The following is a 63,600-nucleotide window of genomic DNA, read 5'->3' as shown; positions in this document are numbered from 1 at the left end:
CACAAGTATTTTACTTTATAAAAATATTACATTTTCTATTAGAGAGAGAAATTGTTAGCAGTTGTTCCACAACAAATGATGCGCTTTATTTATGGAGGGAATCTATTGGGTGGTGTGTTTTCTTACTATATTATTAAGGATATTGCCCACTTCTTGAAAATTAAGAGGTACAACATATATTACCTCATATACAATGATTTTAAGCATAAACATATAACCAATCTTATACCTATTACACTACACGGATCTATTATCGTATACGTATTACATACACCGCATACACTACACTAGACCTTACCATAATTTCCTAAACACAGCCGCCATCAAAACTATTGTCATCGTCTCTACCAAAGATGCGGTGATCTCCAGTCTCCCACCGACGGTCCACGGTTGCCGTCGTTTCTCCCAATCTCTTCCGTCACTTCTCCATCGCCTCTCTCTCTCTCTCTCTCTCACACACACACACACATAAAAACCCTAAACAGTGTTGAGGAGTCTTTTTGTTTCTTGACCAGATGCTGAGCAGTTCTGGAAATCGCTATCTCAACCCGTCTTGTTGGCCAAGTCGTCACTCCTGCCGTTTCTACTTCGACCCTAACCATCACCTGCTTGTGTGTATCTCTAACGCCTACAAGTTACATTTTCATTTGTGGTAATCGATCGGATTTGGCAGTTTAAGGGTTTGATTTGAAGCTCAACCTGAAATCGATCGTCCTTTGTTGTCTGCATCTCTGCCATCCCGACGAAGAACATAGCAAAAGAGACCCACACATAAGAAATGTTCAGGTTTCTTTACTCATTCTCCGCACCTCATCTGGATGTTTTAGAGTATTCTATATCTATCAAATATCAGTACTTCATTGTCTTTCTAATTTGTGTTTCACCTTTTTAACAGAGGAAAATGTTGAGCTACCAACACAGTCATCAGACGTAACCTCTGCGACTTCTAATTCTCATCAAATAGAAAAAACCGATTTTGTTTTCTTGCAGATTTATATTTGTGCTTCAATTTTCTGCAGGCATGAATTTATCATAAGCCACAGGAGATTGTTGTGACCCATATTTGTGAAATTTTTTCTAATTTATCCACATAAGGGCAAATTCGTCCAGATCAGCCACTTTTCCATACCGAACCAATTCCTCCATTTATCCAACAGTCGTAAAAGCTTTCGATCCCTCTATAAGTTAGACGTTTTGAATTTGTTGATTCTTTAAGACATAATGGATTGAATCGGGTAAAGAGCTTGTTGTTTTGACTCCTCCATCTATATTTGTCTCTTTTGCAGGTAACTGAAATATGAATGATTCTTTTTGACGTCCTTACCCCTTGTGCCCTAATACCATTCGACACCCACACATCACAAATGTTATATGGTTCAAACCTCCAGCTACTTCAGTCATTTCCTCCACCACTCCATGGAATTCCTCTGTTAAATCCACCAATTCATTGCCTTCCTCAACATGTAAGCTTCTCTTATCCATCGCTGAACACCTTTTCTTTCTTCTCTAAATTGATTTGTTATTTTAAATTGATTTGTTAAGCTGTTTCTTCTATAAAATAAAATCGATTTTGAATCTAATTTTAACAAAAAAAGTGGCTGATACACTAGATTGTCTATTATTAGGGTTTTGGATAAGGATGAGATTTCACTTTAGAACAGCTTCATGGTGCTCTTTGTTTGCTTCGAAACTCACCGAATCTGGAAATCTTGTATATAATGCACATGAAGGTGGTAAAGTAACAATTGATAAAATTATATAATTATACAAGAGTTGGCAGCTAATATGCAGTTGCATTTTTATGTTGTTTCAGGAGACTGGAGTTAATTTGGGACCAGCTTCAAATCATTTGAAAAGCTTGTATTCACTAAAACTCAGAAGACCAATGCTAGGACTGGAGGTGATTTTTGATACTTTTATATAAAAATATATGATTGTATTGTATTGTTTTACAGGAGAATGCAGCTTCTTTGAGGACTCAACTTGATCAACAGAAAGGTGTTGTGGATAATCTTGTGAATAACACTCGGGTATATTTTTCACCTCTTTTTAAATATTGTTTCCAACATCTGAAATTTTTGCTTATTTCCAAATGTGTAATAATACATTTCTCTTAACAGATATTATATTCGTTTTTAAATTTTTGAGTATATTTGTTAAGTTTCATATGATTTTAAAATATTTTTGGTAGGGATTTTGATAATTAGTATATTTGTTAATTTTGTAAGATTTTAAATATTTTTGGTATGGATTTTAATATTCATGGTAAGATTTTAATTTGCTTAATTTTGGAATGATTATCAATATCCAAAAATACAACATTATATTCTATAATAGATTATTCAACCTATAAATTTAAGTTATGTTCTTCATTTTTAACTCACAGCAAAATTTCACAGTTGAGGTTTTGGGACGATTTGATCATTGAGTTGGAATCGGGAAGACTGCTACACTGCTTCATTGCGTTTCTTGACACGGATTCAGGTTCTCTTTACTTCTTTTATATTTTGTAACTTCAAATGTGTATAATATTTTATTTCTTACTTCTATTTGAAGTGATAAACTTCTTTTGTTTCAACTGTTGATATTATTCTGTCTTCTATCTAAATTGATCACTCTTCTTATTCTTTATCTCAAATAATACATGTATATAATTTGTATATATGTGTGTATGTATTTGTTTGTATTCTATCTAAATTGATCAATCTTCTTATTCTTTATCTCAAATAATACATGTATATAATTGAATTCTAGGTGTGTATTTATTTGTTTCTGACATTCTGCATATGTGTGGTTTGTATATGTATAAGTTAGGACATTTGTTTTGAATATTTTTAATCAGTAAATATCTTTTAATTATCAAATTGATTGTGGTATTCTGGCATGTTCTTTTGAAACTTGCCAAAGAAAAAACACCACAGTTTGTTTCTTCATTATCAATACTATATATTATCTTTATTATTATTATTATTATTATTATTATTATTATTATTATTATTGATGAGTTTTAGATATAATAATTTATTATAATTTATACAATTAGACTTTTTTTTATTTGACAAGTTACATTTTTATTAATAAATATTATTTGTTATTAATATATGCTTTAGGTTTTCTGTAATATTTAATAAATAAACCATGTAATAAAAACTCTTATTGCTTGGATATTTCAAAAGTTCGATACATATGTTATTATACTTTGGGCATCTCAAATCAATATAGTTTTTAATATAAATAACCCTTACAGCTTCCAATAACAAATCACCTAGAAAATCTATCCACATTAAAGCGCTATTTTTCATGTTATTATTCTTAATATTTTAATGTTTGATAGACTAAATTTTCGAAAATACAACTATCTGTTTTTCTATTTAAATATAACATAACTAACGTTAAGATATATAATCACAAAAAAAATAAGCCCACACCTTTAAGTTTATAAGCCCAAATCTTAGTTTAAAAAGAATGTAATTAGTTTTTGAGCATCACAACAAATTCAACAGTTTTTTGAACATCACAAATTAATGAGTATTTGCTTAAAACCCGAAGCTTTTATTCATAAAAATTATTGGTGTGAACTATAAAATTTATATTGTTTAATGTTTCAACAAATTTAACACTAACTTCAAGCTTTTTTAAGTAATAAATTATTTACTTTAATTTTAATACAATATGATATCTACATTTTACCATGTAATAAAAACTCTTATTGCTTGGATATTTCAAAAGCACGATACATATGTTATTATACTTTGGTAATCTCAAATCAATATAGTTTTTAATATAAATAATTAAATAAATCAATTCTACATCAATCACATCCGACTTTCGTTTTGTAGAATCATGAATGGTCATATTTACGTTGATGCATTTTCGTTGCTACTAAACTACCATTTGTGGTATGTTTTGACATCCGTTCGTGTTGATTTCATTTGGAGGGATTCAAGAGCAAACAAACTTTTCATGGTTCTCATTGATCAAAATGTATGTTTACAAAACTATTTATATCTTATATTCATTTTCATAATTTATCACAAGTATTTTACTTTATAAAAATATTACATTTTCTATTAGAGAGAGAAATTGTTAGCAGTTGTTCCACAACAAATGATGCGCTTTATTTATGGAGGGAATCTATTGGGTGGTGTGTTTTCTTACTATATTATTAAGGATATTGCCCACTTCTTGAAAATTAAGAGGTACAACATATATTACCTCATATACAATGATTTTAAGCATAAACATATAACCAATCTTATACCTATTACACTACACGGATCTATTATCGTATACGTATTACATACACCGCATACACTACACTAGACCTTACCCTAATTTCCTAAACACAGCCGCCATCAAAACTATTGTCATCGTCTCTACCAAAGATGCGGTGATCTCCAGTCTCCCACCGACGGTCCACGGTTGCCGTCGTTTCTCCCAATCTCTTCCGTCACTTCTCCATCGCCTCTCTCTCTCTCTCTCTCTCTCACACACACACACATAAAAACCCTAAACGGTGTTGAGGAGTCTTTTTGTTTCTTGACCAGATGCTGAGCAGTTCTGGAAATCGCTATCTCAACCCGTCTTGTTGGCCAAGTCGTCACTCCTGCCGTTTCTACTTCGACCCTAACCATCACCTGCTTGTGTGTATCTCTAACGCCTTCAAGTTACATTTTCATTTGTGGTAATCGATCGGATTTGGCAGTTTAAGGGTTTGATTTGAAGCTCAACCTGAAATCGATCGTCCTTTGTTGTCTGCATCTCTGCCATCCCGACGAAGAACATAGCAAAAGAGACCCACACATAAGAAATGTTCAGGTTTCTTTACTCATTCTCCGCACCTCATCTGGATGTTTTAGAGTATTCTATATCTATCAAATATCAGTACTTCATTGTCTTTCTAATTTGTGTTTCACCTTTTTAACAGAGGAAAATGTTGAGCTACCAACACAGTCATCAGACGTAACCTCTGCGACTTCTAATTCTCATCAAATAGAAAAAACCGATTTTGTTTTCTTGCAGATTTATATTTGTGCTTCAATTTTCTGCAGGCATGAATTTATCATAAGCCACAGGAGATTGTTGTGACCCATATTTGTGAAATTTTTTCTAATTTATCCACATAAGGGCAAATTCGTCCAGATCAGCCACTTTTCCATACCGAACCAATTCCTCCATTTATCCAACAGTCATAAAAGCTTTCGATCCCTCTATAAGTTAGACGTTTTGAATTTGTTGATTCTTTAAGACATAATGGATTGAATCGGGTAAAGAGCTTGTTGTTTTGACTCCTCCATCTATATTTGTCTCTTTTGCAGGTAACTGAAATATGAATGATTCTTTTTGACGTCCTTACCCCTTGTGCCCTAATACCATTCGACACCCACACATCACAAATGTTATATGGTTCAAACCTCCAGCTACTTCAGTCATTTCCTCCACCACTCCATGGAATTCCTCTGTTAGATCCACCAATTCATTGCCTTCCTCAACATGTAAGCTTCTCTTATCCATCGCTGAACACCTTTTCTTTCTTCTCTAAATTGATTTGTTATTTTAAATTGATTTGTTAAGCTGTTTCTTCTATAAAATAAAATCGATTTTGAATCTAATTTTAACAAAAAAAGTGGCTGATACACTAGATTGTCTATTATTAGGGTTTTGGATAAGGATGGGATTTCACTTTAGAACAGCTTCATGGTGCTCTTTGTTTGCTTCGAAACTCACCGAATCTGGAAATCTTGTATATAATGCACATGAAGGTGGTAAAGTAACAATTGATAAAATTATATAATTATACAAGAGTTGGCAGCTAATATGCAGTTGCATTTTTATGTTGTTTCAGGAGACTGGAGTTAATTTGGGACCAGCTTCAAATCATTTGAAAAGCTTGTATTCACTAAAACTCAGAAGACCAATTCTAGCTTCGAATCCGTATGTTAGAACATTTAAACAGCTTTCTGATCTAGGACCGCTTGATAATTATAGAGTGACTTTGAATGCATCGGTGGAGCTTGACCAAAGGGTGTACAATAAGCCTACGACATCTGAGGTGTGAATAGTAACATTTAACTTTATTCATTTTAAAATTAAATGTCTCATATTTATTGTTATACATATCATATTAATCACCATATTGAACTACACCTTTGCATAGGTTGCTGGTATTTGGGTTGAAGGAAATGACAACATCACTGCATATAAAAGAAGTATTATTGTCTACGGGAGGTCTAACTATAGTACTGAAATTCAACCTCACTTTGGTTGTTATGATCCTTTGTCGTATCCTTTATTCTTTCCTAATGGTGAGTCTGGATGGCATCCTAAAATACCAAGATATGGGGTGGCCATGGATGAAATTATTAGTGACAATGAAGACAATGATGAAGGTTCAGAAGGTACGCCTTTAACATTCTTTTACATATTTAAAACATGTAACACGTATTGCCTTAAATATTTGGATATTAAATTTATATTTTTCACATAAATTATGATATCACAGGATCTACTTCAAAAAAAAGGCAGAAACACTGTAAGTATGCGGGAGTACTATTGTTACAAGTTCCAGATACGGTCGAATGATAATGTGATTTTGATGGGAGGGAGATTGTTCCAGCAGTTTGCAGTAGATACCTATATAAAGATTGAGACTACACGTTTGGTTTTTGTTGAAAAGAACCAAACCAAAATTAGAGTTGATTTATACCAGGGCATTGTTGATTGTTTTAATGTCGGTGAGGCTCAACCAAGTAGGGTTGGACAGAGAGTTGTGTTACCTGCAAGTTTCATTGGAGGTCCACGTGACATGCGCCGAAGATTTCTGGATGCCATGGCTTTAGTTCAAGATGATGGGAGGCCTGATATATTTCTTACAATGACTTGCAACCCAAAATGGAAAGAAATCGATGATGAGTTATTGCCTGGACAGTCAGCTCAAGATCGACCGGACCTTGTTGCAAGAGTTTTTCATGCTAAGTTAGAGGATCTCAAGGTACAATTATTGCAGAGACATATAATCGGTGTGGTGGGGTCATATGTGTATGTGATAGAGTTTCAAAAGCGTGGATTGCCACATGCACATTTCCTCTTAATAATGACCCCTGGATATAAGATGAATAATCCAGACGATTATGATAAACTTGTGTGTGCGGAAATTCCCGACCCAATAAGGTTTCCTGAAATGCATGATCTTGTCAAAAGTCACATGATGCACGGTCCCTGTGGTAGCTTACGAGAAAAAAGTCTGTGTATGCAGGGTGTGCCAAAAATATGTCGTTTCAGATATCCTAGGCAATTCAATGAAAAGACATCACAAGGAGAGGACTCATATCCATTATATAGAAGGAGAAATAATGGAATTGAGGTTACTGTAAGAAATACATCATTGGATAACAGATGGGTGGCTCCATACAACCCGAAGTTGTTAATGATGTTTAATTGTCATATCAACGTTGAGGTTTGTTCGAGTATAAAGTCTGTGAAGTACCTCTTCAAATATGTTTATAAGGGCCATGACAAACAAGTTATCCATATTGATAAAGACCAAGAAAATGTTGTTATTAATGAGATAAAAAAGTTTCAAGACGCATGTTATGTGTCCCCTCCCGAGGCATTATGGCGAGTTTTTAGCTTTCCTCTATCAAAAATCCACCCTTGTGTGCTGGCGTTGCAAATACATCTCCCGAATCAACAGTTGGTTAGGTTCAAAGACGTTGACAGAATGGAAGACATTGTTGATAGAGAGAAAGAAAAAGATTCAATGTTGACGGCATTTTTCAAGAAGAATAAAGAAGATTCCAAAGCGAGAGAATATTTGTATAAGGATTTTCCAAAACATTTTACATGGAATCGGGGCAACCATTGTTGGAGGACCCGCGCACATAAATCAATGGTGGGTCGACTTGTTTATGCTAATCCAGCTGAAGGAGAGAGATACTACCTACGCCTGCTTTTATGTCATATCACCGGGCCTACCTGCTTTGAAGATTTATACACAGCCAATGGTGTATTACACCCTACATTTCGAAAAGCAGCTCTCGAAAGAGGTTTAATAGAGACGGATGATAATTTATCACAGTGTCTTGAAGAGGCTTCCTTATTTCAATTTCCCAGCGCACTTAGAAGGTTATTTGCGACGATGCTGATTTTTTGTGAACCAGGAAATGTTCGCAAGTTATGGGACGACCACTATGATTCTCTTTCTGAAGATTACAGGAAACAATATGGATGCGCCGAGCGAGTGCAAAATATGGTCCTCATCGACATTAGAGTCTTCCTAGAATCTATGAGTAAAAAGCTTAGTGATTACGACCTTCCAAAGGTCAGTGCACACATCGATTTACAATCAAGAGGCTATCGTGAGGTGCAAGAAGAATACTCTATAAATGTGGAATATGAAGACTTACATGCGCGAGACTCTCTCAATCCAGACCAGAAGTTTGCATATGATGAGATAATGAGGCATGTGGATCAAAATATTTCGGGTGTCTTCTTCATAGATGGTCCCGGTGGAACTGGAAAGACATTTTTGTACAAAGCTTTGTTGGCTAATATTCGTGCTCATGGTCTTATTGCACTTGCAACTGCCACGTCAGGTGTTGCGGCTAACAACATGCCAGGAGGGAGAACAACTCATTCACGATTTGGAATTCCGCTCAATCTTGATAATAACTCGATGTGCAAGATCACTAAACAAAGTGGGAAGGCTCAGGTACTTCGCGAGGCAAAGGTAATCATATGGGATGAAGCAGCAATGGCTAAGAGGCAGGCAGTAGAAGCAGTTGATCGCACAATGCAAGACATCACAGATGAGAAGCTCCCTTTCGGTGGAAAGATAATGGTTATGGGAGGTGACTTTAGACAAGTGTTACCGGTCGTGAGACGTGGCACTCGAGCACAAATTGTCGACTCTAGCTTACGAATGTCACCTCTATGGGCTTCAGTTAAAAGGCTTCGATTAAGTATCAACATGAGAGCGGTAAATGACCCATGGTTTTCTGATTTTTTTATTACGAGTCGGTGATGGAAAGGAGGAAACATTGGACGAGTCCTATATTCGTATACCTGATAACATGTCCATTCGGTACACTGATAAAACTAAATCAGTGGACGCTCTGATTGATGCAATATTTCCTTCTTTGGAATCCAACGGCGCCGACTCAAAATTTATCATTTCGAGGGCGATACTGTCAACTAAAAATGAAAGTGTTGATGAGATTAATAATAAGTTGATCGAACGATTTTCTGGCGAGCAAAAAGTTTACTATAGTTTTGATGAAGCGGAAGATGACAAAAATAACTTATATCCGATGGAGTATTTGAACTCGCTAAATGTTAGTGGTGTACCCCCTCATTATCTTCGGTTAAAAACTGGGTGCCCTGTAATACTTTTGCGAAATATCGATCCTTCAAATGGGTTATGTAATGGCACCAGATTGATATGTCGAGCTTTCCAACAAAATGTCATTGATGCAGAGATAGCGATTGGCCAACATGCTGGAAAAAGAGTGTTTTTACCAAGAATTCCTCTATGTCCGTCTGACAATGAGATGTTCCCATTCAAACTTAAAAGAAAGCAGTTTCCAATTCAGCTTAGTTTCTCTATGACAATCAATAAAGCTCAAGGACAAACAATTCCAAATGTAGGTGTTTATCTACCAGAATCGGTATTCTCACATGGCCAGCTTTATGTGGCGTTGTCCAGAGGAATATCACGTGTCAATACCAAGGTATTAGTAAAGCCGGAAAAAACGTTTCATAATGATGGAATCTACACATCAAACGTTGTGTACAAAGAAGTGTTATGTGATTAACAAGGTACAATCAACAACTTATTATTATACAATTTCTTCAAATATGTATCTTAGATGCTTATTTGATGTTTAATGCAGGGCTAGCAGATGAAGCAACATGATTGCAGATTGGTGTAGGTTATATATTGGACATGTTATAAATGTACAAAACTATATGGTTGCAGATTGTTGTTATTTATATATTGTTAAAATCAAGTATGAACTATCAGATGAATTATTTGAGATGTAGACTCAACTTTTATCGTATTGTATGAGTATACACCTAGCAAGAAACTATATGTTGAAATGACCTATTCGACACATAATAGTCTACCAAATGGCCGCAATGAATAACTCACGTCTAAAGGAAACTATTAAAACTATCTTCCGAAAGAAACTTTTTGCCGCCCGGCGCTTAGCGCGGGTAAACGGCTAGTATATATATATATATATATATATATATATATATATATATATATATATATATATATATATATATATATATATATATATAGGGAAGAGTTATATGGAAAATAAACAATTAGGGCAATATATGTTGGAACCAATGAAAGCATGACAACACATCATTTTGGAATAACTACATAAATAACTTTCAAAGTAGATTGCTTATGAATAAAGAAATGGACACGTGTCACTTGATCATTGGTTCCAGCATATGTTGCCCTAATTGTTCATTTTCCATTGAACCTACTTCTATATATATATATATATATATATATATATATATATATATATATATATATATATATATATATATAGGATTGAGTTCTATGGAAAACAAATAACTAGAACAACATCTACCGGAACCAATAATCAAATGACACGTGTCCATTTCTTTCTTCACAAGTAATGTATTGTGGAACTTATTGTGGAAGTGATGTTTTGTCATGTTTTCATTGGTTCAAATATATGTTGCTCTAATCATTCATTTTCCATATAACTCTTCCCTATATATATATATATATATATATATATATATATATATATATATATATATATATATATATATATATATATATATATATATATATACTAGTTTATAACCCGTGGGAACCACCGTTATACAATTAATTAAACTTGTAAAATAAAACTAAAAATTATTAATCAATTATTTTAAATAAATTATTAATTAAGAGATTTTTTTAATTATATAAATTTTAATCATTGATTTAAATAAATATATGAAATTATATCACTTTATAATGTGTATTAAGTTTATTTTAATTTTTATTTTAATGTTATTAATTTAATATAATTAGAATGAGAAATTTAAAATTTAAAATTTGAAATGGAGAATTAATAGGTTTACAAATGTCATGTATCAATTAGGAGATATAATATGATGACAAATGACAAAATGAGAATAAAACTATTCTTTTATTAGATAGGGATATATATATATATATATATATATATATATATATATATATATATATATATATATATATATATATATATATATATATAATCGGGTTTTAAACGGGCGAACAGTATTGTAACCGTGTCCGCCCCGCCCCCGCTTCGGGTGCAAAATATAAGCCCATACCCACCCCGTTACCTGTTAATGCGGGTAATCCCCGCCCCGTTAGGGTCGGGTACCCGCGGATACCCGAATCTGCAGGTCAAATTTGCATCTCTACCAAAGAGAGTGCTTTCAATCACTAATAGATTCTTTTTAAGATAGGTTCGGTTACAAAAATATAAACACATGTAAAATACCATATGTAATGATCTGCAACGACGAAGAAGGTACCTTATACACCCTTAAAGGTTTTTTTTTTTTTCATACCACTAATGGCGTCAAACACATGAAAACCAACCATTTTATAAACCTCCTCCTGCTTTAACCGATGGTTGTTCGATTATAAAACGGCCCTCAGACCCAAATGCACAAGCAATCACACAAACATAGCAACTTAACAAAGCTTACTGGTTTTTCGATCCATAGTTAATTTCTACCATGAAAATGATGAGTTCATTGCAGCTTTGGCTTCCTTTGTTGCTGATCATCTCTTTGACCTTTGAATCTCCGGTGGCAGGGCAGCAACATTCAATGGATATGTCGGCTCATTCAAACTGGGAACCAACTCCGAAACCTTTGATACCAGGTTTACCGAAAAGAGTGAGATGCCTTCTTCCTTTTTTCCCGCCATGCTTCAATCTGTGGCACTCTTGTCCAGTCGACTGCTCAAACAACTGTTTCATGGATTGTGTTTCCTGCAAGCCAGTTTGTAGTAAGTTGTTTTTAATTACAGATGTTATCATTTCACAAAGAGATTAATAAATAAGTTAAGTTTCAATCCAATACATATATTAACTTCATCAGTTTATTACTACTTCGTACATATTAATTAAGGTTGCAACATGCCGGGAGCTGTGTGTCAAGACCCACGATTTGTAGGAGGAGATGGTGTCACATTCTACTTCCATGGTCGTAAAGATCAAGACTTCTGTCTTGTATCCGACACCAACCTTCACATCAATGGTCACTTCATCGGAAAACGAAACCCTAAACTCACTCGTGACTTCACATGGGTGCAATCCATTGGAATATTGTTTGACGATCACAAACTCCTTGTCGGAGCCAAGAGAACGTCGACATGGGATGATAACGAAGAACATCTTTTTATATTTTTCGACAATACTCCTCTATCCATTGAAGGGAAAAACTGGATTTATCGTAATTCATCTCTACAGATCTCTAGAACAAGCCCGACTAATGGTATTGCAATTGAAGTAGAGAACAGTTTCAGGATTACAGCCACCGTGGTGCCGATCAGTGCGGAAGAATCAAGAGTTCATGGTTATAATATCACAGATGATGATTGTTTCGCTCATTTGGATTTAGGGTTTAGGTTTTTTAATCTAGGTGATGAAGTGGATGGGGTTTTAGGGCAAACTTATAGGAGAAATTATGAGAGTAAGATTAAGGTTAGTGCGAATATGCCAGTAATGGGTGACAAACCCAAGTACTTGACGTCGGATATATTTGCTACTGATTGCCCTGTTTCCCGATTCGTTAGTCGGAATGCGATTCCAGTGTTGGATTCTGGAGAACGGTTCTAGTCCGGATTTTAATGCAATATATGTAACAATCACAAATAAATAAAAATAAGAAATGCGTTTTTAAATGCAACTCTCTCTTTTAAACCATTGTCTTTGCTTTGAAAGATAACATTATATCACTGATAATCAACTAATCACGAGGTGTATATATACAATTAGAACATAAAACCATAATAAAATCGTATAGTATGATGATAGATTTTGTATTGAAATATTAGATGAGGATTCAAAAAAGATTTCTTTGAGAATCCATCAAAACACAAATAAAAGTTGACATTCGATGGAAAAAGGAAAGGAACCGCATAAGCATAATAAGAAACCCAAAAATTCTGGAATAATGATCTTGTGTGCGGAAAGAATATATACCTTTTAAAGATCAAATGACTATTATACCCTCAAAGGCTCAAACTTATTACCGTTTCTCTTTCTTGTTTCCTGATACGATTCACAGAAACGCCTCAATTACAATTTCTTCTCCATCTCCCATCTTCTACTATCTACTCTCTAGCCATCGCCGCAACTCTCCGATCTCCGGCGCCACCCCTTCTCGACTTAGCCCTGCTCTACTCAGCTCTCCGATCAGGTAATGAATTTTACTCGACAACGTTTTTAGGGTTCTACAAAATAGTCGACTGATATCACTTTTGCTGAACTGGCCCAGTGGCCCTCAATCTGCATCTGCTCCGGTGATCTCTTTCCAGAAACGGATCCTTGTTTGGCGGAGACCACTTATCTGAGGTGAGTTTCCCCCAATCATTGTTAGTTTCTTATTTAAGTAGACAATGAATTTTGACAATCAATCAATCAAAAGGGATAGTAAGAAGTGAAGCACTTGTAAAAATTATTATTATTATTATTTTTTTTTTTTGTAAGTTGACCACACTTAATGAAAACATTACCGACTCTTAATTAACTGGTTTTCTGATGTTCAAATTTGCTCGTTGAGTTCATTACAACTGATCCTCGTATATAATGACATCTCCTGTTTCTTTGTGCAATTTTATTGATTTTCAACGAAGTTCATCATAATTTCAGTTTGGATCTCCAAGAATCATGTTTTCTGAATTGGTTTTCACTTTTCAAGCAAGCACCTTAGAATAACAAATCAAGAACCTTTCTTTTTGCCCGCTATGTGTTTGTTAAAATGCCAAAACCAGATTTTTTACATGTTACAACCATATTTTTAACCCAATACAAATTGATTAACTGAACTCAATACAAAATCAATCTTTTAAGTTTTAAATGTGCAAAAGTTCATATTGACTCTATGTCTCCCAGACAAAGCCGGCCATGGTCAAACCAATTTGGCACAACCAGAGCTTCTTCCTCCTATCAACATGTGCACTCATCTTCATCTCTCTCCTCCCACTAACAACACAACAAACACCTGAAACCGCTGAAACATCCATCACCCGTTTCCAACAATACTTGAGAATAAAAACAGCTCACCCAAACCCAGACTACTCCACTGCAGTTTCCTTCCTCAATGTCTTAGCCAAATCCATCCCCAACCTCATAACCAAAACCCTCTACCTAACCACACCACAAAAACCTCTCCTTCTTGTCACTTTCTTAGGCTCAAACCCTAATCTCCCATCCATCCTCTTCAACTCCCACCTTGATTCAGTCCCTGCTGAACCCTCAAAGTGGGTCCACCCACCTTTCTCTGCTATCAAAACCGATGATGGAAAAATCTTTGCTCGAGGTGCCCAAGATGATAAATGTATTGCTATCCAATACCTAGAAGCTCTCAGAAACATCATAAAAAGAGACCCTGAGTTCAAACCCATTAGAACACTTCATATATGTTATGTCCCTGATGAGGAAATCGGTGGGTTTGATGGGATGCAAAAGTTTGTGGAATCAAAAGAGTTTAAAGAAATGAACGTAGGGTTCTTTCTAGATGAAGGACAAGCTTCAACTACCAATAAATATCGCGTGTTTTATGCTGATAGATCTCCATGGAATCTTGTTATCAAGGCTATTGGAAAACCAGGACATGGATCAAAGATGTTTGATGACACTGCAATGGAGAATTTGATGAAGAGCATCGAGGTCGTGTCAAAATTTAGAGAGAATCAGTTTGATTTGGTGAAAACCGGGGTTTTAGCAAACTCCGAGGTTGTTTCTGCAAATCCGGTTTATTTAAAAGCGGGAACTCCTTCTAAAAATGGAAACTTTGTGATGAACATGCAACCATCTGAGGCGGAAGTGGGTTATGATGTGAGGTTGCCACCAACTGTGGATCCGGATCTTTTGAAGAAACGGATTGCTGAAGAATGGGCACCTAAAACAAGGAATATGAGTTATCATATTGTGGAGAAAGGACCATTGAGAGATTATATGGGGAGACCTTTGATGACTGCAACTAATGATTCGAATCCATGGTGGAATGTTTTTAAGGATGCTGTTGAAGCATGTGGTGGGGTGCTTGAAAAGCCTGAGATTTTGTCTTCTACTACTGATGCTAGATATATGAGGCAACTTGGGATCCCGACTTTTGGATTTTCGCCTATGAAGAATACCCAAATTTTGCTTCATGATCATAATGAGTATTTGGAGGATAATGTGTTTTTAGAGGGTATTAAGGTATATGAATCCATCATTAAGTCATTGAGTTCCTTTGAGGGGTGACACCTTTATACAGATACTAGGATGAATAATAGTGGGGCAAGGTTGTTTCCACCATGTGATCAGAATCTACGATCATCTTGATTACTTGTGTATTTATATCTCATTGTTGTATACTTAGTTTCTATAAGATAGTTTATGGTTGTGTTGTTGCTGTTGGGGTCTTATGTCAAATTCATATTATTACTTTAGCAATCTAAGCACTTAGTCTCATAAACAAGTGTTAAAACCCAACAACAAAACATATAACACACTAGAATATGAAAAAAACGATAAAATTAGTAATAGTGAGAGCAACACATGCCAAGGCATAGCAAATGTACATGACAATAACGATAACAATAATAATAATAATAATAATAATAATAATAATAATAATAATAATAACAACAACTTAGGAGACACGAGCATTTTACATGGTTGCACCATTCGCGAGATGGTGCATATCACAAGGAGAAACATACGACTTATATTATTAATCAACAATCAAAAAGGGTTACAAATCACTTGAAATAAAGATACAAAACCCTTCATCTTCAATGAGGAAAAACACCAAGATATATGTCAAAAAAAAAAAAAAAGCCTTAAATCGGCCAAGTAAAAGCTCAATGCTAGATCAAGTCATAGAACCAAGTAACCTTGAAGGGCCAAATTGCTAGATCAACTAGCAGAATTGGAAAATCAACAATTCAATGTCAGTTCAAAGGTTAGATAAGCTAGTAGCACAAGTAACATAACTTTAAATGTTCCTCTTTATTTCGGTCACTTAAATTTCTTAAAGAGTTGTGAATAGAAAGCATTACGTATCATCAAAAACAACAATTTCATGATGGAAGCCTTATCAAATAAACTTAACTCCACATTTTTAGGACAAAAGAAACACGTCCAATAATCTTTTAATTTTCAAATATATCATAAGTATGTATTCGTTTTCTTAGCTGTTTTTTATTGTTCCAAATACAGTTTTAAATGTTCTCTCTTCCCTCTTTTGTTTAAACATTATGTTATAAATATAAATAACATAAAAAATGTTTATTAAAATTCGTAGAACACATGACTACGCGATATATATAACTAAACAAGTAAAATGATTAGTTAGAAAAACTTCAAAGTTCAAACCGTTTGGTATTTGTAAAGGGAAGTACATGTGTACTACATTCGTAGTACAAGGTATGTGTTGAAGTTTTATTTTCATTAGATCCCAACTACCATCTCACGGTTAGGTAGATTTGGTAGTCTTTCCCACAGTTTCTTTTTAACAGAAGTCCTCTTTTTTTGGATAATATATAAAAATGTATTCATAACAATGTGACTTTTTTATTTTATTTATAATGAACATGTGGTAAGATAATTAGTTTTTATGTTACGTTTTTGTCCACGGATGATGTCTACGTGGACTGGCTTAGGCAGACAAACATTAGGGCAGGGCAACTACCCCACAAAATTAATAACTATTGTTAGAATTTTTATAACTTTTACTGATAAGTTTGCAATTGTCCTTTTAAAAATTATAAAGATAGAAATAAAACCTTTAAACTTAAATTAGGATAACACAGTCTAATATAATTCTTCCAATACAAAAAATTAGGACATTCTGCATGTAATCCAATGGTACAAAGTTATTTTTTTTATAGAATCAAGAACAATAAATTAGTATCTTAATTCTTAAACATCGTAAAGACGAAAGCCGTCCTAGATTTGTTTTGTTTTGAGATTGAAAAATATAGAATTATGTTAAAGTGACTAATATGTCCTTAGCAATGGTTTACTGATATATCATTTTCAATGTTTTTTTTATTATTATCACATAGATATAGCAATATATTTAATTTTGTTTTTGGAAAATATGAAATTTTACTATTCAATTGGGGTCTTATTACAATCTAAAGTATATTAAAAAAAAATGGTGCAGTGAAAACTAAAAGTTTTGGGTTATATTTTAAAAATATAGATTCTGTTGTGGATAGTTTTTTTTTTCTTTTTTCATGCACATTAACGGTATTTTTCATGTAGCCGGCATCCTATATTAAAATAAAAAACATAAAAAGTTGTTGCTTGTATGATGGATCATATTATCATAAATCAAATCAATACATTAATAACAAATTAATTAAGGACAAAACTGCATAAATGGCCCTTGTGGTTTGATTAAAATTGTTATTTTAGTTAAAAAAAAAAAAAAAAAAAGGGTTTGGACTATCACCAGAGGTCTAAAATTTTCATTTTGTTGTTTCTTTAGTCCAATCTATTCTGATTTTTTTTAAATAACGAATTTAGCCCCTGTTAATATGATTTTCTTGTTTTTTTCTTAATTATTTTTTCTGATTTTCAGATTTAAAAAAATAAAATCTCTCTCTCTCTCTCCAAATACCCATCTTCTTCTTCCTGAAAATTGTCCACATGAACAAAAAAAAAACACTAAGAACGAAAAAACACCTAAAACAAAATGTTAAACACTTCAATTCTCAATGGAGATGGAGAAAAGTAGTGGCGTAGCCAAAATTTTGTTTTAGGGTAGGCCAAATAATTTATAAAATATTAACGGTAGTAAAATACTTCAAATAATAACAAAATGTAACAATATATGCAACAAAAGATATTATATTTGTTTATAATTTGAAATTTTTAATATATATATATATATATATATATATATATATATATATATATATATATATATATAACTCAAATTTATTTGGGTGGGCCAAGGCCCACCCTTGTACTAATGTGGCTACGCCACTGGAGAAAAGAGAATGAGAAATCATATCTAAGGTTAGTATTCTCCATCTGTTTTCAGATATGTTCATCTTCTCCATCTGTTTTCATATTTGTTTGTGTTCTTCATCACTGTTAGGATCAGTTTACAGCACCACCCCCTTCTTAGTTCATCTTCACCATCTGTGGCTTAATTTTCACTGTCATCGAAAAACCCACCCCAACCACACCCTCCAGTACCATGGTATCTGAAGACGAAATAGAGGGCATATCGAATAAGGGAGAAAGAAGAAAACGAAATCATGAAGATGAAATCAGATCGAGTTTGTGGGTTCTTCATCTAAACACAAACACGGTGATCTGAAGACGAAACGATGGAGGACAAAACCCTGAATCGAAATTCGCTTTTCTACCTCATCTCTCCGACGATAGTTTTCAGTCGTGAGCTCATGTCTCCGATCTCCTCCTCAAACAAGAACGGATGTGCACTAGTTAAGTCTGAAAACCTTCTTCAGATCTGTTGATCTGAAACCCCTCCTCCTCTTTATATTTAGTCATCCAACTTTCTTTCATCTTTTTTATTCCTGTAAACAACCATCGAAGCATAGATCTAATTACATAAAATCGATTTCCAGATAAAGATGAGGGATGAACACCCAAGAATCGATTTTCAGAAATTTTAGAACACGCACACACACTCTTAAATTGATTTCCAAAAACACAAAAACACACGATTTTAGTTTTTGATTCGTATTTAGGAATCTGATTCTTAAGTTACCCTTGAAAAAAAAACTCACAAATGATTTCCATTGAGTTATGATTTAGAAAAACCCAAATGAAAATGAGATTGGAAAGATACCCATATGAGATATATTTTCTTCAAAAGGAGAGAGAGAGAGAGAGAGAGAGAGAGAGAGAGAGAGAGAGAGAGAGAGAGAGAGAGAGAGAGAGAGAGAGAGAGAGAGAGAGAGAGAGAGAGAGAGATTTGATTCTTTTAATTTTTTTTAATCAAAAAAATATTTAAATAAATAAATAACTAAAAATGCAAAAAAAACAAAGGTAAAATCGTTTTTATAAAAAAGTTCAAAGCAAATCAGATCAAACTCGCAACAACATGAAAAGTTTGGATTCTGATATCAGTCCAAACCTTTTTGGATGAAAGTATCAATTTTCAGCTAACCATAACCATATGGACCATTTGTGCAGTTTTGTAGTAATTAAATATAATCTAGAAGGTTGAAACTTTCGTCCAACGGAACGGAAACCGTAAGTCAACGAAACGGTCGTGATGGCTGACGACTAACCACCGTCACCAAACCCCCAACACCCATCCAAAACGTGTTTCCCCTTTCTCTATTTAAATATCATCCACCACCCTTCCCTTCATTTCACCCATACCCTCGAATCAATCTGTTTATCCCTTTTCAAAGTCAAATCCTTTTCTCAGATTTCTTTCAAATTCATCCAACCATGTCTCAGGTATATTTAATTTTATTGTCAATGATATTATTAGGGTTACGCGATTGAGCTAGTTTTATCCATGTTCCTTTGATGTTTTTTATTATCACGTCATGCTCCGATCGTTTTGATTTGATTTGTTCTTGTATATATGGGTTTCTATTATGATCAAGGTTAACTTTTGTTTCGATCGGTCTTAAACCACTCTTAAATTTGTGTCTATGTTATCGAGGTTTAGAGTTGGATTATTATTCAATTTTCATGGAATCAGGTAGAAATAATCTTGCTATTATTATTATTAGAATTGTTTTTGTAGAACAATTAGATGCTAATTTCTGGATCTTTATTTATGTTGTTTTTGGAGCTTTCCAATAGAACAAGTCTCACAGACTTATGATCATGATAATATCATTCAAAATTGACCTTTGGTTGTAAACTGTCATCCTCAAACTTGATCCCTGTCAAACTTAAGTTGATCATTTTGTCATTTGGTTAAACAATCATACATATGTCGATTAGAAGCAACCCATCTTTTTGCCAATTGGTTTTAAACAGCTCAAATGATCTTTTACATTGTTAAATAAAATGATTTTTGTATTATGTTTACAATTTCTTTAACAAACAACTTACAAATCTGTTTTAATGGGAATGCAGACTGTTGTTCTTAAGGTTGGCATGTCATGTGGTGGCTGTGTTGGGGCTGTGAAGAGGGTTCTTGGCAAAATGGAAGGTTTGTTCCATAAAAAACAATCAAGATTTGAAATTTATAACTCAAGATTCCAAAATAACTTACTAATTTTTGTTATAAAATTATAATTCAGGGGTGGAAACTTTTGACATTGATCTTGAGCAACAAAAGGTGACAGTGAAGGGTAATGTGCAGCCAGATGCAGTTCTACAGACTGTTTCCAAGACAGGGAAGAAAACCGAGTTCTGGCCAGTTGAAGCAGCATCTGCTGTTGCTTAATCTACAAGTAGTAATGGATTCTGGAACTTGATATTACATTCTGTAGTTTGTTTTTATTTGTGTTTGTTCTAATTAATGTAAAGCTGAAACTATTATGTCACTATAACATTTGGTATTTTGAACTTGAGAATAAATGCACAGCATAATTCTTGTGTTGTGATATCTCAGATAAAAAGCTTGGTTTCATCTTTAGTCTCTATGTGTTTAAATTTAATTGAAAATTTTATTAATCAATAATGTTGGATGTTGGATTTGGGAACTTCATGTCATATACACCAATTGGCAGAGGCCACTAGGGCCTAAGGGAACATTCTAATATATCCAAAACAAATGACCCAAGGAATTTGAACATTTGAATATTTGATCAAAGACCTCAAAGTCAAAGTGAAGAAAGAAAACACACAAAAGGATAGATCATCTTCATCAATTGTTATCAATAAATATGTTAAGGTGTTGGATTCAGGATCTTAGTGTCATTTAACATCAAAATTTAGGGATCTTTTGTATGACTAAAAGGAAAGTAACACTACCGTTTTGGCAGATAATTATTGAGAGTGCGAAAAAAAGACGTGTAGAAGACGAAGATGCCTGATGAACAAGATAGATGGTTAGAACTTAGAAGATGGAAAAGCCATCCCATGATTCCTATTAATACTCTTGTGCATATTTGTATTGGGCAAAAAAATAAGGAAACAAATATACCACTAGAATAACTAATGGACAGTTGCTAATATAGGCTCCTCAACAATACATAGGTAAAATTTATAAATGACACCCCTCCATACTCAAGGAGGATTGTGAAAAATGACTAGAGTCTCGGCATTATTGGAGACCTAAAGAAGGTGAACCGGGTGACCAACAACACGGACGAAATTTGAACCCTCAACTTCAAGAAGGTAGGACAACACCTGATACCGTTAGGCTAGAAACCCTTTGGTACTAGTCTTTATTCACATAGGAAATACTTATCACTCCACATCATCTATATAATTTATTTTTTTTATTTATTTTAATTACATAATTTTAATAAAAAGAAAACCTTTTCTTTAAAACAGGATAATTTTTTAATTACATAATGTTAATAAAAAACACAACCTTTTTTTAAACAAGATAATTTTGTAATTACATAATTTTAATAACAACACAACCTTTATTTTTTTAAAATAGGAAATTTATCATTGAACAAGATAAAAATTACATTACTAAATGGAAAATAAGAATTACATTAATAACCTAAAAACGATAAAAAAAATGTTACGCTAATATTAAAAATTACATTAAAACGTAAACATTGGAAACTGACTCGTCCTCATCGTCTTGGTTATTTTTCCTCACATAAATGTGATCCCTCAAATCTTAACGAAGATTGCTGTGCGTTTTTGAGTTTTATATCTACAAAATTCTTGTGTCGTATTCCAAGCTACCAACTTGTATTTATACAAGTGGATGAAATACATCATTCAGGTTATACATACATATAGTCCGACCCTTCTTATCTTCGAATACCATATTATGCAAAATGAAACAAGCAATCAATATATTATTTATTTTTCCCCTATCATTTGCGCGTATCGAGTGTTTTATATATTGTTATTTCTTATGGATATTTGTATATGATTTGACAGTAACATACTATGGATATATCCATCTCCAAGGTAATACATAAACTTGTATTCATTTACATTCACAACATATGGGAAGTCATGTGATTTCCCTACAAAATTCCATTGAATATCGGTGACGCATATAGTACATTCAAGTCAAGTGACCTTGCCATGCCAAAGAAAGCATGCCAAAACCATAGATCGTTTAACACTAATGCTTTTAGCATTATAGTCGGTACTCCATGACCACCCTTTGTGAATTGACCTCGTATGCATCCGAACAATTTTCCCACTCCAACTCTGTATAATCAATGCTACAAAGCATTCCTAGGAAACTTTGTGTACTTTCATGTGTAGAGAAATTTAGGGTTTATGGTAGAGATCTGGATACCAACTTGGATCATGATATCACGTTCCGAACTAATATTTCTACCCTATACCTGGGTTACAAGAAATTCAGCTTAGGATAATCCAAGTGGACACTTACGATTCTATATATTAAACGAGATTAGGGTTGGCCGTCATTAGTTGCTTTGGAAGCAATGTAACACCCCCCTCTGGCACGTATCACAATATTGTCCGCTCCATGACCACCCTTTGTGAATTGACCTCGTATGCATCCGAACAATTTTCCCACTCCAACTCTGTATAATCAATGCTACAAAGCATTCCTAGGAAACTTTGTGTACTTTCATGTGTAGAGAAATTTAGGGTTTATGGTAGAGATCTGGATACCAGCTTAGATCATGATATCACGTTCCGAACTGATATTTCTACCCTATACCTGGGTTACAAGAAATTCAGCCTAGGATAATCCAAGTGGACACTTACGATTCTATATATTAAACGAGATTAGGGTTGGGCTGTCATTAGTTGCTTTGGAAGCAATGTAACACCCCCCACCCGAGCACGCTTAACTGCAGTGTTCTTATGGGATCTGCTGCCCCCACGACTTTAAAACGTGTTGTGATAGGGAAGGTATCCACACCCCTTATAAGGAATGTTTAGTTCTCCTTCCCAGCCAATGTGGGATCAGATCTAACCCACTTTCACCCCCCATTATAGGGTTCGACATCCCCGTCGAACACATCAACCCGTGCCCTGGCTCTGATACCATTTGTAACACCCCCCTCTGGCACGTATCACAATATTGTCCGCTTTGGGCCACTCGACACGAGGACTTCTCAGGGGGTCACCCATCCTGGTACTACTCCCGCCCGAGCACGCTTAACTGCAGAGTTCTTATGGGATCTGCTGCCCTCACGACTTTAAAACGCGTTGTGATAGGGAAGGTATCCACACCCCTTATAAGGAATGCTTGGTTCTCCTTCCCAGCCAATGTGGGATCAGATCTAACCCACTTAAATTGTAACGCCCGCAGATCCGTGCTACTCAATTTAGAGGCAATAGGGGTCGAAAACGACTTTTCGACAAAAAGATTATTTAGAATAAATAATCTTAACCAAGTTGTAGAATATGTCACAAGGTTTCTGTACATATAAAGAACGCCGAAATCCGAGTTATAACGAAGAAGTTATGACCCGTCGAAGTTTCGCGTCGGAACCGGCACGGCATCGGGAAGCGTAAATAGTGAATTTACGATAGAGCGAGATTTAGCCTTAGAGCTCTAAACTAAAGTCGTAGAATATGTTAAACTAAGAACATCAATAAAAAGAACGCCCAAATCTGACTTCGTATAAAGAAGTTATGATTTTTCGAAGTTTCGGATTAGCAGTGTACAGCCTGAAACTCGAATATTAAATCGAGCGATTTTTAGCCGACACGACCTGAACGAGAATCGAAGATCTCGTTAAGAGTAGCGTAACGAGAACAAGATGGGCGAAAACGGATGTCAGATGAAGAAGTTATGAGGATTTAACGGACCAATCCTGTCCCGGCCTGTTAATAATATAAAATTTAAAATCGAGCCAAAATTAGCTGACGAAGTCTAAACGAAAGTTGTAGAGTACGTTCCACCTTCGCATGGATATAAAGAACGTCGAAAACGGAGGTTGTACGCGAAAGTTACGAGTTTTTAAAGTTTATGATCAAATTTGCGAAGGCTGATAATGATTTGATGACGTGGCGCGTTGTGGGCCGTCCATCGCAGATCAGTGAACGCTTCGGATTCGGACACGCCTCGCTTCGCATTACGCCCAGCGTCCGAGTTCGGTACGCCCAGCGTACCCTCCGGCCTTATCCTTCCGACGAATGCGAGACAACTGGTCCGAGGTGGCACCCTTATCCGAACTACGCCCCGCGTAGTGTTGCTGTACGCCCAACGTATGACCGAGGGCGCGCACCTATAAAAAGGCAGCGAGGGCAGCCATTTTTCTTGCACCAAAACTGTCACACCCCAAAACCGGAACGACGGAAACGTTCTGGGGTGGATGACGTCATGTCAAGTATCACAACACATGCATTATAGTAATCAAAGTACAACAACACATTGCATTAATAGTAATAGTTTTACATGATTTACTTTACAATACAACAAGGTAATACAAGTAATAGAATAAATACAGCGTGGTACTAAGCTATCTTCATCAACAGCTTTTGGGATGTACCTGTCTAATACTGACCTGAGAATACAAGTTATTTGAAAAGCGAGTATCAGCATTTTTACAAATGCTGGTGAGTTCATAAGCATTTAGTGACTTTTTATTCAAATAACTTTATAATGTAGTAGTTTAAGAATTTACAGTGCATTAGATTTCTTTCCAGAAAATCCTATATTTTCTTTAAATAAAGCAGTCTTCTACCAAGACTGGACGGAGTTAGTGTGATAAAGGTAGTTTTTCCCTTAATTGCTATCACTATCAAAATACAGAATTTGATTATTAAAGAAAGCCAGAGAAGTCAGGGAAAATACATATGCCTCAGCAGCGAGGACTGCTGACTAAGGCAAGGGAATCATAGACTCCAGGAGAGTATCAAACGAACGACACGCCTGGTTCAGTCTAACAAAAGAAGACAGAGACCCCAGAAGGTACCAAATGAAAGGTACAGCTGGTAACGTCTAAAACAGTGAATACAGACCGTAGACAGTATCAAATGAAAGATACATCTCGCAAGGTCAAAACAATGAATACAGACCGCAGACAGTATCAAATGAAAGATACATCTTGCAAGGTCAAAACAAAGGATACAGACCGCAGACAGTATCAAATGAAAGATACATCTTGCAAGGTCAAAACAGTGTGACTCTGGAAATGAGTTACCAGCATATAGTGTAAATTGCTGGTGAAATACCGTTACCTTAAGACCATGAATTATAAGGCAACCTGGGATACTCGTAACCATACTAACCGACACTAGAGAACCAGACGCCCTACAAGCGTCTAGAGAATATGACATTTGTCACCCCTTGGCTTGGTAGGCCGTGGACTGTAGCTAGCAGTCAGGGTGCGGGGGTGTCAATCCCGTATAGATCTATACACACAATGTCCGCTCTCCCTACAGGAGACTCTGGTTACCAACTAGACGATGGAGAAGGCCGTGTCCTGAAGATGCATCCCAAATAGTGGGTAGAGACTTCCAAATAGTGGGTTTCTAATGTAAGTGTTGAACTAGAGGTAGAGACTCATAACCGAATTGACTAAAGTAAACCCATATGTCTATGCTTGTGTTCATAATATATAACTAATGAATCAAACGACCTTCGGATGGACATCCGATCCCACCAGACCACATCTCAATGAAGAAAAGGAAATAGGGCGGACAAACCTTCCTAAGTCCTTCAATCATTACTTATATGCATCTAGACAAGCATAGACATACATCTAACTACGCTTGAGTGTGTAACAAGTGGATTCATATCGTGAAGTATAAGTGCACGGTGTGGAATAACCGAATCGTGAAGTATAAGCGTGCCAAAAGTAAGTGTATCACGAAGTAGAAGCGATAACAAGTGAAGTAGGAGCGTATCGAGTTTAAGTGAAGTAGAAGCGATATCAAGTATAAGTGAAGTAGAAGCGTATCACTAAGTAAGAGTGTGAACAAGTATAAGCGCCCAGCAGGTATAAGTGTATCACGAAGTGGAAACGACAACTGGTGAAGTAAAAGCTTCTATCAAGTATAAGTGGCTACAAGTATAAGCGATATATAGAGACAATAACTGGTATAAGCATATCACGAAGGAAATGTATTATCAAGTAGGAGTTTTAAATAAGTAAAAGCGAAGCAGCAGTAACTAACAAGTAAAAGTATACGTCGTGAAAAGGGAACTTTGATGAAAACCTTGGAAAAACCTTTATACTCAGGGAAAATCACAATTGGTATTCTTTGGTAAAATAAGTTAGAAAACCTTTAGAAATCTTTGGACCTTTATAAACCAGGTTTAAATGAATTTAGATAAAACAATATAAGTAAGAGTTTTGAACAAGTGAAAACCTTTTTGAAAACCATTTATAGCATCCTACTCGGTAAAAACAGTGTACAGTGGTAAAACCTTGTGCATGCGGGTTATCAATCACATGTGATTGATATGATAACTGGCATGTTTAACTTGTATTCCCCCCTATAAAACATGTAAAAACATTGAAAGGTTCATTCAGGGGTATGAACTCACCTGGTATAAGTAGGTCTGACGAAGGTGCCGTTTGAGCGTTCGGTGTCACGTAAGGACTCGAACACACTCAATGACCTATTTAACATATGATAACATATGTTCACATACAATTAGTATATTTAATACTAATTAAACAAGTATACGCACTCAAAGGAGCGGAAAACACTTTGGTTAAGTGTTTGGGTGTCCCGGGTAGCGTCTAAAGGTGTGTATGGCTTAGGAATGGAGTTTACTACCCGAGAGTAAACTCCCAAAGCTATGTTTACGACCCAGGGACATCTCACCATGAGTTTACGGCCGTAAACTCATGGTGAGAGGTTCTAGTGTGTTTTAAGGCTTCTAACTTGTTCATGGGATTATTCTAGGTCCAAAACTATATAGTATGAATGAGTTTAAGGTCTTAAAGGGCATCCTAATGGAGTTTACGGCCCAGGGACAACTCCTAAGGGAGTTTACGGCCGTAAACTCTTATCCTTTGAGTTTAGTGAAGTTTCAAGCCCCTAATACCTTGCTAGTAATTTATAATGAAGTGTGAGGCCATTTGGGGGATTTAAAACTATCATTTGGGTATGTTTAGGGGTGTTTACGGCCCTGGTACATGCCTGGGCTGTACACTCCTTTTGTCTCTCCATTTTGATGTGTTTAAATGGTTTAAACCCGAAATGATAAGCCCTTAATTTATGTATTAAGTCCAAGGGTGTTTTAGGAGTGTGTTTGGGGCATTTTAACCATTTTAAGAGGTGTTTACGGCCTTGGCATATGCATGGGCCGTAAACTCCCTTTTATGCCTCAAAATGATTGTTTTAAATGAGCAAACACTCCTAGGCTAATTCCTCTATTTATTTCCAAGCTTTTAGGGACAAGTTTGGGTCTTTTTGGCCTCAAATAAGGTGTTTACGGCCTAAGGAGGAGCTTAGGCCGTGAACTCCTTTTCAACAGCTTAAATGGTCCAATTCTAGGCTATAAACATGAATCATAATGTTTAGAATAAGCTAGGATAATGATAGCTTCATTTTATTTACTTCTTTTTATAGTTTATTTTAGTACATTTTAGTTAACTTCCATGCATATTTTCCCTTTTGTTATTTTTATGACCATTTCGGGGTACTTTCTAGTTTCTTGAGCATTATTGCAGATTTTCTTGGAAACTAGCGGGGTGGCACTCTTGGGAGGCGATTGGGCTTGAAAGGAATTGGGGATTTCGTGCTTGATGGCTATGAAGGTGACTCATGGGGTGGACCTGTCAATTGCTTGAAGACTTGGAAGAATTGAGCTTTAAATTTGAAAAACGTGGGAGAATTCTTGAGTGTGCAAGATCAATATTTGGGAGTTTGCGGAAGTTTAGAGTGATGTGGATAGACAAATTGGGCTTTAATTGAAGATATATTGAAGAAAAATGGGCTAGGAGTTGATTGGATTCGAACTGGGCCAATGGATTAGCTGTGGGGGCCCAAAACTTGAAGAAGCCCAAAATTACCCGTCAGAGCCCGCGGCCCGCGTAAGATTCCCCGCGGCCCGCGTGGGTTCCTGACTAGGGCAATTTCGGGATTTTGCTAAGAGCTCTATTTTGGGAAGTTTGGTGTGCCTCTTTAGCCTAATCTTGAAGGTCCGATTTGGAGACTTTCTCTCTGGATTTTGGAGCACTTTTGGAGGCCAAGAACACTTGAAGAATATCTTCTTTTCATCTCTTGAATCTTGTCAAATGTTTGGTACAATCTTATCTAACTTTGTTCATTTGAGTTTAGCCATGCTTGGCTAAACAAATCTTGGTTGACTTTTTGTTGAATCTTTTGAACTTTTGTTGGATGTTGAAGAATCCATGAACTTGTTCTTAAATCTTTATGGAATTGTTTTGTGTTTTATCATATTATCACTACTAGTATGTTTTTATTCATGAGTTTAAATATGTTTGTGGTGATTAGTTGGCTAATTTCTTGATTAAGTAAATGATCCTCAAATTAGCAAGCAACAAATGATTTTTGTGTTGTTTTTGCTTCACGCAATCATAAAAACATTTCCTCCAACATGGTGGTGACAGCATTTGACCCCTCTTGGATTTGGTGACTTTTTGGTTCTTAATGCCAGTTGACTTTCACTAATTACATGCTATTTGGAATTAGTGACTTTGACTAAGGAAATTGTTATGAGCTTCTCTAGCCATTTCAACAATTAAGAAAAGTCTAGGTAATCTCAAGCTCCTTGGATTACTATAGCCAAATTAAGGACTTAAATCAAAGTATTGAACCATTGGATTCTAATGATATGTTCATCAAAAGTCAAAGCGAGGAAACTTTAAGTCAACCATCTCTCCCTTATTGATTTTACATTAAACTCTTATTTTTGTTGCATTTGTCTATTTAAATCATAGTTAATTCTAGTTTGTTTCAAGTATTTCAAAACATCAAAACCCCCCATTTTATTTTTATTGTCATTTTACAAGTATTTTTACAAAGAGATTTTTCATAGAGTTATAAATTGAACCAATCTCCGTGGATTCGATCCCTTTACCACTATACACTATTTTAGTGTGTAATATTTAGGGTTATTATTTGTGGTGGCCTCGACAACCACCAGATAAACGGACTTACGATTTGGAAGCGTTTGGTTGCGGTTTCGGGTCGAAAACGAGTCTAGAGAGAGAGTATAGAGAGAGAGAGAGTGAAAAAGGTTGAAATGGGGTTTACTCCCCTTTATATATGGGTGGGAGTTGGAGCTCGGTAAAATTCTACCCGATACTGTCGTTTAACGGGGCATTTGGTTGCACCCAATTTAGTGGTCGTAATAATAAAACTAACATGTCCATTAAAATGGAAATGTGTATCACGGGTTTTTATTTCTCTTATAATGACTTAACGACATAAAGATATAAATAAATGAAACATTTATTTATTTGACGACCTCTAATTAACGGAACTTTTATACAGTGGAGTATTCCGTTAACGGTAACGGGGTAATGTAACGGATTAACTTTGGGTTGTCACAAAAACTCATTCTCTCTCTAAGAACTTTCTCTCTCTAGCCCCTTTTGAGTCCCCTAAAGTCTAGGTGAACCCCTAGCACCCTAAGGAAGCCCCGAGGCTCCCGGAGTCCCGAGAAAAAGGAGTCTTTCGGTTTCGAAACGCTGCTCCAATTAAGTTTCGGTTTTCGATAAAATTCGCTGTAAGTGTGATGCGCTTACGCAATTTTTAATATAGCTTTCAAATAATTATAGGAATGTTATTAGGTCCTTAAAATAATTATTTGGGCTATTATTATGAGTTATATGGAGTGTTATTAATGCTTAATAATAGTCAGACTAACTAATTTGTCGCGGTTATCGTTAGACTAAACCCTAGTGGTATTGGTACTAGGTTTTATCGAAGGAAATCGTTTTGAGAGTATCGAAGCGCTGTCTGAGTGCTGAGTCACCACCTTTCAGGTGAGTGCATAGTCCCTTTCATCTTACACATAGATATGAAGTATTTTATATAAACTACGTGCTATATGTGCATATTATCTGAATACTTGTTGTCTATGGATGAACGTTTTATACATGTTTTAAAGGATTTAAACCGTATACGTATTTTATATATACGAATATGTTGGGTATGAGATGGGTAGATGAATGATGAGAGATAGAAGATGATGTGAGTATACATTGGCAGCTATAGACTTAGTGCCTATGGGACGAACACCGGTAGCTATGGACTTAGTACCTATTAGTTAGACGCTGGTAGCTATGGATTTAGTACCTATTAGGAATTGGTAGCTATGGACTTAGTACCTATTAGTTAGACGCTGGTAGCTATGGATTTAGTACCTGTTAGGAATTGGTAGCTATGGACTTAGTACCTATTAAACACTGGTAGCTATGGAATTAGTACCCGATGAGTAGAATATAGCAGCTATGGAATTAGTGTTTTACGAACGAACATTGGCAGCTATGGATTTAGTGTCAGTCCTATAACCCTGGAAGTAAGGGACTTCGGAATAAACGAATGCAGGATAGATGACTCTTAGGTTAAATCCTTAAGAGTAAAGAAGATAATGGGGATGGGTAATTGGGTTGATTGTTTGATTGTTTAAACATAATAATTATATTATTGTGGGTTGAAAACCCTATGTACTCACCAGGTTTCCCAACCTGACCCACTCAGTTTATTTATATCATAGGTGATGATATGAAGTGGCATTACACTGAGAGATTTAAAGAGATGTAGATCACTAGTGTAAATAATTGTAAGTTCTGTTTATGCTTATGTTTCTGTATTAACGATGACATCCCAAACGTTTTAAAATGAAATAAATACGTTTCTTCGAAAATGTTTTATTTATCATGTTTTTTTCTGGGAACAAATTCCGCAACATTTTTATGAAAAGAAGTACTCTGATTTTTATAAAGCATAAACAAAATCGGACTTTTCTGGCCGTAAAAATGGGGATGTCTCAGTTGGTATCAGAGCATTAGTTTAAGCGAACTAGGAATATGAATTTATTTCTAGACTTAAACTTAGAATGTTAAGCGATGATTGTGAGGTGTGAGCACTAGACTATTCTAGGAATGATGCCTAAATTGCTTTTATGTGCTAAATGCTTTGTGCATGATATGTTGTTAATTGTTCGGATCTATGGTCTGTTGCCGACCGGATCTGGAAACCTTATGTGTTTAGGATTCTAAACGTACGACTATGATATTAGAACTAGCATATAAACATTTCGGGGTGATAAGGATGATTTAAGACGTCAATCCTAAATTAAGATCTAGATTCACCTTATTCGGTGTATAGATCAAGATGGCAAGAACCCGTAGCGGAAACGTAAACGCAAATGGGAACAGAAACCAACCCCCAGTGGTTAAGCAAATACCTATTGTAGAAGAAGTTGCGCCTGAGCCAGTCACCATGGCTGGAGTTCAAGCCATGATTCGGGCTATGTTGGCTGAACAAAGGGAAGAAATGAGACGGATGTTGAATAGGGACGAACCTACCGTACATGTTGAATCGACGGAGCCAGTTCCCGAGCAATCTGAGGAAGGGAACTACAGCCGCCAAGTGAGTCAAGTAGGGACTCAAGGTGAGCAAAGGGATTGCCCAAAAGGGAGAAACACCAAGGATGGGCGGATGTACAAGAACTTCTTGGGTGCGAAACCACCAAGTCTCTCAGGAAGCCCAAAGCCTGTTGAGATTATGGATTGGATCTCCGAGATGGAAATGGTGTTTGAAAGTTGTGACTGTAGCGAGAAACAGAAGACCGTCTTCGCCGTAAGACAACTGAAAACTAGAGTCTTGAGCTGGTGGAAGCTATTGGCAGATACGATGCCACAAGGAGAAGCCTTAAGGATGTCATGGGAAGAGTTCTTGGAAAAGTTGAAAATGCAGTACTGCTCGGAGATAGATCTGATAGACCTAAACAACGAGTTTTAGAACCTAAAGAAAGGGAAGATGAGTGTTGATGAGTATGCCACCGCATTCAGCGAGAGGATGAAGCTATTCCCTTGGTGCCTACTGAACTCTCCAAGATTGATAGGTTTGATAACGGACTGCCCACTGACTTTGGCCCAATGGTCAAAATGGCAACTACCTTGAAAACGGCTGTTAGGGCAGCTAAGAACGTAGAGGCCCAGATAAGAGAAAAGGGTCTAGAAAAAGATAAGGCAGGAGAGAAGCGGAAGTTGGAAGGATCTTCAAGGTCCAACAAGGAAAGCAAATTCTCAAAGCTTGGAGGGGGTGATGGAGGTGAAGCGAGATGGTGTGATAAATGCAAGAAGAAGCATGGTGGGAAGTGCAACGAGGAAGTGACTTGTTACAAGTGTGGGAGGACTGGTCACTATTCCAAGGACTGCACACATAATGATAAAGTATGCTACGGATATGGAGGCAAGGGGCACATGTCCAGAGACTGCCCAAGGAAAAAAAAAGCAGCAAGACCAGAAATGCCACCAAGGCCAAGGGCATTTCACATGATCCTCGACGAAGCAGTGAACCATGCGAGGAATCAAGAATGAGGACTTCTTACCCGAAGATCGTATTATGCAGTAGCCATAGTTTCGTATGATGTAGCCTAGTAGAGGCATAGTCTAGGGTGAACTTGAACACCTATGTAATAGTTTCAAGAAATAATAAAATCTTCGTTTTGTTATCTGGTGTGTTAAATTGTTATGTGACTTTCTTGTATGGTGACTTGGAAAACTGCGATACTATACTTGGGACGAGTATGAGTAGGTGTGAATGGTAGTAGAGGCCTATACTACCGGAAGCACAGGACTCACACTTGGATCAGGGAAAGTCACAAGGTTACCAAGAAGCTAGTAATTGATTTCGTTTGTCGTTACCATTGTTTCGGTAATGACTAAGAAGATTGTTGATATTCCGAACCTAGTGGTCATATCGAATCAAGTCCGACTACGATGAGTATGTTGCGCGGTTCAGAGAACCAAATTCGATGTAGCGTCCGACTTAAACCAAACGATTGAAATCAAAGCGATCAATAGAAGTATCGCGCTCGTTGTTAAAGAAGTTGGTAGTGTGATTATATCACATTAGAACATGAAGGAAGGCATAGTCTATTTTAGAATTTAACTGTAAGAGACCTAAGTCTAAGTGTTGCAACATACGATGATATGTCATTAGAATGTGACACATCGATCCATAGTAGTAATAAAAGAACTTATCTCAAGTTCGTATCCAGTGAGGATCGAGGTTGTGACTTGAAGGTCATAATTTCGAGTCTAGCCTGAGGTAGAGAGCAGGTGCACGATCGAGTACTGCTTACAGTCAATGAGTCTAAGAGATAGACTTGAAGGAATATAGAAGTTATAATTATTACCTAGGATGAGGAGATGACGTATGGAGTCATTATACGATCCCTATTTCGTTGATGATTCCGGGATGTAATCATCCTAAGGGGGAGATAATTGTAACGCCCACAGATCCGGGCTAGTCAATTTAGAGGCAATAGGGGTCGAAAACGACTTTTCGACAAAAAGATTATTTAGAATAAATAATCTTAACCAAGTTGTAGAATATGTCACAAGGTTTCCGTACATATAAAGAACGCTGAAATCCGAGTTATAACGAAAAAGTTATGACCCGTCGAAGTTTCACGTCGGAACCGGCACGACACCGGGAAGCGTAAATAGTGAATTTACGATAGAGCGAGATTTAGCCTTAGAGCTCTAAACGAAAGTCGTAGAATATGTTAAACTAAGAACATCGATAAAAAGAACGCCCAAATCTGACTTCGTATGAAGAAGTTTATTTTTCGAAGTTTCGGATTAGCAGTGTACAGCCCGAAACTCGAATATTAAATCGAGCGATTTTTAGCCGACACGACCTGAACGAGAATCGAAGATCTCGTTAAGAGTAGCGTAACGAGAAAAAGATGGGCGAAAACGGATGTCGGATGAAGAAGTTATGAGGATTTAACGGACCAATCCTGTCCCGGCCTGTTAATAATATAAAATTTAAAACCGAGCCAAAATTAGCCGGCGAAGTCTAAAAGAAAGTGTAGAGTACGTTCTCACCTTCGCGTGGATATAAAGAACGTCGAAAACGGAGGTCGTGAAAGTTACGAATTTTTAAAGTTTATGATCAAATTTGCGAAGGCTGATAAGGATTTGATGACGTGGCGCGTTGTGGGCCGTCCATCGCTGATTAGTGAACGCTTCGGATTCGGACACGCCTCGCTTCGCATTACGCCCAGCGTCCGAGTTCGGTACGCCCAACGTACCCTCCGGCCTTATCCTTCTGACGAATGCGAGACAGCTGGTCCGAGGTGGCACCCTTATCTGAACTACGCCCCGCGTAGTGTTGCTGTACGCCCAGCGTACGACAGAGGGCGCGCACCTATAAAAAGGCAGCGAGGGCAGCCATTTTTCTTGCACCAAAACTCATTCTCTCTCTAAGAACTTTCTCTCTCTAGCCCCTTTTGAGTCCCCTAAAGTTTAGGTGAACCCCTAGCACCCTAAGGAAGCCCCGAGGCTCCCGGAGTCCCGAGAAAAAGGAGTCTTTCGGTTTCGAAACACTGCTCCAATTAAGTTCTGGTTTTCGATAAAATTCGCTGTAAGTGTGTTGCGCTTACGTAAATTTTAATATAGCTTTCAAATAATTATAGGAATGTTATTAGGTCCTTAAAATAATTATTTGGGCTATTATTATGAGTTATATTGAGTGTTATTAACGCTTAATAATAGTCAGACTAATTAATTTGTCGCGATTATCGTTAGACTAAACCCTAGTGGTATTGGTACTTGGTTTTATCGAAGGAAATCATTTTGAGAGTATCGAAGCGATGTCCGAGTGCTGAGTCACCACCTTTCAGGTGAGTGCATAGTCCCTTTCATCTTACACATAGATATGAAGTATTTTATATAAACTACGTGCTATGTGTGCATATTATCTGAATACTTGCTGTCTATGGATGAACGTTTTATACATGTTTTAACGAATTTAAACTGTATACGTATTTTATATACGAATATGTTGGGTATGAGATGGGTAGATGAATGATGAGAGATAGAATATGATGTGAGTATACATTGGCAGCTATAGACTTAGTGCCTATGGGACGAACACTGGTAGCTATGGACTTAGTACCTATTAGTTAGACGCTGGTAGCTATGGATTTAGTACCTGTTAGGAATTGGTAGCTATGGACTTAGTACCTATTAGTTAGACGCTGGTACTATGGATTAGTACCTGTTAGGAATTGGTAGCTATGGACTTAGTACCTATTAAACACTGGTAGCTATGGAATTAGTACCCGATGAGTAGAATATAGCAGCTATGGAATTAGTGCTTTACGAACGAACATTGGCAGCTATGGATTTAGTGCCAGTCCTATAACCCTGGAAGTAAGGGACTTCGAAATAAACGAATGCAGGATAGATGACTCTTAGGTTAAATCCTTAAGAGTAAAGAAGATAATGGGGATGGGTAATTGGGTTGATTGTTTGATTGTTTAAACATAATAATTATATTATTGTGGGTTGAAAACCCTATGTACTCACCAGGTTTCCCAACCTGACCCACTCAGTTTATTTATATCACAGGTGACAATATGAAGTGACATTACACTGAGAGATTTAAAGAGATGTAGATCACTAGTGTAAATAATTGTAAGTTCTGTTTATGCTTATGTTTTTGTATTAACGATGACATCCCAAACGTTTTAAAGTGAAATAAATACGTTTCTTCAAAAATGTTTTATTTATCATGTTTTTTTCTGGGAACAAATTCCGCAACATTTTTATGAAAAGAAGTACTCTGATTTTTATAAAGCATAAACAAAATCGGTCTTTTCTGGCCGTGAAAATGGGGATGTCTCAAGCAAGTCATGATAATCCGGATTTAATGAGGATTTAGGGTTACCAAAACTCTGCCCCTTGGAACTGCTAGGGGCGCTGCCCCTTTAGAAACACTGGACACAGGGGCGCTACCCCCGGACCCCCGACTAGTTGTCGAACCGGCTTGTAATTCGATATTATACATGCGTACACTCCGCACAACCCCGTACATATATTAGAGTACAAATTATGAAGCCCCTTAGCTCACATGTTAATTCCAGTTACTTAAAATGGCATGGTGACACTAAAATCACCAACATCATGTGCAGCATACAACTATCCAACGTCACTTCTCATAGGCATCTACAAATATATTTCATTGTATATGTCTAAAATACACCCACTAAAGTTGTATACACATTCTTGGGCGGTTCTTTCAAACATCTTCAAACAATCATCTTCTGCATCGGCGATGTTCCCGTATGCCAAAATCCTAACTACCGCAGTACACTTTTGTATAGGACTAAAACCTAGTCTACTTCTAGCATCGTATCTCCATTGAAAGTATTTGTAATTAGCTTCTAAATCATTATTTATACACATGAATAAATGTTTATTGATACGAAAAGGACGTTTGAATCGAGCATTGTTATATAGGCAATCATCAGCAAAGTAATCATGTACCAAAAGTGTGTGTGCAGCCTCATGATTCCTATTGATTGAATTTCTAGTCCTCTTGATGGTGTTTGAACTTTCGTATTCTTGACATATCACGCAACTGTTGCATCCATCAATGAGTGAAAATACATATCATTGTCATCGGACGAAGATGACGAAGAAGAAAATGACGAATTGCTCATCATTTTTTGATGTTTGGCGAATGAATAATTTTGTATATGGAGATATAATTGGTGTTTTGTGGTGTATGATTCAAATGGTATAACTTGTATTTATAGATTAATTGGGTAGTGTGTTATCTGATTTTTTTTAAACCCCAAACGATCATATGACCATTTTATTTTCTCTCTTCATTGTAACACAACGTGCTTCACGGATCTTCACATTTACATAGCTCAAGGGTGTGTAGCATGGTTACTTACGTGTGACTTGGATATGCCATCACGTAACACATGTGTTTGCATAACACTTCGTATAACCTAAAAGGGACCCGTATCAGAGAGAAGCCGCCACAAATCTCAACATGTTTCGTGCGCTCATGAAAAACATCATTGTTGGCAATATGGATTGCTCTATGGTTGCCAAATCAAACACCAATAAGATATGACTGTGGGGCACCCATATCAAAGAGAAGCCACCATCGCCATAATAGTTTTTGAGCAGCAGGACCTCGATGCTCAGCTTCAATACTTTGGTTTGGGACTAAGGGATGCTTCTTGCTACGTCATGAAACAAATGAGTCACCAAGAAAGAAAAAATAGCATGTCGTCGAACATTAATCAGTGGCATCACCATCTTGCATCAGAAAATATATGAAGCTCAAGAGATGATGCAGAATGGAATATAACCTATGAAACATAGTGCATTTAATGTTTCTTAAAATTTTCAAATCAACACTATAATGAGAAGTCTGAGGAGCTACCATAAACCGAGTAAGACTATATATGACATATAGGCTCGTGCGAGCGACAATAAGATAGACTAGAGATCTCACCAACCGACGTAAGAGTATGGTATTAAGTATAAGGGAACCATCGTTGGGTGTGAGTCTAAATTTTGTCTCAAAATATGTAAAGGAGACCTTAGAGTCGTTGAGACCTACACGAGAAATAAGATTAGAAGCATATTTGGCTTGCAAGTAGATGCCAATATCATGAACAAGCACATCTAGTCCTAGTAAGTAGTGAAGTGGTCCAAAATCTTTCATCTCAAAATGTTGGTGTAGAGAGTCTTTCAAAGAGGCGATTTCCTCAACATCGTTGTTGTAATAATCATGTCATTAACATATAATAAATGAAACATAGTACCAATATCAATAGTTTTGGTGAAGATTTCAGAATCATAATTGCTAGAAATAAAACCTAGTGAACATACATGTTCATGTAACACTAAATTTCTTGAACCAAGCCTGAGGGGATTGTTTTAGCCCATAGAGGGCTTTGTGAAGATACATGTTCATGCAACACTAAATTTCTTGAACCAAGACTAAAGGGCTTGTTTTGGCAATCAAGGGCTTTGTGTAAGCAACAAACATGAGCATGAAGATGTTGAACCTTAGTATGAGTGGAAAATAAAATAGAATAACGATAGTTATCAAACACATTAAAAACCTTGGCAGGTTTTTGAATAAATTATATAACGAAGTATACTTTTATGTTCATTGTTGAACAATATGTTCGACTCATAAACTCCAATCACAAATGACTAAAAATGGCTCAATGACTGACACTTGCTATACAACTACACCTAAAAACAAACAAACTTAACCCGAATAAAATCTCATACAATGTACGTCTTCTGGGAGCTCTTTGGACCCCGTTTCTTACGAGGGTTAGAAGTGGTCATGCAAGAAAACGCATTCACAAGTTCAGAATCCTCATCATTCATCAAAATCTTGGCTTTAGTAGGATCCTTAAGCAGTAATTTTGCCACAAGATATCCTGCAATTGTCCATGTCTGAAACAAACGCGATTGTTTCCCTATAAATCTTGCTCTTTTGGTGTCATAATATTCAGGCCATTTGTCTTTACCCAATCGCTCTTCTGCTATCTTCACTGCTCTTTCTGCTATTTCTGGCCTTCCCATCTTGATACATGCCACTGTAAGCTGTAAATCAAAACCAAAAACTCAGTTTCCTTCATTTTGACTTTTGAGTCAAACTGTTTACTTTTCTAATTCAAAATTGTCATGGGTTTTTGTTGTACTTCAACTTCTGAAAGTTTCCTATTTGTGCATTTATATAATACCTGCCAGAGTAAAGTAGGCCATGAACCTCCATTGTGGTATGACCAAGGTCTGCAAAAGACCACAATAAAGAATTGTTAATTTCTAATGGTAAATATAGAGACAAGGTATAGTTTTAATACTATTCTATATGTTATTTGATTTTACTTTATAGACTTATCAAAAAGAATAACATTAGAACAGAGTTGTTACGTGTTCTTAGGATCAGAACCCGTGATAATTTGCCATTCTTGACCTTCAAGGGCAGGGTAACAAATCTTGAAAGGCATATCCGCCACTAAATCCGCCCATTTTGCTTCAATAAGATCCAAAATCGCATGTGATTGATCAACTGTAACCAAACTACTCACAACAGACCAAAAATTCCCCAAAGAAAAAAACCTAAAATCCATATGAGCAGGTTGCAGGTTTCCAATAAGATACCCACCTCTATTCGGCATCCATTCCACTAACCATGGAGAAATTTGATCTGGATAAATGTTAAACTTATTAACAGCATCGTAAGAATACTCTTCAGTCTTGTATCGATAGATTTCATTAAGCTTTTTCATATCTATCCAGTAATATTCTCTTATATGAAAAGATAATGCAACAAGACGATTGTTTAAAGCTATAATCAAGTCTGTCGACCCTTCTTCTTGTGCAAGCATCTCACGTGCACATAATAAAGCTGAGTAAAATAAAGATTGGATTTCAAGAGGGTGACCATGAATCCCCATACGCCTATCGATCATACAAGGTCCATCTGCTACTAATAAAGTAGGAAACATATCGAATCCATCAGCGAGACATAGCTTTAGAATCATCTTGATTCCAGTTTGAACATCGATTCTTTCTTGGAGTGATAAATCTCCGGAACTTTTTCCATATGCGCGTAACAGTATAATCCACCATAACCCTGAAAAAAAAGGGTTCGTGTTTAGAAAAGTAATGAAATGGGCGAATGGCATAGTGGTAATTACCGGAATCCACAGGGGCAACACGGCCAATTGCAGCTTCTCCGAAATCAGGGTCTAGAACTTCTTCGGTTGCAGTGTCGTCTCCTTCAAGGGGTACTGTACGGACCTTGAAACTTGCAGGCATTAATCCTTGCCCAGGGCTATGGCAATCCATTGTTTTCTCCCAGCTCTAAAAACAAGAAAATTGAAGTAAAATGATGAGTGGTCTTGAAAAACAGAAGAAAAGAAGATGAAAGATGAAATGTTGGGTACTTGGAGTTGAAGTGTGTGAAGGATGAAACTGCGGACAATGTCGTATTCCCCTTTTAGTAAGAAAGCTATACCAGAAGGTATGAAGTCGCGAATGAAAACTTGATCGTAGTTAAGTACACTAGAGCTTGTGGGGTCTTTTGCGGCTATTGTACCAATAGGACTACCACAATAGTTTACTATTGAATCACGAAGTAAGTCCCATGCTTCGTCTTCAATCGTGTCAGATGTTGAATCGTCCTTTTCTTTCTTCAATTTATGATTGTCCTTTGAATCCGAGAGGTTTGGTGGATGATTTGTGTCTTGAATAGTATTGAACTGTTTGGGATTATCGACAACCCACGTACCGTTTGCATCTTCAGCAGTGAATCCACTAACACTTTCAGAAGTTTGGCATTTACAAGTTAAATGATGAAATGATCGTCGATTTTGGAAGGTTTCATGGCGGATGCTAGGAGTTGTAGGAAACTGGCGACGAGTATGAACATTTGAGCACCTGAAGAATCGAATGGCATTTGAGCGGCTTCTCTTTTTACATTTTGTGATGGATCCATGAGAATATGTTAATAAGTTGGAACAAGGGTTAGGGTAGAAGAGTCGAGGTGTAGCCCCACAGAAGACTTGCAGAATTGCTTCAGAAGAAATCATGGCAACACCTAAAACAAGAGCATTGATTTAATCGCCTTTAACAAAATTTAGGGAACTCTGTATTTCGACTATGTGCGTTGCATTAATTTATGACAGAAATGGGAAAAAACAATCATTACTTCAACTGGAACAGAATCAACAAATCGATATATGATAATATGAATATCTTGTAACCTAATTCAGCGCAAGATGCATTTAGTTAAATAACAAGTGCAGAAAACCCCTTTCTAATTCCGCCGAACATTACGATTCAGTTCGAGATTTGTCCCTTAAATCATCAAAAACCAATTTTGGAGAAAGTAAGAAACGTCATTTGGGAGTTGGGTTCTGAACAAAACAATGTAATCATGTGAAATTGAAGAAATTTTACGAAAAATACTACAAATTTACCTTCGTGAAGAGATGTTGGATACTGAAATCAGAGACTTGATTCGATGGAAGATTAATAATCTGTAATACCCAGTTAAGCAATCGCCGATTTCCGAGTATATCGCGCAATCTATTGAAGAATGGGGCTGAAACAAGTGTAAAACGAGAAAAACGAAAACTTGAACGCATGAACAATGGAAGAACTAAAATCTGTTTCTGGCCATACATGTCTGCGTTCCGCACTTTATAAGAAAATTTTATTTTCGAAAATTCAAATATCGTTTGATAAAAATCACAATTAATATTTCGTATTTAAATGAACATTATAGATATCTTTCCGTATTATTATATAAGTAGTCCAATATTTTATATTGTCCTAGTTTATAATTCGTGGGAACTACGGTTATAAAATTAATCAAACTATTATAGTAAAAACTCAAAATTATTAATAATTTATTTTAAATAAATTATTAATTTAAGAGATATTTTATTAGTTTTGTAAAATTATAATCATTGATTCAAATAAATAGATAAAATTAATTTTTAATATATATTAGATATTTTTTATTTGTGAATTAATGAAAACAATATTTTAAAATTTAAAATTTAAAATAGAATCACATTAATGAGAAGGTCTAATAAATTTAAAATGAAAAACTAATAGATTAACAAGTGACAACACATTAATTAAAATATCTAATATGACGACACATGGCAAAAGAGCTACTTTTTTATTAGTATAAGGATTAGCAAAAATGTTTAAAATGATCCAAATGAAAACACGATGAAAGAACTTTATTATAATTATTATAACTTTTATGAATAAAAAATAAAATAAAACTACAATATCAACATACGTAGTATTTTGCCATAAGTAAATTCAGTTGGCAATATGAAAGTGATGGATATTCCACGTGAACAAAACAAAAGGGCAAGTTTAAGTAACGTGTAGAAATGTTATGGTCCACTCGTGTATGGATAAACTTGCTACTTTTGTCATGAAATTAGACAATCCAATCTAAAATAAATAGATTGATAAAACTTAGGCTAAGATGTCTAGTCACCATATTTTCGACGTTACATTATCATCACGTCATATTTGTTATATCCTTACTACCGCACTGCTACTAGCCTTTAAAAATGGTTACCATTCTAGAGGTGTTAATCGAATAAAATTTTCGGGTTTCGGGTAATTCAGATTTTTCATGTTAAAAAAATTGTCAGTTATCTGACCCAAATTAAATTCGGGTAATTTGGATTTGGGTAATTCAGGTAGTGGGTCGGGTTTGGGTAATTCAGGTATTACCCAATTTTTTTTTGAATGACGTCTAAAAATAAATTTAATGAAATAAATATGTCGTGCTCAAACTTTAAACATTGAGATTTTTTAGTCAATAATATTTTAGATATCAAGTATTCGTTTAACAATTTAATCAAATCTAATAAGAATAATAAAGGAAAAATGATATGAATGACAAAGGTTAAAAAATTAATATAAATATGAAGTTTGATCACAAATCTATATAAATAATTATTTGTGACAATGAAAACAAATAAACGAGTGATCAAAATAAGTTCATCATAGGAGATTTGGAAACATAATATGTGAAAATTTCATTAAAGAAAAAATCAGGGAGCTCATTTGTATGTCTAATAACCTTTGAGGTGAAAAAAAAACTTTGTTCTCAATTGATTTGGAAATAACTAGGAAAGACATTTGGACGACTTGTCATTCTTCCATGTATATACACCATAATTTTGACCCAAAACCCTTCATTACATAATTTAATTTTACAGACATGCAACATATGATCCAAAGCACAGTTATTTAACATAGAAAACGATATTGAGAAGGTTAATCACGAGATTCAAGCTGAAAGTAGTAGACTTTAATAAGTTGAGAATGAAATGGGTGGTTATGAGAATGAATCATGCAAGAAAAAAGGAACATGCTAAATATAGAAATTAAATTGATAAACAAGAAAAGAAGGTTGTAGAGAAGAAAAATAAAATTAATAAATATATTTTGGGTAATCGGGTATATTCGAAACCCAAAAAACTTACCCTTTATCCGACCCGAAAAAAACGGGTTACCAAAATACCCGAAAAAATTAACCCGATATCCGTTTTACCCGATCCGATTTATTCGATACCCGAAAATCAGGTGGGTAATTCGGGTAACGGGTATTTTCGATAGGGCTATACCTATCCACCTCATTTTTAATTATTTATTTATTTTTATTTTTAATATTACATTAAATAAAAAACATAATATTTAAAACCAAACTTAAAATATACAATAAAAACATTTGATAAAACATATTCAATATTGGTTTCTTTTCAACTTATCAACGAGATTTTTTTTAATGGTGTAATTTGTTTTTTATTTTTCGAAACATTAAGCTAATACAATATAAAGAATATTTGTGAAATAATCAAAAAAGTCGGTTGTTTGAAGAAAATGACAAAAAAATGAAACTTTCATAAAATGACTATGGTTTCCGCAGAGACCCTCTCTGCAGAACTCGTTAGCCTATAAGGAATTGGACACATAGGAATATATATATATATATATATATATATATATATATATATATATATATATATATATATATATATATATATATATAGTAAATATCGGCATAGGCGGCCGATTAATCGGCACCTAGGCACTTGGCGGTCCTCCACCGTCGACGTTTATAGCTAATCGGACGTGGTCAAAGTCGGTCAAAGGCGAGTCTAGGTGCCCAAATCGGTCAACGAAAGTCAATGTAATTTAAAAAAAAATTAAGGGTAAAATTGTCAAAATGTAACAAATGTGTAACACCCAAAGTTTTGAAGACCAAGAAAGGAAAGAAAACACTAAGTTTAGGGGTCGACTCGGCGAGTCCACGGAGGGACTCGGCGAGTGCGAGCGGGATCCGGGCCGAGGAGTAAGTGATCGACTCGGCGAGTAGGCCAAGGTGACTCGGCAAGTCTGGTCTGTGCGTGGATAACCCTAAATTCGGGACTTTGAGCCTATATAAACATCTTAATCTTCTTCCTAGGGTTCCCTTACTGCCTCTTCAGCCCTGGATACCAAACCCTAGCCGTCATAACCTTTGATTGAGCCATTTGTTGCCTTGGAAGGTGCATTAAAGCTTGGAGAAGGAAGAAGGAACTTGGAGGAGCAAGAAGGGACTATAGATCCGGAGTTTGTGGAGCCTTTCTGAGATATTGAAGGTAATAAGTCGTCCCTCTCTCCTTTAGGTCTTCCATGGTTGTGAGATTTGGGGCTTTTAAGCCATGGTTTGACACCCATTCGAGTTAGAAGCCGGATCTGGAGTTGCTACTTCAGATCCAAGTGTGTTATGGACTAGAGAAGCATAAAGTATCAGCCCTTGAGTCAATGTTGAAGCCCCTTGGCCTTAAACCCTAGTTTATGGTGTATTTTGCTTAGATCTCTTTCTCTACACGTAAAGTTTGCAACTTTACGTGAAGAATAGGCTTGGGAAGGGTAGATCTACAGATTTGAGTCCCTGCATGACTCAAAAGTCCTCTGCATGTATGAAGGACCTGATGGACTCGGCGAGTAGCTTGAAGATGAGGAGGAACTCGACGCGTGGGATGAACAGCTCGTCGAGTCGGATGAAGTTGGGCATGAACTCGGCGAGTTGGAAGAACAACTCGGCGAGTTGGATGAAGATTGTCTTGGACTCGGCGAGTCAAGTCGTGAAACCCCAAACCCTTCGAGCTTAGAATCGAATCAGTGAGTCTATTAGAGACTCGGTGAGTTGGACAGGTCAGGACTCGGAAATCGGTAGACTCGGCGAGTCATGGACTGACTCGGCAAGTAGAGTCGCGAGTGGAAGGACTCTGGACTTATGAACTTGGCGAGTCAGTAGGGTGACTCGACGAGTAGGGTTGACCTGGAAGGTTGACTTTGACCAGGACTTTGACTTTGACCTGAGTTGACTTGGTTGTCTTTCGGGGGTCAGTTAGACTCAGTGTTGCTTTGATATTAGTAGCTCGGGGAGCTAGTGGAGCAGGAGTTCAGAGAAGTTGTCGGTCAGCAACCAGAGGATTATCAGCAGAGTTCAGCAGTGCGAGGTGAGTCTCCTCAGTGTTGCTTTGATATTGGTAGCTCGGGGAGCTAGTGGAGCAGGAGTTCAGAGAAGTTGTCGGTCAGCAACCAGAGGATTATCAGCAGAGTTCAGCAGTGCGAGGTGAGTCTCCTCAGTGTTTGTATGGGTCTAAGGCACCAATGCCGACCCATTTAGAATATGCATGAAAGACCAGGGGGTGGCCCCTGGCATACAATATGTTATTATGGATGATAGGAAGACCCGGGGGTTAGCCCTAGGCAATATGTATGAAAGACTGGAAGGTGGCTCATGGCGCATTGTATGCTATATATATGAAAGACCAGGAGGTGGCTTCTGGCACACTGTATGCTGTTTAGCTAAGTAGAGTAGTATGTACGGTTGTCTTTGTGATACTTGCATAGAAGACCAGGGGGTGGCCCTTGGCACACGTCTGTAAGACCAGGTGGTGGCCCTTGGCACTTGTCTGTAAGACCCAGGGAGCGGCCCGGGCTTGACCAGGAAGACCACGTGCGGCCCGTGGCATAATGGCAAGACTATGTTTGGCACATAGCACCTTACTTGATTATGGATAAGTCGGTTATGTATGGTTCTTGGCTATGAATGGTTTGTATGGTATGTGGTATCTGGGGAACTCACTAAGCTTCGTGCTTACGGCTTTCAGTTTTGGTTTCAGGTACTTCCGGTAGCGGATGATGGAGCTCGGGATGATCGCATGGCACACACCATAGATTAGTCAGCCTGGGAATGTTTTACTCTGATAACGAACATGTGTTTTGAAAACTAATACTCTGTTTATGTTTTGGAATGATGATTTTACTTTAAGTGATACTTTATTAAAAGAAATTTTTAGTCTTGAATTTTGGGATGTTACAAGTTGGTATCAGAGCCTTGGTTTGAGGGATTCGGACATGCTCTCGAGCATGTCTGAACTCAAACTGAGGGATTGGTATAAGAGTTTTCAAAATGAAAAGACAGTTTTATAAGAGAGAGTTTTGAGGAAGAAAATGGTTTTAGAAAAGCAAAAAGAATTCAGAAAGAAAAGAACTTTGAAAAGAGAAAAGAGGTGTGGTGCATGCAATCAGCCGAGCTCAAGTAAGTACCCCAAAATACCCATACAAGTCTATGTTTTGATTATCAGTTAATAGAACAGCATGCTAGAATAGGACTAAGGATCTAGGGATGATGCCTTATGTGCCTGTTATTTGTGCTTTTGAGTTGCATAGTAGTACTGATTAGATAGTAGTAGGATAGCCTGTTCAGGTTATGCCTGAGTTATGAGTTTGTGTTGCATGCTAGTTCAGATTTTTGCTATATGTGTATGATTGCTTGAGTATGTTGTGGTTAGATTTTCCCCTCTTCTGAATGCTGCTTGCTTTGTGCATTGTGGAATTTTGAGTGATGGGAGTTAGCCATTAAGTGGATACACCACGTCACATGTGATCAGGGTTGAATAATCTCAGAGTGCTGGACTTGACCCTATTGCGCAGCTCTCGTTTGAGTCTAACCGTTGTAGGGACGAGTCTTTTACTCGAAGGATTATCTGAGCCTCGTCACATGTGATGGTATCCAGGTGATGGCTAATTGGCATCGCGAGGAAGCCTTCAGCAGCTGAGGACTGGTTTGAGTTGAGTCATAGGTTTCCCTAGGGTCAGCCTAGGATGAGGTAGTGCTGGAAGCAGAAATAGTAGAAAGGGACCTGGTGGAATCAAGGCAGTTCTTGAGGAAAGTACGGATAGATGTGGAAGGTAGTATGGGCCCGTACTACTGAAAGCAGAGGATCCGTACTCAATTCGGAAAGGGCCGAGACAAGATCGGGAACCTGGTAGTGCATGTGTTTGGCCTCGCAGCAGTGATCTGATCAGTATTCTGATAGTGGTTGTGTTATATTTTCAGCATGGTGACGTTGCGGGAGAGACCGGTGGGCGGGTCAGGATCCGGTTCGGGATCAGGTTCGGGCGCGGGATCCGAACCAGTTGATGATGGGTTGCGCGAGTTCATCGCATCTGAGATTACGAGAGGCATCCTTGAGGCGACCCCGGTCATTTTCGGGTCGATCAAGGAGGGGATCATTGAGCTGATGGAGGATCGCCTCCGAGCTTTCAGGAGTGATTTGGCGTCTGGCCAGGCAAGTACCCGCACGCTGTCCTTCAAGGACTTCAAAGGGTGTGGTGCGTCGGATTTTCATGGGGTGAAGAACCCAATTGTTGCCAGGAGATGGATCGCAGACATTGAGTTTGCACAGTTGACGAGCTTGTGCCCGGATGGGTCGAAGGTCCGCTTTGCGGCGGCATGTTTGAGAGACAGAGCTAGAGATTGGTGGGAGTCATTTGGGGACTCATTGGGAGCCTCGGTCGTCGAGGCTATGACCTGGTCAGACTTCGTGACCAGGTTTAGGGCGGAGTTTGCACCGGCAGTGGAGCTTCAGCAGCTGGCCAGAGAATTCCTAGACATGAGACAGACGACAGAGTCGGTGGTGGAGATTACCGCCAAGTTTCGGGAGAGGGCCCTATTAGTTCCTCAATATGCAGGGGATGATGAGATGCAGAGGACCCGCTATCATGACATGTTGAGAGCGGAGATTCGGGAGCATGTTAGCTTCTCGGCATGCCCGACCCTGGACTCTATGATTGCCAGAGCTAGGGAGAGGGAGATCGATCTGGAGCACATTGCGAAGAGGAAGTCAGATCAGACATTCACTTTGGAGGGTTCCAGGAAGAGACCTAACACTTCAGATCAGCGATTAGTGGGTCGGCAGGTCCGAAGTCAGTGCAGCACGTGCGGGAAACCGCACGAGGGAGTGTGTCGTTCCAGGGGTTCCGGCTGCTACAAGTGTGGCAGTGATGGTCACGTCAGCAGGGACTGCCCACGGGTGGCAAGCCCATTATGTTTTCACTGCAATCAGGTGGGCCACAAGAGGACCGACTGCCCGACGATGAGGGGAGGAGCAGGGAGTGCGCCTACCCCAGCGACTATGAGGATTACGGATGGGCGAGAGGGTAGTGCCATGCAGTGACAAATGTGGAAGATCTGGATTACAGAAAGGAATGTTGCAGGTACGTATCTATGGCTATTTTCATTCCTATGTGAATTAGGGAAGTTTTTACCCTAGACTCAGGCGATTATATGTATGATTTGTTTCTCTGCTTGTATTTGGATTGTATTTTGGAATTGTCATATGCCAATTGCATACTAGGAGCTATTAGTAGCTAGTGTAGATCATCTTTCACTTCAGGATCGAAGTGTTCAGTATCATCTCGGTTACGGTTGAAAATGATTCGGGAAGTGGTCAGCCACCATCATCGGGGTTTGATGGTTCTAATCTGGGCGTTCGGGATGGCTTTCGGAAGCACCAAGGAAAATTTCTTATCACCAAGGAGTCTGTGCCCAGTTATTCGGACTGTAAGGACAGTAGTCAGAGCTTAAAGGATTTTTTTTAGCATCAGGGATGCGGGCGGTGTTCATCTAGTATTCGGTAATCATACGGTAGTTGGAGTGGGCTAGAGACGGATCACTAGCAGGGATAGGGCGATGGTGGTTATCATGCCTATCGTGTAAGGAAGGAAGGAATGGAAATCTTCGGGTTTTCGCAGGCAGTAAAGACTTAGCTGAGGCTAAGTGGGGGAGAAACAATCAGGTTATGGGAGTAGAAGGGGTCTTGAAACTGGGATAAGTTCGCTCTCTTGTTAGTAAGAAAGACGGCTCAGGTGACTGTATGATTGGAGGATAGTGTAAATTGGAAGTTTGGAAAACTTGCCAACTGTGAGACCTCATTCTCGAAATTTATGGTCGCGGATTTCATAGGAATCGGGTGGGAGTTCCATTTGGGACACGAGTACCACTTGGGAGTACTCGGTGGTGCTGTATGATCAACTATGGGTTAGTAGTAGCATCCGTTAGCAGCTAGACGGTGTGGGAAGGTGTTGTCAGACTACCGGATGGCCGTAGCATTCACTAGTGGCTAGATAGTAAGGGAAGCATAGTAAGACTGCGGTGTGGCCCGTAGCATTAGATTAGTAAGACTGCGGTGTGGCTCGTAGCATTAGATTAGTAAGACTGCGGTGAGGTCCGTAGCATTAAATTAGTAAGACTGCGGTGTGGTCCGTAGCATTAGATTGGTAAGACTACGGTGTGGTCCGTAGCATTAGATTAGCAAGATTGTGGTGTGGCCCGCAGCAATCGTATGTGAGTATGGTTAGGCTATGGTGTGGCCCGTAGCACTGGTTTAGCAAGACTGCGGGGTGGCCCGTAGCTTTGGTTGGCTGGCAGCGTGGAAATGTTGTAAGACTACGGGGTGGCCCGTAGCATTCATCGGTCCCTACTCGTTAGAGTGAATGTGTCAGGTGTATGATTTAGTGGCAGAGTGGATTGAGCGATTATTGGTAAAGTTTCTTCGAAATTCGCTGGGAGCGACTAGGAGTTGAGTTGGGGCTAGCGACCGGTGAGAGCCGGTAATCCAGATATCGGTAGATTGGTAGGGACCAAGCTGGTCTCAATTCATCCGGAAGGTAGATAAGGAATAGTAGAAATTTCCAGCCAGTAGCAGTGCTGGTAAGCAGTCTATGGTGAAATTCAAATAGTTGGTCGAGGCGTGCTCGACACCAAGTTCTGGCAGAGAGGAGTGTCAGTGATTATAGACGGTGATGACCCGTTCTGGGAATAGCGGGGGTGATGGAGTTGGTGAAGGATAGGACCTTCACAGTGTCAGAGGAAATAGTTGGATATGGAGCTTTGCCGCGGGAAGGCAAGAAATTTGCGCACGGAAAGAAGGGGTGAACCCCTATAGGTTCAGTGCAGTACTCGGTGAGTACCAGAAGGATTATCGGTTGAGTAGGTTGTGTTTCTGAGTTGTTCAGGGTCTGGTTTGACCCGAGGTTTAACCGCGAGGTTTACGTTAGTCAGAATGACCAGGTGGAAGACCAGCGAAGGTAGGCAGCTGGTGTTGGGATAATTGGTGGGTATTGAAGGCGGATCGCAGGCGGTGGGCCATGGCAAACTTCGAGGACGAAGTTTAATTTAAGTGGGGGAGAGTTGTAACACCCAAAGTTTTGAAGACCAAGAAAGGAAAGAAAACACTAAGTTTAGGGGTCGACTCGGCGAGTCCACGGAGGGACTCGGCGAGTGCGAGCGGGATCCGGGCCGAGGAGTAAGTGACCGACTCGGCGAGTAGGCCAAGGTGACTCGGCGAGTCTGGTCTGTGCGTGGAAAACCCTAAATTCGGGACTTGGAGCCTATATAAACGTCTTAATCTTCTTCCTAGGGTTCCCTTACTGCCTCTTCAGCCCTAGATACCAAACCCTAGCCGTCATAACCTTTGATTGAGCCATTTGTTGCCTTGGAAGGTGCATTAAAGCTTGGAGAAGGAAGAAGGAACTTGGAGGAGCAAGAAGGGACTATAGATCCGGAGTTTGTGGAGCCTTTCTGAGATATTGAAGGTAATAAGTCGTCCCTCTCTCCTTTAGGTCTTCCATGGTTGTGAGATTTGGGGCTTTTAAGCCATGGTTTGACACCCATTCGAGTTAGAAGCCGGATCTGGAGTTGCTACTTCAGATCCAAGTGTGTTATGGACTAGAGAAGCATAAAGTATCAGCCCTTGAGTCAATGTTGAAGCCCCTTGGCCTTAAACCCTAGTTTATGGTGTATTTTGCTTAGATCTCTTTCTCTACACGTAAAGTTTGCAACTTTACGTGAAGAATAGGCTTGGGAAGGGTAGATCTACAGATTTGAGTCCCTGCATGACTCAAAAGTCCTCTGCATGTATGAAGGACCTGATGGACTCGGCGAGTCCTTTGAGTGGACTCGGCGAGTAGCTTGAAGATGAGGAGGAACTCGACGCGTGGGATGAACAGCTCATCGAGTCGGATGAAGTTGGGCATGAACTCGGCGAGTTGGATGAAGATTGTCTTGGACTCGGCGAGTCAAGTCGCGAAACCCCAAACCCTTCGAGCTTAGACTCGAACCAGTGAGTCGATTAGAGACTCGGTGAGTTGGACAGGTCAGGACTCGGAAATCGGTAGACTCGGCGAGTCATGGACTGACTCGGCGAGTAGAGTCGCGAGTGGAAGGACTCTGGACTTATGAACTTGGCGAGTCAGTAGGGTGACTCGACGAGTAGGGTTGACCTGGAAGGTTGACTTTGACCAAGACTTTGACTTTGACCTGAGTTGACTTGGTTGTCTTTCGGGGGTCAGTTAGACTCAGTGTTGCTTTGATATTGGTAGCTCGGGGAGCTAGTGGAGCAGGAGTTCAGAGAAGTTGTCGGTCAGCAACCAGAGGATTATCAGCAGAGTTCAGCAGTGCGAGGTGAGTCTCCTCACTATTTGTATGGGTCTAAGGCACCAATGCCGACCCATTTAGAATATGCATGAAAGACCAGGGGGTGGCCACTGGCATACAATATGTTATTATGGATGATAGGAAGACTCGGGGGTTAGCCCTAGGCAATATGTATGAAAGACCGGGAGGTGGCTCATGGCGCATTGTATGCTATATATATGAAAGACCAGGAGGTGGCTTCTGGCACACTGTATGCTGTTTAGCTAAGTAGAGTAGTATGTACGGTTGTCTTTGTGATACTTGCATAGAAGACTAGGGGGTGGCCCTTGGCACACGTCTGTAAGACCAGGGGGTGGCCCTTGGCACTTGTCTGTAAGACCCAGGGAGCGGCCCGGGCTTGACCAGGAAGACCACGTGCGGCCCGTGGCATAATGGCAAGACTATGTTTGGCACATAGCACCTTACTTGATTATGGATAAGTCGGTTATGTATGGTTCTTGGCTATGAATGGTTTGTATGGTATGTGGTATCTGGGGAACTCACTAAGCTTCGTGCTTACGGCTTTCAGTTTTGGTTTCAGGTACTTCCGGTAGCGGATGATGGAGCTCGGGATGATCGCATGGCACACACCATAGATTAGTCAGCCTGGGAATGTTTTACTCTGATAACGAACATGTGTTTTGAAAACTAATACTCTATTTATGTTTTGGAATGATGATTTTACTTTAAGTGATACTTTATTAAAAGAAATTTTTAGTCTTGAATTTTGGGATGTTACAAGTTGGTATCAGAGCCTTGGTTTGAGGGATTCGGACATGCTCTCGAGCATGTCTGAACTCAAACTGAGGGATTGGTATAAGAGTTTTCAAAATGAAAAGACAGTTTTGTAAAAGAGAGTTTTGAGGAAGAAAACGGTTTTAGAAAAGCAAAAAGAATTCAGAAAGAAAAGAACTTTGAAAAGAGAAAAGAGGTGTGGTGCATGCAATCAGCCGAGCTCAAGTAAGTACCCCAAAATACCCATACAAGTCTATGTTTTGATTATCAGTTAATAGAACAGCATGCTAGAATAGGACTAAGGATCTAGGGATGATGCCTTATGTGCCTGTTATTTGTGCTTTTGAGCTGCATAGTAGTACTGATTAGACAGTAGTAGGATAGCCTGTTCAGGTTATGCCTGAGTTATGAGTTTGTGTTGCATGCTAGTTCATATTTTTGCTATATGTGTATGATTGCTTGAGTATGTTGTGGTTAGATTTTCCCCTCGTCTGAATGCTGCTTGCTTTGTGCATTGTGGGATTTTGAGTGATGGGAGTTAGCCATTAAGTGGATACACCACATCACATGTGATTTTTGCTATATGTCTACAAAACATCTCCCCAGAATCTCAAACATAAACTCCATAAGTGTATGTGTACGAATCATGTCGGCGCCTTCCCGCGCTCATCACTGGTACCTGAAACACATAACACAACAGCTGTAAGCATAAATGCTTAGTGATTTCCCCAAAATACCACATACAACAAACACGCCACTCGAGGCGATAATACGACCTTCCGGTCGGTGTGTCTCAGCAGGACCCTCCAGTCCCGTAGCTCGTTGGACCCTCTGGTCCGGTCATAGCTCGTTGGGCCCTCCGGCCCGGTCTGTATCGTTGAACCCTTCGGTCCGGTCTATAACATCATACAACATACATATAACACATAGCACATAATCTCATACATAACACATAAGACCCTCTGGTCTACACAATATACCACTCTAGGTAACGTATAGTGAGAAGACTCACCTCGGAGTCTCGGTAAGTGTCTGACTCGATAGAAATGTGATCTAGTCTCCGCATAATCACATAAAGTAAATACTCTCATAAATACAACTGTACTCAACCCTAAAAGTCAACAAGGTCAACATTCAAACTTTGACCCGACTCATCGAGTGCACTAGGGCGACTCGGCGAGTCTACACGTGTCCACTGACTCTCTAAGTCCCTCACTTGGCACGTCGAGTACTTCCCCTGACTCGACGAGTTCCGCCTGGCATGAATCGCGGGGCCACCCCGACTCAACTCGCTGAGTCTCAAGAACAACTCGGCGAGTTCTGCCTTGAACTCCAGTCCCCCTGACTCACCGAGTTATTCCCCAACTCGGCAAATCCACTCACAAAGTGATTTACGGGAAACCTTCATACTACTCGTCGAGTCTGTTCTTGAGACTCGGCGAGTTCTTGCCATGCACAAACTCCATACGACTCTGAGGTCAGATCTGTTCCATATATTCATAGATCTGGCCTCCCTAAGCATGATAATCACGTAAAGTTCGGACCTTGGCACTCATATAACATCTAAATGGTCCGAAATGGTGATTTAGCCCCAAAAATGACATCCCAAGCTCATGGCTCCCAAAATGACTCATAAAGCTCCAAGGGTTAAGGCCTCTGGACCTCTTTGGGTCCAGATCCAAAACACAAACTCGAGAAGGGACCAAAGGCTCCAATTAATCAACCTCAAAAAGAGTTAGAAAACCCTAACACTAAGAATCAACACCAAAACTGAAGAAAGTCCGAGAAAAATACCTCAATACAAACTCTATGAACTCAAAAACCACCAAAATCGCACCTCCTTCAGCCTCCTCTTGCCTTGGTCACTTCCTTCTTGCAAAAACACCCACAAAAGGATCAAGAATGGCCTCTCCTTCCTCACAAACGCTCTAGATCTCTTAGGGTTTCTCTCTGGGGGTTGGTGGCCGCAAATGACGGCCCTAAGACCCTTTAAATAGGTCTCAAACCCTGGAAATTAGGGTTTCATTAAACAGTGTGGACTCGCCGAGTCCACTCATGAACTCGCCGAGTCCAGCTGTGAATTCGCATACGAATCCGCGACCATACTCGGCGAGTTTAGACGCCAACTCGCTGAGTCTCCCCACAACACCCAAAAATAAAAGAACAAATTATATTATCTGGGAACCCGGATGTTACAGTCCGAGTGCCGAGTCACCACCTAATCAGGTGAGTGCATAGTCTCTTTCATCTTACACATAGATATGAAGTATTTTAATATAAATTATGTGTTATGTGTGCATATTGTCTGAATATTTGTTATCTATGCTGGTGAAAGATGTTTATACATGTTTTAAATGATGTAAACTGTATAAAGTATTTTATATCTACAAAATATGTTGGGTAAAACATGGGTATCTGAATGGTGAGGGATAAAAGCTGAAATAGAGGAACATTAGTAGTATGGACCCAGTGCCCTATAGGTAAATATTGGCAGCAATGGATCTAGTACCTTATAGATGAGCAATGGCAGCTGCGCCACAACCCGTAGATGTTTTAGATCTACGGTAAGCATCCTAGCAGCTGTGCTCTAAGGATAGTATCGGCAGCTGCGCCTAATAGGGAGCCTTATGACCATGACAGTAGCGTTTAAAGGTCAATATCGGCAGAAGCGCCTCATAGAAAATGTCCCAATTCTGGCAGCGACGCCTAAGTGATAGAACTAGCAGTTGTGCTTGACAGCTGTGTCATTGAAAACAATGGACTTCGTACATATTCCTTAGGATAATCCTTAGGAATGAATGAATGAGAAATAGCTGATCCTTAGGGTAAACCCTTAAGAAGATAATGGGAATGGGTAATTGGGTTGATTGTTTGATGTTTAAATATAATAATTATATTATTGTGGGTTGAACACCCTATGTACTCACCAGGTTTCCCAACCTGACCCACTCTAGCTTATTTGTATCATAGGTGTCAATACGAAGCTACTTTACACTGAGAGATTTAAAAGAGATGTAGATCACTAGTGTAAATAAATGTAAGTTTTGTTTATGCTTATGTTCCTGTATTGACGATGACATCCCAATGTTTTAAAATGAATAAAAAAATACATTTCTTCGGAAATGCTTTGATAACGTAATTATCATGTTTTTTTGGGGACAAATTCCGCAACACTTTTATTAAAAAAAGGTACTCTGATTTTCATAAAGCATAAAGAAAATCGGTCTTTTTTGGCCGTGACAATTGGGGATGTCACATGGTCAATGGACGTGTTTGGTGGTTGATTCAAAAAACGAATGGAGCAGTTGGTGGTATTTGGTTGTATGTGTATGTAGCAAAAACATAGATTGGATTTCAGGTTAGTTCTTCATCCCTTAATTCTTGGTTTTATGTGTGTATGTGTATGCAGCAAGAACACATATTGGTTTTGCATATGTCTGAAATTGAATATCTTTTTCCATTTTTCCAGCTCTATTGATCTCTCAAGCACCACACCAGATGTTTTAAGCAGTGAGTTATGTAAAAGGCTTAAAGGATTTCTTGCAGCATGGCCTCCTTCAAGTCCCCAACCTCATGTCAATGAACTTCTTATAGCAAATGAGTTTTTTTAATCATAGTTTCATGTTATAATGTTATATTTGTTAAAATTTGAATATATATTTTTCGTTTATAATGTTATATTTAATGTTATATTCTTAGGTTTAATTTTATATTTATTATTTTTTAATATTTTTATTAATAATTAATGGTTCCCGATTAATCCCCCGATTAATCACCGCCTAGCCGATTAATCCCTTGACCCTAGTCCACCGATAAGCCTACGTCGAACGATTTCTACAACCTTGATATATATATATATATATATATATATATATATATATATATATATATATATATATATATATATACATACACACAGACACACCTAATGGCATGGTTCCACGGAGCAGGTCTCTGCGGAAATAGGGAATGCTCTGCGGAATTGCCAGACGTAATTTTTAGCTTTCAACTACTATTGCCGCAGAGCATTCCCCGTTTCCGCAAAGACCTGCTCTGCGGAACCATGTCATCAAACGTATTTTGTCTTTTTCCTATGTGTCCATTTTCTCATAAGCTAACTAGAAAATCATGGTTATTTTATGAAAGTTCCATTTTCTTGGCCATTTTCTTTAAACACCCTCCATTTTTTGGTCATTTCATAAATTTTCTATATAAAATAATTAGTAAAGGTATATATTGGAAATATAGAAATAAAAAGAGGTGATATGTAAATAATATATAAGTGAAAAAGGTGATATATGTAAATAAGATATAAGTTAAAGGGTGTGTTATACAAAATTAACTCTAAATTCCAAAAAGAAAAGGAGATGAAGGTTTACATCCATTTTTCCTATCATGTGCCTACTTTATTCATCAACCAATCAAAGCTCTCGTAAGCATCCACGACACCACTCCACAAGACGACTATGTCCAAATGGGACGGTATTCACGCGTATACAAAGCCTGCCACATAGGATTTGGCGGGTTAGAAAGCCCCATACCGGACAATATGCTAAGAGACACTTATGAGGTGTGTTTAGTACTGAACATTTTGACAATTTTTAGGAGTTTTAGTTTTCAGGTTTTAAGAAAAATTGGGGGAAAAATTGTTTGATAACAGAAGCTTTTAGTTTTTATTTTAAACAAAAAACTTTGAATTAAAAATTACTCCAAGTAGTTTTTGGGGAGTTCTTAATTTTCAAAGATTTTAGCTTTTACCTTTTTAACTAAATTTATATATTTATAAGTCAATGTAACACCTAGAATCCAGAAGACCCGGAAAGGAAAGAAAAAACCCTAAGTCAAAGGGGTCAACTCATCGAGTCTAAGGAGGAACTCGATGAGTCAGAGAGTGTTTCGTGTCGCGAATTAAGTGACCAACTCGGCGAGTCGGCAAGTGGACTCGGCGAGTCTGGTTTGGGTTTGGAAACCCTAATTTTGGGACTTGGTGCCCTATTTAAGCATCTTATTCTCTCCCCTAGGGTTTCATTTGTGGCCCCTATTGTCTAGAACTCGAAACCCTAGCCACCCAATTCCATTTTTGAGCTAGTTCTTGCCTTGAGAGTGAAATGAAGCTTGGAGAAGGAAGAACGACCTTGGTGGTGCAAGACGAGATAGTAGATCTAGAGCTTGGGTGGGATTTCAGATCATTTAGAGGTATAAAGCTTATACCTTAGCTATTGTTCATCTAGATCCCTTTCTTAGTTTAGCTTTGTCACATTTTGGGCCATTTTCAAGGTCAATCCAAACATTGAGCCATTGAGGACGAAAAGGACTTAAGATCTAAGCATTTCTAAGCTTAAGGAGCTCTGAATGGGTAGCTATACCCAACTATGGCTTCATTACATGGTCTAAACCTTCATTTTAGCTTGGATTAAGAGTTTTAGCTTCATAGCACCTTACATGCACGTAAAGTGAGCAACTTTACATGCAATACTAGCATTAGAAGTCCAGATCTATGGGTTGAAGGTGTTGGAATGGACTGTAATCGTCAGAATAAAGATGTAACAAGGCAGACTCAGCGAGTCAGTTCATGGACTCGGTGAGTCGGGCCGCAAACCCAAACCCTTCTGTTTATGATTCGGATCAGTGAGTAGAGTTAGTAAAGGATTCAACCAGTCTGGGTCCGTAATGGGCATGAAGATCATAGTACTTGACGAGTTTGAAGAGGAACTCGGCGAGTCCAAGGAAATCTTGTTAGTTATGAAGATGAACTCGACGAGTTCAAGGATGAACTCGGCGAGTCGGTTGAAGATAGTCCCGGAGTGTTAGATGAAGGAGAAGCCATCGAGTTCTCACTAGACTCGACGAGTGGAGTCGGGATTGTTTTGGGATTTGAGGAGCTGGACTCGGCGAGTTGGTAGAACAACTCGACGATTCAAGTCAACTGGAGGTTGACTTTGACCGTTGACTTTGACCAAGTTTGACCAGGGTTGACTTTTGGATTATTATGGTCTAAATGTTGTTTTGGGTATTGGTAGTTCGGGAAGCCGAAGGGTCAGCGGTTCAGAAGTTTTCGGTTAGCAATCAGAAGTGTTCAGCGAGTTTTCAGCAGTGTGAGGTGAGTCTCCTCACTGTGTGCATGGGTCTATGGCCACAATGCCAACCCATTATGTTCATGTTCATGTTCATGTTTATGCTTATGTATAGAAGGAAGACCTGGGGGTTAGCCCTAGGCACTTATTGATATATATTTCGGGTTACGACCGGATGACGTGCGAGGCCCAAGGAATGTTAGGATGCTAGAGGAGTTTGTGATTCTTGCATGGTCGGTATGATAGGGTCCGGACCGAGGGTCGGATGTCGGATGTCGGGGTAAGCCTGAAGTACGTTAGATAATAGTATGTTTCCGGGCCGGGGGTCTGATGTCGGGGTATTCCCGAGGAAGATTCTTATGTAGTGCGTTAGATTATACTTGTTGTCTTCGTGATACTTGTATGTGCCTGGTAGGGAGGTGAGTGTGGGCGAGGTCCCATATCTCATCACTAGCTGAGTATGGTGATGGGTTTTAGCCATATGAACATTCCTATGTGCACATGCAACCCTAATGCTTGGATCTAGGTTTCTCTAATTGAACATACATTGAATCCAAGACTTCTAATGGCTAATATACAATAATAACAATATGAAATCAAAGATTAGAAGTTTACCTTGAAACACTTGCTTGATCTTCTTGTCCTTGAGACTTTAGAGTCACAATTGTCACTCCTCTAATGGCTTACAAACACCAACTAGCAAGGAGGATGATTTGAGAGAGAGGAGGGAATAGAAATTCGGCTAGGGTTTCTTTTCTAAGCACAAGTGCCGATTTCTCTTGACCCTAAGGGTCTATTTATACTTGCAAGGCTCCTAGGGTTTCACCCTAAACCCCAAATGGATAACTTAGGCCCTAAGCAATCCAAATCCCTTTCATGATAAGCCTTGGACGATTTTATGGCTATCCTTAGCCCTAGAAATCGTCCACCCCTTATCCATAAAGGATATATAGCCCAAAGTGCAACTATCAAACAATTGACAGTTTATACCCCTTTATTTAATTAATCTCTTTAAGTCACCAAATTAATTCCTAATTAATTTATGACTTATATTAATCAAATAATAATATTATTATACTTTATATTATTCTCATAATATATTAATAATATTTATTCTCTCATAATAAATCATCCTGTCAAGTTGCTATGGTGAAGGCAACCCAAAAGGACCATGCACAGCCGGGTCAAATACTTGCCTAATATAGTTGTAGCCTTAGACACTATTCCAACATATGGATGGGGTTCCATATCTCGATATTAGTAGAGCAGGGGTGAGGCTCGTGATAGGAAGGATGTGAGTATGGGCGAGGGCCCATATCTCACTATTAGTGGGAGTGTGGACGAGGTTCCAGTACTTCAGTAGTAGACCAGGGGCGGGGCCCAAGTTAGGCGAGCCATTAGAGCAGGGTATGGTTAGGGAATGTTTATGTATGCTTCAGTATGTTATTTGATCGTATGTATGTGTATGGCGGGCGAGGCCCAGAGACGGGGAAAAAGATCTGTATACTGGGCGGGGCTCGATGCCAGGTGGGACCTGATGCCAGGCGGGGCCTAATGACGGATGGGGTCCGATGGTGGGCGAGGCCCAATGCAGTGGGCGGGGGCCCAGTATGTGGTTATGTGCTCAGAATTATGTATGGCATGTATGGATAAGTAGATATGTATGGTATGTGGTAGGTTTGGGAACTCACTAAGCTTCGTGCTTACTGTTTTCAATTTTGGTTTCAGGTATTTCTGATAGTGGAATGAAAAGCTCGGGATGATCGCATGGCATACACCAAAAGCTTAGCCTGGGATGCTTACTCTGATAAAATGAATAAGTGTTTTGGAAAGATACTCTATTTTGTTATATAAACCTCTTTGTATGTTTCAAACGAATTAATGCTATGGTTTAGTAACGTTTTAAAAAGAAATTTTTGGTCAAGATTTTTGGGATGTTACAGTTAACAACTATTTTTGTCGAACACCTTATACATAAATAAAAGTTACAATTTACAACTTCCGGCTATTGGCTAGGAGCTTCTAGCTTCCGACTATCAACAAGTTTTACCAACCATTCCAGGGATAAACACATGGTTATCACTTATGACCGATTTCACTTGATTATATTTTTTTTATAAAAAGAATAAAAAAATTATTAGTCAGATGCAAACTAAATACTCAAATACTAAAGCAAAATGAATGTAAGAGAAAATATACTACTTTAAACTAATAACTACATCGTATTAGTTCAATCCATAAAGGATTTGAACCCAACATATTTCAAGAGAAACAATATTAACTCATACCAAATTTATATTTAATGACGATAACACCTAACTGAGGTCCGACTATACATCATAAAAATTTGGAGTGTGATTATTACTATAGTTGTCATTTACGAGTCGCCATGTTGTGGTCGTCTTTCTGAGGTGGCACATTGTGTAGCTACCAAACAAAATGAGTCTACAAAGCCGCAACCATCTTTAACCGAAGCACAATTATGTATACATAGATGCTCCTTCTTTAATCTTAAACGCCATGGCGAACTTTACGGTCTCAAATCGTTCCTGCCTTGCCTGCTCTTGAAACATTTCCATGAGCTGGTAATTTTGTGCCATACATCCCATGATTCTCAAATCCCTTTTGGAGCTCGGAAAGCAAGTGTAACAAATGTAAAAATTGTCACCGGTCGTTAACCGCTAAAAGTGACAAACGTTAAGTATAACAGATTTAATACGTTATATATATATATATATATATATATATATATATATATATATATATATGTGTGTGTGTGTGTGTGTGATATCAGACCTCCGAATTGAGTGAAGGACTCGAGTGGATACTCTCTGGTGAAAGTCTGCAATCATAACAGGTAAATAGGCTGTCAGTCGACTCCGGGAGGAGGTCCCGAGAGAACGCTCTGACGATCAAGTCAGTCTCTGAGAGAAGATTGACTATGTGTAAAGCGTGAGGCTTAGGGAATTAGGGTTCAGATCCCTTTACCGTTGGAGGAACAAGGCCTTTTATAGTGAAGATCGAGCACGAACCCAACTCGTAGAGATAGTGATGTCAGACCCCAATCGGGACAAGGGCGCTGATTGGTAGACCATACCATTGTCCCATGCCTGAGTCACGATTGCCTTAGCTATAGTAGTAGTGCGTGCACCTGCACTAGAGTTAATAGGTGCCTGCTCGTCACCTATTGATTTTCCCGCGTGGGTTCAAGTTGGAACCCGGTTGTCGAGGGCTATTCCGTTCTAAGCCGGAATGGGTGCTAGGTATTAAGGATGACTGGCTAACCGGGTTATGTATTAAGCGTCTTTGGTACTTTCCGGCGTCTCTAGGAGGCACGCTATCAAGTATCCCTAGTCTTATTCGTTGCGACGTAGGCGTGTTGAGTTGCAACAGATGGGACTAGCCTTTAATGTCATGTCTTATTGCGTTTGGTTGCTTTCTTTTCGGCTGCACTTTGCAGCGGTTTCCAGCTGTGACGTCGGTTATCATCATTAGGGTTTTCGAATTTCCCACTCCTTTATGCTTTTATAGTTTCTGCCTCTTCGCTTTTTCTCCCTCCTCTTCATTCTCTTGTTTTTTCTCAGCACTTATCTTTACTTTCGCCAAGGATTCTCTTATCAACGTTGTTCCTACTCCCGATCAGTTTTCTACTCTCGAAGAGAGATATGACTTTCAGGCAGAGGATGGTGTGACTTTTCCCGGTGAGCATGCCAACTTCATTAATCTGGCATCGGGTAAGATTCTCATTTATGTGAAGCATTTCGACGTTGGGTATCGTCTTCCAACATCAGACTTCTTTCGAGAAGTTCTTTTTCATCATAAGGTTCACATCAATAAGTTAGGTCCTAATGACGTGAATAAGGTGGTCGCTTTCGAGATGCTTTATCGAGCGAATGGGATTAACCCGAACATCTAGGTTTTTCGCCATTTTTATTTTGTTTTGTTGCCACCTTTTTTGGTGAGAGTTATACTTTTGCAGTTCGGAAGCACAATCATGTTTTGGTGATAGAATAGAAGAATTCTTCTAAGAATTGGGCGAATTGATACTATTGGGTCAATGTTGAACGTGTAGGGCCAATGGAACGTTGCTCGACTTCCATCTCCGATCAGTCTTTTACCCTGTACTCGGATAAAGACCAGATGGCTAGTCTCCCCTGTTTTCACGTTGTTGGTGGTGATTTCCCAGAGTATGTGCTTGTTGGGTTCGGGATGAGTACATCATGAAGGCTTCATAGAAAGATGTAACACCCGCGTTTCCAACTAGGCTTAGTAATCAAACATGTAACCTTTGTGGCCTAGTCATGTAGTCATTTTGTGAACGAATAAGACAAGATTATTCATATATTTTAGGCTTATGTGTTTTATATGATATTAAGATATATTATGTAATAAAATAAATAAGATTTAAAATACACGTCAAAAATAAAAGATCACTTACGGAAAAGTAGACTCAACCTAGTTATAGTATTCGTAATTAGGATCCCATACATATCTAGAATGCCTCAGTCCGACATAGAACAGAGAAGTTAGGAAGCGTCAAAGTTTCGCGATAAAACCGACACGGTTACAGATAATGTAAAAAAATGAATCGGTTAGATTGCTTTTTAGCTTAGGAAGTCGAAACAAAATTCATAGATGTCGTAAAAGCGAATTCGTGCGTACCGGTATCGTCTAAATCTGATTTCACTAAAGGAAGTTATGATTTTTTAAAAATTCGGCGCAGAAGTGTGCGCACCGATATCGAATTTTAGATCGATAGATTGTTAGCCAAAACAATCTAAATGAGAGTTGAAGATCTTGTTGTTAGGATTCCAACGATATAAAAACCATCGAAAACGGATGTTAGATGTGAGAGTTATGCATTTTATACGGGATTTAATAGGCTAAGCCCGTGTAAATAAAATAAAGTCAAAATTTGCCGACGGAGTCTAAACGAAAGTTTTAGACCTCGTTGATAGCTTCCTGTGTATATAAAGAATGTCAAAAACGAATCATTCCGTATGTGTATCGACTACAGAGAACTCAACAAACTAACGGTCAAAAATCGTTACCCTCTGCCTCGCATAGACGATTTATTTGACCAACTGCAAGGGGCGAGCTACTTTTCCAAAATTGATCTAAGATCCGGATATCACCAGTTACGAGTGCTAGAGGAGGATGTT

At 38.1% G+C, this 63,600-nt stretch overlaps 4 protein-coding genes across 5 annotated transcripts; 3 read left to right on the top strand and 1 right to left on the bottom strand.

Annotated features, from left to right (window-relative positions):
- The first annotated feature begins 6,595 nt into the window (after positions 1–6,595).
- Positions 6,596–9,022, top strand: LOC145066761 (uncharacterized). The gene has a single exon (XM_079014034.1). It carries the CDS (start codon positions 6,596–6,598, stop codon positions 9,020–9,022), a length of 2,427 nt encoding a protein of 808 aa, XP_078870160.1.
- Positions 9,023–11,676: 2,654 nt separating this feature from the next.
- Positions 11,677–15,661, top strand: LOC145066760 (uncharacterized). Its single transcript, XM_079014033.1, has 4 exons — positions 11,677–12,046; positions 12,169–12,877; positions 13,540–13,591; positions 14,157–15,661. Exons 1-4 carry the CDS (start codon positions 11,773–11,775, stop codon positions 15,510–15,512), a joined length of 2,391 nt encoding a protein of 796 aa, XP_078870159.1. The 5' UTR covers positions 11,677–11,772; the 3' UTR covers positions 15,513–15,661.
- A 3,885-nt stretch (positions 15,662–19,546) lies between these two features.
- ATX1 (homolog of anti-oxidant 1) lies at positions 19,547–20,824 on the top strand. Of its 2 annotated transcripts, XM_079016701.1 has the most exons (3): positions 19,547–19,703; positions 20,337–20,412; positions 20,504–20,824. In XM_079016701.1, exons 1-3 carry the CDS (start codon positions 19,695–19,697, stop codon positions 20,647–20,649), a joined length of 231 nt encoding a protein of 76 aa, XP_078872827.1. In that variant the 5' UTR covers positions 19,547–19,694; the 3' UTR covers positions 20,650–20,824. The 2 variants fall into 2 exon arrangements, with proteins under 2 accessions (XP_078872827.1, XP_078872826.1); XM_079016700.1 differs by lacking the exon at positions 19,547–19,703 and having other exon boundaries at positions 20,317–20,412.
- Positions 20,825–38,353: 17,529 nt separating this feature from the next.
- Positions 38,354–41,460, bottom strand: LOC145065663 (neutral/alkaline invertase 3, chloroplastic-like). Its single transcript, XM_079012697.1, has 6 exons — positions 41,254–41,460; positions 40,219–40,871; positions 39,970–40,135; positions 39,200–39,905; positions 39,010–39,058; positions 38,354–38,869 (listed from the first exon to the last, which is right to left on the bottom strand). Exons 2-6 carry the CDS (start codon positions 40,861–40,863, stop codon positions 38,543–38,545), a joined length of 1,893 nt encoding a protein of 630 aa, XP_078868823.1. The 5' UTR covers positions 40,864–40,871; positions 41,254–41,460; the 3' UTR covers positions 38,354–38,542.
- Between the last annotated feature and the right edge of the window lie 22,140 nt (positions 41,461–63,600).

Source organism: Lactuca serriola, chromosome 8 (genome assembly GCF_051521515.1).
Source record: "Lactuca serriola cultivar US96UC23 chromosome 8, Lser_US96UC23_V15, whole genome shotgun sequence".
NCBI lineage: Eukaryota > Viridiplantae > Streptophyta > Magnoliopsida > Asterales > Asteraceae > Lactuca > Lactuca serriola.
The sequence above is the reverse complement of the archived record's forward strand: the minus strand, read 5'-3'. Positions and strand labels throughout refer to the sequence as shown.

Coding starts and splice junctions, on each gene's coding strand:
- LOC145066761 (XM_079014034.1), top strand. CDS start 6,596: ATGGGAGGGAGATTGTTCCAGCAGTTTGCAGTAGATACCTATATAAAG.
- LOC145066760 (XM_079014033.1), top strand. CDS start 11,773: ATGAAAATGATGAGTTCATTGCAGCTTTGGCTTCCTTTGTTGCTGATC. Junction 12,047..12,168: donor TTCCTGCAAGCCAGTTTGTA/GTAAGTTGTTTT, acceptor ATATTAATTAAG/GTTGCAACATGCCGGGAGCT. Junction 12,878..13,539: donor GATTCTGGAGAACGGTTCTA/GTCCGGATTTTA, acceptor GAACTGGCCCAG/TGGCCCTCAATCTGCATCTG.
- ATX1 (XM_079016700.1), top strand. CDS start 20,325: ATGGGAATGCAGACTGTTGTTCTTAAGGTTGGCATGTCATGTGGTGGC. Junction 20,413..20,503: donor GGTTCTTGGCAAAATGGAAG/GTTTGTTCCATA, acceptor ATTATAATTCAG/GGGTGGAAACTTTTGACATT.
- LOC145065663 (XM_079012697.1), bottom strand. CDS start 40,863: ATGATTTCTTCTGAAGCAATTCTGCAAGTCTTCTGTGGGGCTACACCT. Junction 40,136..40,218: donor TTCACACACTTCAACTCCAA/GTACCCAACATT, acceptor TCTTGTTTTTAG/AGCTGGGAGAAAACAATGGA. Junction 39,906..39,969: donor TGTTGCCCCTGTGGATTCCG/GTAATTACCACT, acceptor CTTTTTTTTCAG/GGTTATGGTGGATTATACTG.